At 42.4% G+C, this 70,798-nt stretch overlaps 5 protein-coding genes and 1 long non-coding RNA gene across 11 annotated transcripts; 3 read left to right on the top strand and 3 right to left on the bottom strand.

Annotated features, from left to right (window-relative positions):
* The first annotated feature begins 2,659 nt into the window (after positions 1–2,659).
* LOC115138062 (ras-related protein rab7-like) lies at positions 2,660–10,039 on the top strand. The gene is made up of 6 exons (XM_029674464.2): positions 2,660–3,016; positions 6,871–6,933; positions 7,058–7,184; positions 7,310–7,528; positions 7,628–7,756; positions 8,631–10,039. Exons 2-6 carry the CDS (start codon positions 6,881–6,883, stop codon positions 8,724–8,726), a joined length of 624 nt encoding a protein of 207 aa, XP_029530324.2. The 5' UTR covers positions 2,660–3,016; positions 6,871–6,880; the 3' UTR covers positions 8,727–10,039.
* Positions 10,040–10,983: 944 nt separating this feature from the next.
* hmces (5-hydroxymethylcytosine binding, ES cell specific) lies at positions 10,984–16,509 on the bottom strand. The gene is given in 8 exon segments (XM_029674443.2): positions 10,984–11,359; positions 11,591–11,780; positions 11,894–11,975; positions 11,978–12,047; positions 12,310–12,522; positions 12,647–12,790; positions 12,938–13,152; positions 16,401–16,509. Coding segments are annotated over 7 exon segments (1,089 nt in total). The 5' UTR covers positions 13,127–13,152; positions 16,401–16,509; the 3' UTR covers positions 10,984–11,158.
* Positions 16,510–17,356: 847 nt separating this feature from the next.
* LOC115138033 (transcriptional adapter 3) lies at positions 17,357–23,169 on the bottom strand. Of its 3 annotated transcripts, none has more exons than XM_029674425.2 (9): positions 23,085–23,168; positions 22,333–22,566; positions 21,846–22,093; positions 19,766–19,871; positions 19,446–19,578; positions 19,189–19,292; positions 18,939–19,048; positions 18,528–18,719; positions 17,357–18,069 (listed from the first exon to the last, which is right to left on the bottom strand). In XM_029674425.2, the coding sequence occupies exons 2-9, from the start codon at positions 22,540–22,542 to the stop codon at positions 17,877–17,879; spliced, it is 1,296 nt and encodes a 431-aa protein (XP_029530285.1). In that variant the 5' UTR covers positions 22,543–22,566; positions 23,085–23,168; the 3' UTR covers positions 17,357–17,876. The 3 variants fall into 3 exon arrangements, with proteins under 3 accessions (XP_029530285.1, XP_029530291.1, XP_064856245.1); XM_029674431.2 differs by lacking the exon at positions 23,085–23,168 and adding an exon at positions 22,969–23,053; XM_065000173.1 differs by lacking the exon at positions 17,357–18,069 and having other exon boundaries at positions 18,524–18,719; positions 23,085–23,169.
* Positions 23,170–28,883: 5,714 nt separating this feature from the next.
* Positions 28,884–31,496, top strand: LOC115138026 (actin-related protein 2/3 complex subunit 4-like). Its single transcript, XM_029674420.2, has 6 exons — positions 28,884–28,991; positions 29,445–29,563; positions 29,644–29,755; positions 30,433–30,528; positions 30,632–30,802; positions 30,920–31,496. The coding sequence occupies exons 1-6, from the start codon at positions 28,938–28,940 to the stop codon at positions 30,923–30,925; spliced, it is 558 nt and encodes a 185-aa protein (XP_029530280.1). The 5' UTR covers positions 28,884–28,937; the 3' UTR covers positions 30,926–31,496.
* A 6,980-nt stretch (positions 31,497–38,476) lies between these two features.
* On the bottom strand, positions 38,477–67,509 carry LOC115137999 (6-phosphofructo-2-kinase/fructose-2,6-bisphosphatase 4-like). 3 transcript variants are annotated; one of them, XM_029674391.2, is made up of 14 exons: positions 58,193–58,493; positions 55,613–55,729; positions 55,373–55,469; positions 55,102–55,165; positions 54,829–54,903; positions 46,473–46,529; positions 46,267–46,388; positions 44,649–44,856; positions 43,703–43,849; positions 43,489–43,593; positions 41,497–41,626; positions 41,323–41,385; positions 41,122–41,186; positions 38,477–39,298 (listed from the first exon to the last, which is right to left on the bottom strand). In XM_029674391.2, the coding sequence occupies exons 1-14, from the start codon at positions 58,476–58,478 to the stop codon at positions 39,239–39,241; spliced, it is 1,596 nt and encodes a 531-aa protein (XP_029530251.1). In that variant the 5' UTR covers positions 58,479–58,493; the 3' UTR covers positions 38,477–39,238. The 3 variants fall into 3 exon arrangements, with proteins under 3 accessions (XP_029530251.1, XP_029530258.1, XP_029530242.1); XM_029674398.2 differs by lacking the exons at positions 38,477–39,298; positions 58,193–58,493 and adding exons at positions 39,620–40,578; positions 67,325–67,509; XM_029674382.2 differs by lacking the exon at positions 38,477–39,298 and adding an exon at positions 39,620–40,578.
* On the top strand, positions 58,355–62,088 carry LOC115138017 (uncharacterized). Of its 2 annotated transcripts, none has more exons than XR_003864879.2 (3): positions 58,355–58,463; positions 61,487–61,560; positions 61,740–62,088. It is a non-coding gene; the product is annotated as an uncharacterized LOC115138017 (long non-coding RNA). The 2 variants fall into 2 exon arrangements; XR_003864880.2 differs by having other exon boundaries at positions 61,694–62,088.
* Positions 67,510–70,798: the final 3,289 nt, after the last annotated feature.

Below are 70,798 nucleotides of genomic sequence, written 5' to 3'. Positions count from 1 at the left end.
AACACCTCCCTCTGCAACTGGATCCTGGACTTCCTGACGGGCTGCTCCCAGGTAGTAAGGGTAGGTAACAACACATCTGCCACGCTGATCCTCAACACAGGGGCCCCTCAGAGGTGCGTGCTCTGTCCCCTCCTGTACTCCCTGTTCACTTATGATTGCATGGCCAGGCACGACTCCAGCACCATCATCTAGTTTGCCGATAACACAACAGTGGTAGACCTGATCACCTACAATGATGAGACAGCCTACAGGGAGGAGGTCAGAGACCTGGTTATGTGGTGCCAGGACAACAACCTCTCGCTCAACGTGATTAAGACAAAGGACATGATTGTGGACTACAGGAAAAGGAGGACCGAGCATGCCCCCATTCTCATTGATGGGGCTGTAGTGGAGCAGGTTGAGAGCTTCAAGTTCCTTGGTGTCCACATCACCAACAAACTATCATGGTCCAAACACACTAAGACAGTTGTGAAGAGGGCACGTCAAAGCCTATTCCCCCTCAGGAGACTGAAAATATTTGGCAAGGGTCCTCAGATCCTCAAAAGGTTCATCACTGCCTGGTTTGGCAACTGCTCGGCCTCCGACTTCAAGGCACTACAGAGGGTAGTGTGTACGGCCCAGTACATCACTGGGGCCAAGCTTCCTGCCATCCAGGACTTCTATACCAGGCGGTGTCTGAGGAAGGCCCTAAAATTTGTCAAAGACTCCAGCCACCCAAGTCATAGACTGTACTCTCTACAGGACGGCAAGCGGTTCCGGAGTGCCAAGTCTAGGTCCAAAAGGCTTATTAACAGCTTCTTACAGGACGGACTACAGGACGGTAGTCATTTAGGCAGGTTACCCTCGCTTTCTTGGGCACAGGAACTATGGTGGTCTGCTTGAAACATGTAGGTAATACAGACTCGGTCAGGGAGAGGTTGAAAATGTCAGTGAAGACACTTACCAGTTTGTCCACACATGCTCTGAGTACACATCCTGGTAATCCGTCTGGCACCGCGGCCTTGTGAATGTTGACCTGTTTAAAGGTCTTACTCACATCGGCTACAGAGAGTGTGATCACACGGTGGTCCGGAACAGCTGGTACTCTCATGCATGTTTCAGTGGTTGCTGTTCAGTGTTGCTTGCTACAGACCCGGGTTCGATACCAGGCTGTGTCATAACCGATGTCCCATTGGCTCATCGCGCTCTAGCAACTCCTTGTGGCAGGCTGGGTGCCTGCAGGCTGACTTCGGTCGTCAGTTGAACGGTGTTTCCTCTGACACATTGGTGCAGCTGGCTTCCAGGTTAAGCAGACGGGTGTCAAGAAGCGCGGTTTGGCGGGTCATGTTTCGGAGGACGCATGACTCGACCAAAACCAAAGCATCGACTGCTGTCATACCTTACAGTGTAAGGGTAACTGGTCATTTAAAAGTGGGTCACCTTTTAGCCAGGTACATTTCTATGGTAATGAATCCTTCAGAACTAACCTGCTCTGGAGCAGGCTAACTCGAGGCTAACTCCATTTATCCTGAATGAAGTGTCACGAGTACCAATGAAATCAGATACCCTCCCTCTCACAAAGATTGTGGCATCATCCCCTTGATTTGAGGAAGACGACTGATTAAGTATTAATACATAAATAAAAATGGTGTACATTTTTTTTAATGTTAAAATACCTAGCACATGACACATTTAGTGACATATTTACCTTTTAGGTCTGTGTGTAGCTAGCTACAACTAACTTTAGTTGAAGACGACCAGAATAGAGATGGATTATCTCTCAAACTTTATTGACCCATGTTTAAATCGGCCAGAGGATTTTCATTTGCCTGGCTACCCAGACTCCTTGCGAAACGCAACGCACCACCCATTGACTTTAGTTTCTTCTCTGCAATTTAAAGTATGTATACAAGTAAAGTATGTAGCCAATGACAGAGCAGCAGAATACTTTAGTGTGAGTCATTATGCTATGTTTTCATAGAGGTGAATAACAAAAAATACTACTGAAGAAAGTCAATCCATGAGTTAGCTGACTTTCTAGTTTAGACACATGGGCCAGCCAATTTCCCGGATGCAAATTAAGCCTACATATGACTCTTAGAACAAAACACTTTCAGTGAAGCTTCCATTGAGAATGGTGTTGGAGTGGACTTTGAACCACGAAGGGATATCAATCAGAGTAGAAGCCAAGCAGATCTCTTGTGCCATAAAGTTCCAGAACAATGAATACAGGGAGTGACAGGGAAAACAATATCCCCCCTCTCTTGAGAGGCAGACCATGCATAAACCCCACTATGAACAGATGCCCACTTCCAACAAAAGCCCAAGAGAATGCAGGATGATCCCATTTCTGACAAAGATTGAGGGGTTGCATAAAGATACAGACCTTTTGGCAGATACCTTCAGTACACAACATGATCAAATTCTAATTTTAATAACTTGCATAATGCCTATAGCTAGCTGTCTGAACAAATGTTGTTGTTGATGAAAATAATGGTCAGAGCGATCCGAGATCCTTGGGACGTCCCTAATCGAACCTCTACCCTAACCATTTTAAATTTCAACTTCAATGAAGGTAGGGACGTCCCAATGATACCTAATTGCACAGACCTGAAAATAAACCAGAATACAAAGGGGGCCGGGTTTAGGGCGTGTCTTCACGAACATCTGATGTCAAAGATTGCTGACACAGTTGTTTTGGAGGAAGTGACAAGAGACTGAAAACGAAAGAAATAGTCCCTCTTCAAGTAAACAAGCAGGGATTCCTTTCGCTTAATAATTGCTCTTGCTTTGGAAACACAAGTGGCCACCTAGTAGTATTGAAAGTATATTGCGTTATAATTAAAGAGACGTGCGTCCTGACTGCAACTAACCACCACTGGTGGCACCAGCCAGTTTCCGTCCGATCTCGGCAACTAGCTAGCCTAGGTTGGGGGGCAGACAGACACAATTGAATTCATCTGTTTTTCATCCAGTACGACGAAAGGCCCATTTTGACATTCTTTAATATACCATCCATTGGTTCTGGTTGATCAAGGTAAGAATTGTAGCCGATATTCTTTTTGTGCAGTAATATTTTTTTTATGTTTACCAATTAGCCTGCTAGTAAGACGAGACCAAGTACTGAGCTAGCTAACGGGTCGATTGTCCCCGCGTTGAGCACTAAAGTTAGCCACTCACTGTGCACTGTTTAAAGTCAGCTAGGTAAAAAATTGTTCTCTACTCTGTGTGTCACTCAATCTATAGTTCTGTCCCAATTTCACTGTGCAGTTAGCCAGTAAGCTAACGTTAAGTTACATGTCAAATGGCGTTGCTAGTTAGTTGGCTAATGTCTGCGTTAACAGTATGCGTCCAGAGCCATGTAACTGTTTAGTATTACGTTTCTAAATTCATGGCTCTGTAGACGTATAGATAGCTAAGCTATGTTATAGCTAGCAATAACTAATATTAGCCAGCTAACTTACTAGCTAGGCCCTTCAGGGGTGAAGTTAACTGACTAAACTTACTCAACTCCGGTTGGTTGACAACGTCATGCGCGCGCATCGATGTGGCCGGAAATTGTGTTATGATTCAGATAGCTGTCAACAATGACAAAGCTGTCCCATTGTATCTTCTGATTGATACCATGTTTTGTTTTTAGGTGTTTGACTTTCGCTAGCTAGTTAACAACTGTACATTTGAGACAAGCGCTCATTGTGCAAATGTATGTTTTCAATAAACATTGAGAGTAAACTAGTTTACATGTTGTCAACAATCTAAGCCAACCCTGTCTGTTTTGTCCAATAGTTGGGAACGTGTCAGTTTTGTTTCTTAAACCACCAACCCGTCTATAGAGATCCTATTAAATTAGAGTATTCTAATTATATGATACCGGCTATGTAATATAATAGTGAACGTTAGCATTAGCAAACAAGCAGACAGTTTAGCTAGAGCTGTCATGCTAGTCAATTTAGCTAACCTGGTTGGTAAAATAGCTAACGTTAGTGTTTTATGATGTGCTCATCTGTAATCATTAGGTAGATAGCTAGCCTAGTACTATGACTGTGCTAGCAATGATTGCACGTTGGCGAGTAATATTGACGGTAACGGCAGCTTTCCTATTTGTTTTCTGCGGGTCCGGACGAGGCATCCAGCTCTTCTTCCTCTGCGTCGTTTCCTTCTGCGAATAATTGGGATGTCTGCCCTGTGGGGTGTTTGGAAATATCGTGTGAACGAAACGGGGAGGGACCTACCGGAATTTGTCCAATATAAATTGTTTTTGTTGCAAAACGTTTTCCATTTGAAGTAAACTGTTTCCGTTTTGCAACAGACCAAATGTTTTGCTACGCAATCCGACTAATGATTAGTCTAAACGGGATCCTTGGGACGTCACCCCAATGAAGTTGACATTTTAAAATGGGTAAGGGTATGGCTGTTCTGGGTAGCACTAAGCAATACATCATTCTTAGTGTTGTTTTCTAGATAACCATGTGACCCAACTCGCATGAATGTCATGGGTTGCAGCCAGCCAGACCACAGTCAGAGAACTGCCCTATAAATGTTAGAAATTGATTGTTTTTTAAATGTAATGCTTCATTTAATGTTTCAGACTGAGGTTATTCCTATTTTGCCACCATGTATCCATCTTCCACCCTCATAATCGAGTGGTCTAATGGATCATTTGTGTAGGTCTACATCCCAGGTCTGGGTTCCTAGATGCAAGGCCCTGTGGTGCAATTTACTGACAAATTGAAAAACTAGTTCAGTTTGACTTTGCTGTACTATATTACACCAAATAACCTAATTATACCCATTTTAGTCCGTGTTAATACTGTGCTCAGGAAACTATTCACATTAGAATTTAATTGTCTGACATGCTGCAGTATTTGTTTGTCTGCTCTAAGCAAATGTAAGATTCAGTACTCAAAGCTTAGCCTAATGCAAACTGCATGGTCCAGTGTTGGCTCCCTTTGCTTTCAATAGCCCATGATTGAAATGAAAGAGCAGAGGTAGTGGACGTTGACTGTCTTTTTAAAGGTGCAACCCTTTGTTACTATTGAAGATAGTTACTCAGTGTCTCATTCTAACTGCTTGTGCAAGAACTGCAGCAATGAAAATGTCTGGCTTGTTTTGAAATTTAGGCTGCCTATGTCATCACGTTTCTGGCCCCTCCTGATAGCTTGTTTCCTTATTCCATGATCTTTATCGACCAGTCAGTCATAGGGAATCAATACTATCCTGGTGTTTTCCATGCTTGTCTGCAGATTCTTTTGGAACCAACACCATTTTACTGTGAAACCAATAATGGAACTGATACTGTATGTCGTTGCTTTTAAGGATCGGAATCTAGTGATGAGGAGGAGTTCCGTGGACCCTTCGTGTCCAGAAGTCATTTAGCCATTCATTGTGGTCATTGCACTCTGTAGAGTTGCTTTTTTTCTTGAGTTTTCTCATGTCAATTAACTTGTGACTCTGCTTGATTACTCATAAATAAAGTCAGATTTAGGAAGGTACAAGACCGTGTACTCACTACGTTTCCGACGCCAGTGGATCTCAAAACTGAACTTGGATCCACGTTAAGTAGCAATGATGTCCTATTCAATAAAACAATCATTTGTTTCTTTCCAGCAATTTTCTTAATTACATGATTGTACAACTAGCAAAGGAGTTTTGAAGTTGAGGGTGCAGTATTTATAAAGTTTAGCAATCTTAATGATTGATTAGTAATGCCTGACGAGTTCCTATAAATTGTTGTCTGTTACGTGAACTGATTTAAGATGGTTTTTGCTTTCTGAGAATAAAGTCACGTTTTATGAGCTCCTGTATGCTGCTTCTGCCTAGTCTGAACTTTCCTTACAGTTGATGTTCCACCCTCTGAACGGCACATTATATTACCGTCAATGCAGAATTCGTAAGAGGGCCCTCATTGTCACGTTGTGTTGCTTGAAATAAATTTAAGTTGAAATGAAGGTTGCTTCGTTTCAATGCTAGTGTAACCATTAAAGGTGATGCTCCTTGACAGAAAGAAACAGTGCTAATGGTGGCTCTGCACGGCAGCCTTACTGAGCCTAAATGTTGTGAATTTGTTATTTGGGGTAGATCTGGTGATGCTGTTAAGAGAATGTTGGTCAGTGAGAGCAAGAGATGCTTTATCAAGAAGAATAGTGTATTCCACTCTCGCTGTCTGTGGATCAAGTCTCATAACTGGCCTTCACATGTTGAAACGTTTTCTGGTTTACGTTAAGCCTACATTCCTCTCCCAAACCGGAGTCCTATACAAGTGAAAATAGAGGAACATGTTGAAGGCAGAGTTTTAAAAACTAGTCTGTTTGTTGTTTCTTATTTAGTGAGGGACAAACTGTACTTGGTTACATTCCCAGAACTGTTCCTACTCCGAGCATTTCAACACACACTGTGCCAGATGCCAATCGCAACTTTTTAACGGGCTGTGGTTTTACATTTGATTGACAGACAGGTGGTATAATGTTTGACCTTTGGTCTGCTGTTATGTGTGTTGATGTGTATAACCTACATGTGTTCCTGAATGTCTCTGTGTGCGGTCATGCCAGTCTCTTGTGTGTCGTAATCCCCACGGCTGGACAATTAGCTTTGGACCACATGACTACGGTGAGGGTGAGCTGGCAGCTGGTCAAGTAGTCCATGGCACGAAGATGTGTTATAGTATTTGCAGTAGTTGCCTATTATAATATTGCCTGCGTCATAGAGCATAAACAGCATTGCTTTTTAACCCTGGGGGGGGGGGGGCGGCAAAGGCCTGTGTGCCTGTTTTTATAGGCTGCTTTTATACTGTGTTTATCATGCTAACAATGAGGATGACCATATGATGGTCATGTTAGCCATGCCACATGATCAGTCCACCATTCTAATTGAGTGCGCCTTATATTTCCCCAGCTGTGGCACAATGACGTCTAGGAAGAAAGTACTACTTAAAGTCATCATCCTGGGAGACTCTGGGTGAGTGTCCTGTACCTTCCACAGCCACTTACACTTCTTCTCTGTTATCATAGAAGGTTACAAAATATATGTGTTTACCAGTCATTCTGTCATATCTGTTGCTGACCTGAATCTATCTCGTCAGAGTTGGGAAGACCTCCCTGATGAACCAGTATGTGAATAAGAAGTTCAGTAACCAGTACAAAGCCACAATTGGAGCTGATTTCCTGACGAAAGAAGTGATGGTGGACGACAGGCTTGTCACCATGCAGGTACTGGGGAAGGGGTACTATCAAGTTGCATCACAAGTGCTGTGCTGAAGTACAGGTCAATGGGTAGGCCTATATTGTATTGTTCTTCATAAACATGTATGCCCCTCCCCTGTGCTCTGTCACAGATCTGGGACACAGCGGGGCAGGAGAGGTTCCAGTCTCTGGGCGTGGCGTTTTACCGCGGGGCAGACTGTTGCGTGCTGGTGTTTGACGTGACTGCCCCCAACACCTTCAAGACCCTAGACAGCTGGAGGGACGAGTTCCTCATACAGGCCAGCCCCCGAGACCCCGAGAACTTCCCCTTCGTGGTGCTAGGCAACAAGATTGACCTGGAGATCAGACAGGTGGATCCAGCTGTAGCGTTTGAGACCAGAGCATCTGATAGTAAGTAGCTTGTGTGTGCCTTCAGAGAATGACGGCTGTTTTTTGTCTGTATCTGACAGGTGACGACTAAACGAGCACAGGCCTGGTGTCAGAGCAAGAACAACATCCCCTACTTCGAGACCAGCGCAAAGGAGGCCATCAACGTTGAACAGGCTTTCCAGACTATTGCACGCAATGCTCTTAAACAGGTAGGGGGTCAGAAGGGAGCTTATGAGAGCTTAGCTGAATGCCGTGTGTGTATTGACAGTATTTTTATACTTTGTTTTTATTGAGGAACACAGTACCAATAAAGTAAAATAAAAGAACAACAAAAAATAACTGTCAGTTACAGTGAACATCATACCTTCATCATATTAGTTACATTGACGTCTTTGAATTAGACCTACAAAACCCATTTTTCCCAGTATTCCTGACCTCTCTCCTTGTGTTCTTAAAGCAAAGGTCATACGCTCCATGTGGTGTATTTCTTTTACAATGTCTATCCATTGTGTCACTGTGGGAGGGTCTTTTTGTAGCCATTTCCTAGTGACAGTAGGACCTTCGAGGTACTTTTCTCTATAAGTTATCAGGTATTTCACCCAAGTACAAAGAAATGAATGTTTGTTCTATGTCAAATCCTGTTATTTTTCCAATGTTAGATCTTATTTCTCCACAGTAAGTTTAGATTGCGGGGCAGGTCCAAAAGATATGAGTGATCCACCCTCAATAGACCGCATTCTCTCCAACAAGGGTGTAGTGAGCCAGTCTGTTTGATTTCAGTTTAGGTGTTATGAAGAAACGTATAACATTCTTCCAACAGAATTCTCTAAATGACCTTGAGTTGGTGGAGCTTTGTTGAGTCTCCTAATATGTTCAACCATGTTTCATCAGTTATTTCAATGTAAAGTTCCTCCCATTTTTTTTATATAGTTTGTAGAATGTTTCTTTGAGGATTGAATACCCAAGTAGATTTGAAATAGTTTTTTTGTTACTCCTCAAGTTGTTGTACTGAGGTCTTGATTTCCATGCACGTTGGAAGCCACACAAAAAGCTTAACGTCATCTTGTCTTTTTCTCCCTTTAGGAGACAGAGGTGGAGTTGTACAATGAGTTCCCTGAACCGATAAAGCTGGACAGGAACGAACGTTCCAAGCCATCAGCGGAGGCCTGCAGCTGCTGAGGTCCTAGCAGACTTACTGTCGGCCCTGCTACCCTGTCTTGCCTTGTCTAACCCCTATGCCTCACTGTGTGCTCCCCTTCGCCCAATATTATCACTGGCCTTCGTAGATGCGAGTTCCGCTCGAAAAGTACACTTTACACATGCTGCACTCACACCCCAGTGTACACATCACACACTTACTCTCAAGATAAGTCTCCAAGCCCAAAGAACACCCAGATGGATATTAGAGCATTTATTAACCTGATATCTGCTTAGTATTTCCCCCTTAACTGTCTCATGACACAAATACCTTTTTTTATAGACACCATTGTTTCCCATGGCACCACCCAACCTCACACACATGCATACATACAGAAATAAAATCCTATGACATTTTAAAGGGTGGGTTAGTTCCAGTGGTAAAGGAGGTTGTAAAGGATCAGAATGATGCATTTATATATGTGTGTGTGTCATGCCAATGTACTGCCCAAAGATACATGTGTTAATTGTCTTGGAAGTGAACTAGCAAGTCCAACATATGAGTGTGTTGTTCAAGGCATTTTTTTTGCACTTTGTTATGTAGACTTATTAAAATCCTGTTTGACACCTCATTTTGGAGCCACAATAAAGAAACACATTTTAAGTCGAGGCTGAAGAGGCAGTGTGGATTTGAACTCTGTCCCCTAACTGCCCGACACATGCTTTGTTTCTCAATTGGAAAAGTCGAGCAGCAAATTGTTAACATTCTGCGACCTGACACAAGGGGTAGAGAATCAAAGGGAAGACGTCCTATCGGATACAGCTGGGGGAGGGGACAGATATTTTTCAAGCATATAAATATTATTAGTTATTGCCTAATTTTTACACTGGCAACTGTTGCAAGACTTTGTGTGCAAATCTTTAAGTCTGTCAATTGTTTTGCGTAGGCAAAAACCATGCATGTTGTCAGTTTCCACGTCTGCTGATAGCTCAGGTGCTTGATATTTCTTTTAACTGATCAGATCTGTCTGTATATTGTTATTACTATGTTTAGAATTTGAATTGCATCAGAGGACCGAGAACACAACTTTTTATTTAAATTATACAAAAAACACGGGGGAAATCTGTTAGCATTAATCATATTAATGAAATGGCTTCATCTACATTGTTTGAAAATGGTTTTGGATTTCAAGGAACTGATAAGTCATTGAATAAAGAATGTGTGTGTTTCTGCAAGGAGAACATGTAAAGCATAGGTGACTATCACGGCTCATACTGAACAAAAATATAAACGTAACATGTAAAGTGTTGGTCCAATGTTTAATGAGCTGAAATAAAAGAGCCCAGAAATGTTCCATATGCAGAAAAAGCTTATTTCTCTCAATTGTTGTACACAAATTTGTTTTCATCCCTGTTAGTGAGCTTTTCTCCTTTGCCAAGATTGTTTTATTTCATTTAACCAGGCAAATCGGTTCACAAATGATTTAAAATGGCCAAATCTGGACGATGCTGGGCCAATTGTGCGCCGCCCTACAGGACTCCCCATCACGGCCGGATGTGAAACAGCCTGGCTAATCCATCCACCTGACAGGTGTGGCATATCAAGAAGCTGATTAAACAGCATGATCATTACACAGGTGCACGTTGTGCTGGAGACAAAGGCCACAAAAATATGCAGATTTTTCACACAATGTCAGATGTCTCAAGTTGAGTGCGTGCAATTGGCATGCTGACTGCAGGAATGTCCAACAGAGCTGTTGCCAGAGATTGACATTTTAGTGTCTCTACCATAAGCCACCTTAAACGTCATTTTAGAGAACATGGCAGTACATCCAACTGGCCTCACAACCACAGACCAAGTGAAACCACGCCAGCCCAGGACCGCCACTTCCAGCTTCTTCACCTGCCCGATCGTCTGAGGGGGGGTGCTGAAGAGTATTTCTGTCTGTAATAAGTCCCTTTTGTGGGGAAATGCTCCTTCTGATTGGGTGGACCTACACCTTTCCAGGCCCATCCAGAGCTGTGCCCCTACCCAGTCATGTGAAATCCATAGATTAGCGCCTAATTAATTTAAATGGACTGATTTCCTTCTATGATCTGTAACTCAGTAGAATCTTTGAGATGGTTGCATGTTGGGTTTATATTTTTGTTCAGTATATAATCAATAGTATACTTTTGGGGATACATTGACAGTTGTAGTTTTGCATGGGGGCACTCTGTATTTCTATTCTTCGGTTTACTGCTCGTACATAAAATTTCAAAATTGGTCACTTTCGAAGGCGGACACATGACAGAACCATCAAAATCTGAAAAATGTTTAATAACTATCTTTAACCATTACCAGACAGACATAACAATCAGAAATCATTTCCTCTCTTCCACATCAATCAACACATCGCAATATCAAGACAATGAGGTCTACATTTTTCAATCTGTTCCCTTCTCTCTTCAGTCAGTCAATGTTTCTGTCCCACTCAGTTGGTCCTGGGTTTCTTATTGGCTCCCTGCAGCCACTGTTGGAGAGGCCCTGCAGTCTTCAGCTGCTTCTCAGGCCTGGTCTCTCTTGTGTGCCCCTCCTGTTTGACTTCCCCAGTGTCTGACTCTTTCCTCTTTGGGTGCGTGCTGCTCTTCAGCCAGCCCATCATCATCTTACTGCTGGCTGAAGGCTTGGGCTCCTGGGGAAGGTGATGAGGGGGTAAGTGGAGGCAGGGAGGCAGGGAGGAACAAGTAGTATTGTATGGAGCCAATTATACATTTTCTCTTTAGGTTTTAAATCTAGATTTTTAGTAAATATGTGAAATGTTCAGTCTGGGACCACCTTTCTAATGATCATGAGATATTCAATGGTTGGAACACATCATCAGACATCTCAAATATGGGTATGTAGTGAGGCCAAGCTGTTGTACCTTAGCTTGAAGATCCACTGGCTGCAGGCACTCAGGGGAGTTGTTTCGAGAGTTGTTGACAAATGAGGAGACAGGGTGAAAGGTCAGTGTATTTTTGGACTGAAGCAATTTAAGGGCATCTAATGACTTGACCTCACCAAAATCCAGCCATCTTCTGACCTCCTCCTCTCCATCGAGAATCGCTGGCATCCTGTATGTCAATCGCAATCATTGGTAATTATACATCATACACAAACTCTCATATACACAGAACATACTCAATTTACTCAAAGAGAGAGTAATGCTTGAGACCGAGGCCCTTACCGGTCATGGATGCCTTGAAGATTAGGGGATGCATCCATAGTGATCACAGTGTAGGTGTAGAGGGGATCTCCACCACTAGGGGAGTCCAGCAGTCAAACAGTCCTGCAATGGTCAGCAACCGCCATCCTCTCCACTCATGGTCTCCTTTGTCCTCCTACACAAGACAGACACACAAATAGGCAAGGTATATATGCTCAAAAGGCAATGCTCAAATTATTTCATTACTGCAGACTAAAAACAGAGAAAGATCACAAATGGGTCTGAATGGAGTCAAAAGGGGTGTTTTTTTGGGGGGGGGGGGGGGCAGCGGATGGGGGATATCATCAGTATAATCAGACTCAAGCATCTTACTCTGAATGTTGTCAGTTTTCTGTGTTTGCTCAGTGATGCATGGTCCATGTGTGTCAGAAGCTCACCTCTTTCTGGTCTACAGAGCCTTCCTCGGAACTGCATGTCTGTGGATCCTCCTTACAGGGTGTTCCCTCATCCTGGTCCTCTGTTTTCACATGAACGGGTCCTTGAGTCTGGGGGAAATAGATGAAGAAGGGCTGCTTGTCTTTCTCCTGCCTCCTCCATTCATAAAAGCCATCAGCCAGGATGACACAGCGCTGTCCTTTCAACAGCGGATCCTGAAATGAAATAGTACACAAACATTCACTAATACACATGGAAACCGTTTGAGGATGCACGCTGTCCCTGTTGACAATGAGTTATGTGCATTTCATGTGGAGATGAATCAAACTCACTCCACACCTTGTAGGACTTCTTCTCTAGCAGAGTCTCACTGCGACAGTTGTTGGTGCTATACTGCATCTTGTTTGGGTCATTCTCCTTGAACCAGGCAGGCACCAGGCCCCAACGCATCACTGCCAGCACACATTCATCCACTGGGGCATTCTGAGAGAAAAGGGTTAGATGGGGACCATCTGGTTAATACACAAATCCTTTCCTCAAGGAAAGGCGCAAATGACGCCCCCCAAAAGAAACATCCAGCCCTCCTGGCCAGAATCAGTTGATCTGCTTCAGTTGCACAACTATACTTACCTTAACAAAATGTCTTTGGGATAACAAGACTGGGCTCAAAGACTGGGGGCTCTTGTTGTAGGAAGGTCGGTACTTATCAGAATCTCCGTCTTTCCACCTTGGCTGTCGACGCTGCCCTCCTCGGTCTCTGTACTGGGAGGCGCGGCTGACTTCATCTGCCGCCAGGGTGCATGCAGTCCTCCCGCACATCCTCAGCCCAGTAGTCCCAGTGCAGTCTGATGGAATAACAACAACATGCAGTCATGAAATGTATGCATTGGGTTTGCCAGTAGATACCGACCCTACCATTGCGCTTGTTTACACTGAGCTGAACTGGGGTCGGAACGCAATCATGGTAACATTATCTTGTCAGTGCGAGATATGGGTCGGAAAATGTACCTCAATGCAGGGATGAGATATGCCACTGTACTCCAAATTTGACCCATTTCCATAATTTTATTTAAATAGGCAAGTCACAACGATACATCGAGAAGATTTAAAAAGCTGCTTGTTTTCCCAGAAAACATGCTAGCTAGCAGTAGCCACCGCGGCCATTATGGAATGGCAGTGTCAGCCAATCAGTTTTTTTGTTGTTCAACGCAACATTCCATAATGGCTGCTGTGGCTATTGCTAGCTAGCATGAGGACGGAATGGGCAGTTTCCCAGGAAAACTAGCAGTATATCAATCTCGATAGAGCAGTGTGGATAGAGGTACAATTTGCAGTACAGTGACATACCAGGTACGTTTTCCGACCAATATCTTGTGCTGGCTCTACCTGTTCTGAACCTAGCCAGCAGATCCGACCTGCTTGCTTACAGATGCACTAGGGTCGGACAGGCTTCATGTATAGGTTAAGACACCGCAGAGCTGGCTCGAGATGTGGCTCGGAAAACGTACCTTAATCCAGGGATGATAAATGCATTATACTCCAAATTGTACTATTAACCCAGCTGTTACACAGGGAAGATTGAACGACTGCTAAAAAAACAGCAGTCGTTCAATCTTCTCGGTTTAACAGTTGGGTTAATGTAACAATTCATAGTACAACGCATTTCTTACCCCTGGATTGTGGTACGTTTTCCAAGCCATATCTTGCTCCGGCTCCACAGTGTCTTAAACTTCATAGGGATAGCTGTCCCGTCAACTGGACAGTTGTAAATCATTTAGCGCCGTGTGTCACGATCGCAGATTTTAGAGAGACAACAAATGTCGGTACATACAAGTCTTATATCAGCTGAAAGCCTAAATTCTTGTTAGCCTAAACTGCACTGTCCAATTTACAGTAGCTATTACTGCGGGAAAAAATGACATGCTATTGTTTGAGGAGAGCTCCTAACAACAAAACACTTTTTTTTTTACAGCGGTAGGTTTGATAAATTCACCTCCGAAGGTGGAATGTGTACTTACATTTTGAAATCTTGCTCTGATTTATCATCCAAAGGGTCCCAGAGAAAACATGAAGTGTTGTTAGATAAAAATCATTTTTCATATCCTAAAAAAAGGTCCATATAGCATGATCCGATTTTGTATTTCCACTCGTTCAATTGGCAAAGAAAGGAATCTGTGAAAACGTAACCCTAAACGTTGTTTCAACCAGTCAAATAACATTCATATTTATTCCTCAGAGATCCTAAAACGTAACCAGACTTCACTATATCATTAGGAGTGTAGTATATCCTATAGGACACCAAATTTGGTCAGAGAGCGACGCCTTCATGGCACGTCAATGACGTGGGCGGTCTTCACTTGATTGACTGTCACTTTGTCAAATAAGCACCAATCGGGGTCAAACAAAGCTAATGATCTGGGCTTTACAGGAGTATGCAGAAACCCAGTATATGTCGCAAAATGTTACTGCTAACCTTGTGCGACAGCAAGCCTTTTTCATTTGGACAGAAATATGGAGGAGTTATGAAGTTATGAAAACTGGGTGTTTTGCAAATGTTGACCTTATAATATGGCTACTAACACTGGAAAAGCTAAATCAAAGTCCAAGTATACAGATTTAATGATATTCTTGCAGAAAAATGTAAAGTGAATGTAAATGTCTCCTTCACGATTTGCACAAATGTACCTGGGTGACTTCACACGTCATGTAGTTTACTCATACTTCAAGTTATCCGTCTGAAACTTTGCACATACACTGCTGCTATCTTGTGGACACCATCGGAATTACAATGATGGCTAGATTTGGGACCTTGCTGTTGCATTTCAAAGATGGTGATGTATTTTCATCTACCAGATCTATTGTGTTATATTCTCCTACATTCCTTTCACATTTCCACAAACTTCAAAGTGTTTTCTTTCAAATAGTACCAAGAATATGCATGTCCACCAGATACATCAAACTCTTCACGCTCCGGCGGACGTTATTCATTGTTAATGGAACAGTCCGCAATGCTACATTTGGGATGCCGCACTAGGCTGCAGTGCGTTCTGTGTACCGCATGCATTCAATATTTTCAACTCGTGAGTTGCATTACCGTGCAGTGATACAAATGGAAGTTCATTATGCGTGTCCCATGGCGGGGGTTGCACCATACTGAGGCCAAATTATGATGACAATTGTGTAGTTAGAGAGGAGAAGATACTGGATGAATGACTGGAAATTCATCTCTGGTAAGAATGACACAGACAATTCATCATTACTATACTTGGGTAGCCAACAGAACGCAGTACAGAATTAATACACACAGCACTTTTCAGTGTGTAATTTAGCATGCCATCACGCAGAGCAAGCTAGTGATTTGAAATCAGTACTCTATATGGGAACAACCAGTTCAATTTGTTGATGTTGCTAGAGATGAGTGGAAAGAATAGAAACAAACTAGATTCATTGTTGTAATATGCCGTTGTGCGCACCAGTCTCTTGGTAGCTCTGCCATCCTATGAAACCATTAGTCAACAGGATAATAACTTTCATCTGTTCTAATTATTAGCTTTGGTCAAACAGAGCGAAAATGGTCTTCTCTATGTTGCAAACTGTTCTGCAACCTTGCAAGGGTCATGATGTACAGAAAATGTGGGCTAAACATTTGGCAAAAACAACATATGGCAAAATGCATGTATCTGGTGGACATATGGCATTAATCTACACAGGAAGGCTGTCAGACCCTAGTACAGCTGTAAGCAAGTGGGTAGGATCTGCTGGCTAGTTCCGACCCCAATGACAGTGCAGCTCGGTGTAAACAAATGTAAAAGTAGATTCGGTATCTTCTGGAAAGCATTGGGTATGCGAACTGACAAACTAAACATTTTCCAAGGTGACTCAAGAAGCATTAGCTAATAGCTAGCTATATCGATCTACCAGTAACGTGAACTATCTGTTAGCTTAGCTTGCTAACTACCAAGTCAACCATGCAACTTTATTTTCAGCTAACTGCCTAGGAAGCCACGATTCAACTTCAGATAGCTGACAAATCTTTCGATGCATGGTAAAAATGGGAGAACCAAATATAAGTATTTACATAGTGGTGATTTACCGTTGTTTGTGAAATTTCTGTTGTTTCGGACTGGACTTCGTCTCGACTTGCCAGTCACTGCAGCATAAGTCAGAGGGCGCGTTCAGATGGTTATTCTTCTTCTGATATCGTGGCGGTTACGCAAACAAACGTTGTGCATGTCGCTACCTACTGTGATGGAATATACGATCAATCATGATCTGGGTACATCTTTTCCTTCTTTTACATTGTACAGCTAGCTACATGTTCAATTATTTGGCATTTAATACACCGCAATGGGGATGGGACAAATTATCTGACATTTAAACTAAGGACTCTTTACTTTTCCAGGCAAAACCTTCTAACCTCAGCAGCACTGATAAGCTTTCACTTATTTGACCCTCTTTCCTACTGATCAACCTTTTGGCCTCAATGACTCTTCCTCCCTTCACATTTCTTAAATATAATCTATGGACATATATTGGGACCCCAGTGATGACTCCCCTCAACCTAGAATACACACCTGGGACATGGCTTTTAATATTATTCCAATTCTTCTCTTGCTGACCCTGGCTACCACAAAATATGAACAATCTACCATTTCCAATGAACCGAGCTAATTTGACTTCACCCACCTCTTTCTCTACAGCATTGGTTAGTCAGATGGGGTGTAAATGAGGACCTGTGGTCTCAAACACCATCACCACTTTCCATTCCAACACATTACTCTTGCTTCCTACCTTGATCCTCTATATACTTTCTTTACTATACACTCTACTGCTTTGTGTATCATAATCTGTCTTTCCACTACTGACCATTCCGCTCCTTGACCCTCATCTTCCCACTCCATACCATCAGAACCAACACTCATATCGTTTGCATTCCAGCACAGCTGTTGCTTCTCCAACCTTCTCTCCATTTCATCCCTACCAGTTGAGTTGGTTAAATGTTTTGCAACGTTATGTAGTGTTAAAAGTAAATTGCACATCACATTGATATTCCCTCACAACCCTTTTCCTGATATTTATTTTTTCACACATTACGTTTTAGTTTTTCCATACTAGAGATACACTATAAACGTTAAATAAAATGTAAACAAAATCAACAACAGAACTTGGAAAATGCCAGTGGAAAACAATACTAGTTAGTCTCAGAAAACAAATGCCAGTAATGCACACAGAGTACCACATGAAATCATCATAAGCTCCTCTGGTGAGGATGGTCAAACTGAATACACTGAAAGTTTAGTTCACATACTCATACAAGAATACACAAATGATCAAAAAATGCATGCCTCCATTTTCAACAACTATGACAATCATGCTACATCATTGCAGGTATTCACTGTACTTCCATTGGATAGTTATATAGAGTAAGAAAACGTGATAAAATGCTTATGGCCACTAGAGCATGGAAGCATATGACCAGATACACACACACACACACATATACAACAGTATATACTCATTGGCAGACTGAAACTACCCCTTCCCACACCCACCCTAAATGATTGCCCCTCTACCCATCCAGCAGCTTGAGGATGCTGTCTCTTTCCTTCAGTGCTTTCCATGCCTGATCCTTCTCCTTCTTTGTTGGTGTGCGTTTCTTCTGCCTGGCAGCCATAATGCGACGGAAGCCCTCCATGACCTCATTATCAGACACCCGGACCCTCTGCCGCAACTCCTGCTTCCGCATCTCCTCCTTTGCCAGGCTGTAAAGGAGGACGGTGAAGGGACGGTTAAAGTCTATGAGGCGTGTTGTGAATAATAGCCAAATCCAGTACTAGTTTTTGATGAGTGTTCAGGTACTGCACATGTGATGAGGTGAAGCAACTGGGCCTTCTATAAATGCAACTCATTATCATCAACGTAAGAACATCCCTCCTTTTAGGTCTTAAACCAGGGGTGTCAAAAGTGCCTGCTTTCCTTTAAATTTTCCTTTCAATTAAGACCTAGACAAGCAGGTGAGGTGAGTTCCTTACTAATCAGTGACCTTAATTCATCAATCAAGTCCAAGGGAGGAGTGAAAACCCGCAGACACTCGGCCCTCCGTGGAATGAGTTTGACACGTTTCTTAAAGTCATCAGACAATTCTTTAGGACCTTAAATCAACCTTATTGCTCATGTACATTTTACATTTCTCCCCTGCACTTTTCTCTCGTTCTCTCACCGGAGTAACTCCTGCTTACGGGATCTGTTGTGGGCACTCAGGGCTTTGAGTTCAGCCTGTCTCTTGTGGAGCTCAGCGAGCACCTCATCCTCAGAGTCTCCGCCTGCTCCGGGTCGCTCCTCAGAATCAAGCAGCCCCTGAGACATCAGCTCCTCCTTAATCCGTGCCTCGAGAGAGCGCGTGTGAGGAACACTAGGAAATAGGGAGAGTGGGAAAGTCAGCGGAAAGAAAGATCTAGTTGACTGATTGGTAAGTGACTGAGTGGCAGAAGAAGCAATCAGTGATTGGAATATATTGGTGTAATCTACAAAGCCTTTGTTGCTATTTATCATTTTCCTACAGGGTATCTGTAGAGTGTATCCTACAAGGTTATAACGGGGTGATGTTAGTTTATGGAGGATATGCCTTTACCTAAAAGCTTTGCCCTGGCTGCGAGGTGAGGTCCCAGCCCCCTCGTTCCCTCCATCCTTCCCGGATATGTCAGGGATTGGAGAATCCTCCATGGGTGATATGATATTCTCCTGCAAGAAAGAAACAATACTTAAAGAATTTCAGCTCTACAGTTTAATTCTAAAGTATTCAAATCGACTAGTTATTTGCAGGGATGTGTTTAAGTCATTTAGAATTGTATGCGTAAACAACAAAGCCTGAAATATGTGACCTCGACAAGAGCCTGAAGGAGCCGCTGTGTAAGAGGACCAAAAGGACAACCATCATCTGGTGGGTCGTGCTGGGACTCTGACTTTTTTAACAGGGCATCCACATCTAAGAGAATAAAATCCCTTGTGTCAGACATAATTAAACATGATTTTTTAAATTGATGATGCTAGAGGAAGACAAAACACTACTCATTCGTGAAGGCTCATCCACTCAATACATGCTGTATGTCGTTATCCCCATCTCCTAGCCTGCCCTCACCTTTGGCGTCAAGTTCAGACAGTGGTCCCATGAGGCTTTTCTTCTTGTCATTGGCTCGAGCCCCTTCCCGCTGTTCCTCCAGCAAATCCTCCTGAGCCCATCGCTGAGAGTAGTGTTTCCCCAATGCCGGAATCTACACAATATAATCAATACAATATTATTTATCTATGTTCTCTCCTTGGGGCAATGTGTAACAGAGGATGAGTCACAGAATACCTTCTATCAGATAGGCTAGTAGTGCTTGGGACCTGAGAGGCCAGCTACTATAAGTTGTGTCGTGTTATGCTCATTGCATTAAGGGGTAGGATTCAATATTGTACCTTGTAGTATTCAGCCTCATCATCCGGGGGCTTCAGGAGTTCTTCCAGAACCCGGATTTCTTCATTTGTGATGTCAGCACAGTATGGCTCTACTGATGCCCAAAATCTGGAAAACACAAGACACAAATACACTGGAAAATCTTGCATGTGGGACAATGAAAAACAGCCAAACACCGTCAGTGACATTAGAGCAGTGTTTCCCAACCCTGGTCCTCGAGTACCACCAACAGTACACATTTTTATTGTGACCCTGGACAAGCACATCTAATTCAACTTGTCAACTAATCATCAACCCCTGAATGAGCCGGTTTCCCAAAAACATCTTAAGCTGATGGGTTCAAGAAGATGGCAGACAATGGAAAAAGGAAGAAACAAACATTATGAATAAATATGGAGTGGGAGATTGTACAAACCTTCTGAAGGATTGTTGAAGGAGAGGATGGTCGACAAGGGAAACAGAAGAAAATATGTCCTGAGTGAATATGGAATGGAGGATCGGACAGAACTTCTAGAAGAGTTACAGAAGGAATTGAACACGACAAGAGTGAGGGTGAATCAATTGCGGTGGCAGGTGTAGTGATGACAGCTGAGAATGAGTTGAGTAGAGGGAAGCGGGGTGGTAGAGAAGGTTGGCGACAAGTGTAAAAAGAGGGATATATGCTCTAGTAGCTTGGAACCTGAAGTACCCGTGGTGGAGACTGCTGAGTTCGGGCCTCGTTCCAAAGATGTAAAGGATGATTCTGGTCCAGTGGGAGTGAGATTGGTGGAGAGTGGATACTTGCAGTTTGGCTGAAGAGTGAAAGACCGTGATAAAGGAAACAAACAAAAAAGGACTCAAGTTGTTCATGAGTATAGGTTTTTGGTTGGAGTAGGGTTCACTAACAATGATGCTTTTTGCGGGATCCGTTTGAAGTATCAATGATGGTAAGGGATGCATTGGGAAAGGTGGAGTCGGTCAGAGGGACCAGAAGTGGTTTTGCTTTGATTTCTTGTGTGTCGAAAGAGCAGAAGGAAAGGGCATTAAGGACAAACTATCGACTTATGAAGTGGAGAGTTTTGATTTTTGTAGCAGAGTACCTTTAAAAGTTGTCATCTCTGGCATCGTATTAGATGTGGAGGCCTTGTGGTTTACGAGGAGCAATACCAGGAGTAGTTGGAACACACCGGCTGAACCATGCAGTGGATGGGGATTAAAGAAGAAAGCCTTTCAGTATTATTAGTGTTTGAGGAAGAGTATCTCCATTCAAATGTGAAGATGGTATATGTTAGATATGCGGTGAGAGCTTGTGTGTCCAAGCTGGTGTTTTGCCGGAATTGCGAAAGGTATGGACATGTATCAAGTGTGTGTCGAAGGAATGTTGTTGAAGAATCTGAGAGTGTACGATGTTATTGTGATGGCAACCATCTTCCAAATTCCCCAGAGTGCCTGGTTAAGGTAAAGGAGTATGAAGTGGCAAGGGTCAGGGCTATTCAGCAGGTCTCCTACACGGAGGCACGTGAAATAGTTGAAGGAGCGAAGGGAGCTGAAGATATAGCGGTGGATGCTCCGCAGACTGTGGAGATTCAGTGCTGTTCAACAGTTGAGGGAAACTGATATGCTGATTGTGAAGAAGGTTGAGTAGCTTTTAGCAGGTATGGTGTTTATCGGGCATTTGATTAATTGCACTGCATAAATGAAAAAGTCCAAGAAACTGCGGCTGAAAGGTTTTGGGGTTCCAGGATTTCACTGCTGAAACATTGCAAAGAATACTGTCCAACTATGCTCTTCCTTCCCAGGCCCCAGAGCCTGTAGGGTTGGGCTTTGGCAGTTGAATCTGAATAAAGGTGTACATTGTGTTTTGTTTATTTTGTTCAGTTTTATTTAGTTAATTATTTGGGCTGATATACAGCCAAAACAGTAGGTGGCGGCAATACACCAATAGGTGTAGTTTGCCATAACACTTTAAAGAAGAAGAAGCAGCCCTCAATGAGCTGTTTGTCCAGGGCTACAACAAAAATGTCTACTGTTGAGGATATGAGGACCAGGGTTGTGAAACACTGCCTTAGAGCACTGTTTGTGTGAGATGTGATTGTCACCGACCTGTTGGGGGCATCATTCTTAGGATTACGGGGAATGTCCTGTGGATCCTCACTTAACTCGTACTCCTGGACTTTGGGCTGCAGATTTTTGGATTTAGGTCGTCCAGGACCAGGCCCAGGCCCGTGACTGCCCTTTCCATCGAGTTTCTGCTTCTTCGGTTTGTGACGTGATGAGGCTGAGAGGTCTGCGTCCTTTCCCAGCTTCAGAAAGCGCTTGTCCCCTTTCTTATCCTGCCAGTCTGTGAGGATCTGAGAAAAATAGGTACCAGTCACCAACAAAACATAATTATCAAATAAGGATGACACAAGTATCACTTGTAGTAGCAGAAACACTATGGCAGCAAAATATCTTGCCTGTCCAACATTACAGATGGAGGTGTAGCAGCAGCAGGTAGAGTAAGGAGGCAACTCAGGCTGTCCAATGACATAAAAGCTGCTCAACTGTTTAATGACAACATTTGAGATGTGCTTACTGACTCCTGCCTTACCTGCCTCTGTTCTTCCAGAGCTCTGAGACGGCGGCTAGCAGAGGACAGGAGAGTCTCCAGCTCCAGCTGCAGTGTGTCCAGCTCCTCAATACCGATGCCATCGTCCTCTGAGCGCCCGAGCACGGCAGTGTAGCGGGGGCACACCTTGACATGCTCTACTGGCTTAAAGTCATAGTACTTTAGAGGGGGGCAGTCCTTCAACTCACTCATCTTGATGGTTAGAGTGGGCTATGTCTATGTGGAGGAGAGATCAAGTGCACCATTGGTCATACAAAAATTAACAGACATCATGAAACAGTCAATTCTCTCTCACTCTCGCACACACACACACACACACACACACACGATTCAACTATTAAAGTCAGGGCTGGTTGAATCAGGTGGGTGGCACTGCGCTGGAACTAAAGTCTGCACATCCTGTGGGTCCCCTCAGAACCAGGAGTGGCAGGATTAGAAGAAAACTAATCTGTCAATAAAGCAACCCTGGACCACTGCTCTGGAAAGGCTCCTCATATTAGTTTCAAGAACGGGGAACAACGTGGGTGATTTCCATTGAAGATAACGTGAACGTTAGCTAGCTTGCTGGCTTTAACACAGTATGCGCTGAATGACCAGTGCGTCGGAAACTAAACTGACCATTCACAATATCAATCAGAACCCCCAATGCAGCTGGACAAGACAGTGGTTTGATTACAAATGCACCATGTAAATTGGCTTAATTTTGAATATTAACACACCGCTATTTAACTTACCTCTGACCCGTAGACTGGCATCCATCATTGACTGAACCATCTACGGAAGAAGGGGGGTAAGAATTTTCAGGAACAGAGATTCGTGTTCAATTTTGAAAACTTGTAAATCGTTTTTCTGAGTGTTAAATTATCTTCAATTGTTACTAATATTTTTGTTTCACTGATAACCAAGTAAAGAATAAAGAATGTCAGAGACACTACATTGTAGAATGGTATCTCCGGTAAAAACATATATTTAAAAAAATATATCATATTTGGGGATGTGTATTTACGGTAATGGGAATCAAACGAATATTAAGGATCTAAATATTTGTATTTGTCACTCATGTTTCTGAAGTTCTATGTGTAATAATACAATAGTTCTTAATACAATTATTATTAAAAAATATCACTTTGCCTAAATTCTTATTTTATTTAACTCCCCCACAGTGAGGCCAACAAATGGATGCGTCCAAAGACGTTCAGAGCCCAGAAAGATGGTCGCAGCGACCACAAGGTGTCCACTAGTTACTGCAGCTACAAAGTCAAAATTGGCTATAGTAAAATTCATGAAAACATACATTTGCTGTTTGGTCATAATTTAAGGTTAGGATTAGTCATGAAGTTAGCAGGGTGGTTAGATTTAAAATCAGATTTTAAAAAGAGACATTTTAGAAAAAGGCGGGGTTTATGACTTTTTGGCGGTGGTAACTAGTGACGACCAGACCGAAATCCAATGAAAACGCTCTGTCAAAGATGATCTATTTTATTGACAAAATGGTCGATTGACCGCTCAAGCAATGGAAATAGAGGCCAAAGGCGGCCGGTAGCCAGTTGATCCGCCCCGCACCATTCGTCCTCATCATTCAGATTATTCAAATTCAATCATAAAGTGTTTAGAGAGTGATTAGAAGGACAATAGAGCGCTGAGTACCATGCCATTAGTGAGGGCCGTAGACCACCATCCACGCCACTAATTTGCACAGTTTTGGATGGGATTATCATGAACTGTCAAAGGGAATTTCAATGCAGTCATGATTTGTGACTGCTGGTGTGGCGGTAATACGGTCACTGCAACAGCCCTATGATCATTGGATGTTATTAGGTAACATGTTTATTGTTAGCATGAGTGCTTCTTGTGATACTATGTAATACATGGTTATTAGATACAGTCCGTTGCTCCAGTTCTAACCATTAGCATTCCTTAATGCATAGTTTATCCCATTCTATTGCACTCTGCACATACCTATGCAGTATATGTATCTCCTGTGTAGCATATTCATTATCTATCTGTCTCTGTACCTTTACAGAACTATTGTCATGTACATCCCCATGCACATCTTCATCAGTGTGTGTAAATAAAGTTCCCTGTGTGTGTCAACTCTTGGACTGCTTTATTTCCCTCTAACCGGGAGCGGTGTCAGTGAGTCACAAACCAGTAGAATACGTAGACCCTGTTTTCTCTCTTTTCATTGTCTCGCCGGATTTGTGACTTTGCTGACACCACTAAAGTATGGCGCCCACCTGCGGTCCAGTGGAGTATGGCTCTGGGGTATCCAGTGGACTACTGCCATGTGGATTATACATCCTCTCTGGAGCCATTGGGAGCCCTACGCCTGCTGACCGTGCAGCATGAACCCTATGGCCTCTCTTCTCCACCTGTGGGATATTACTCAGCACCAGGTGGGGCTGCAGTAACACCCCAATGTGTGGGCTACCAGGCAGTCACATCGCTGCATCCGTCAAATGGTTTTCTGTTTTTTTCCAGTGGAGAACACGTATGATTCGTTTGGAGCAGAATATACCGTGTCTTCTTCGCATCTTGAAACAGCAAACCAGATCCTGGGATTCCTCCGGTCAGGGGCGCCCTCTCCGACCGCCTGCAGTGGAGGACATGAGACAGTCGTATGGAGTTCAGCAGAAGGACGCCGCTTCAGCAGCCTCAGCAACATTACCGACTACGACTGACTATAGGGTGTGAGTATTCTGCCTCTTCGGCCACAGCATGGCTGCAACTGAGACCGGGCATGGACACGTCCGATCATGGAGACCGGGCATGGACACTGCGACTGGTCATCTGGAGCTGCCTGCTATGGAGACTAAGCCCATGTAGCGTGGTTCTTTCTGCGTTGTGTACTTTTAATTAGGACGCTGCCACAACTGAAGGTCTGCTAGTGGAATTATTTTTATTTGCCCTGCACACGAAGCGACAACACACATTATGTTAACCCTTGACGCAGTCCTGGCTCTCAGGCACCTTGCTAGCTGAAGGTCAGGCAAAAGAGAACCAAAAGGAAATAACAGGTGCTGCATGCACACATTCAATGTACAACATACAATACAAGCAAAATGATACAGAACATAATTCGGACAAAATAAAAGACATACCTGCACACGAAGAGACAACACACATTATGTTAACCCTTGGCGCAGTCCTAGCTCTCAGGCACCTGCACAAGCACATAGACACTCACTCAAACATTGTCCCAAGTACTCACAAGTTACAATAGATACCCTAGTTAGCGAGCTTTGTGAAACTTGTTAACATAAATCTTTATATTATCCACATTGTAACAAACGTTTGGTAGCATAACAGTACATTGTGTAACATTATGACGGTTTTATATTCAACAATTTTGGAGCCAAGGACAACATACCTTGCTAGCCGAAGGTCAGGGAAAAGAGAACAATAAGGGGGTACGGAAATACAGATAACCCGCGATGTGCCAATTGGTCCTTGTGTGCAACTTGGTGCATAATCTAGGGGAACAACATCACACTGCTACACCCACACCAGATGTAATTTTCGATCCACCCCCCACCAGTTTAGACTTCACATGGGCCCGTCACGGGACACAGCAACAGCCCTGGGTCCTGTTCGGGGTATCCAGGATGACCCTGACCAGCGTGCACAGGACACAACCCCCGACGTGACTGTGGGGGATACGCCAGACTTCATCTGGGGTGACCACCCAGACCTTGCCCCCCAGTGACCTGTCCCAGGGGCACTACCTATTTCTGCACCTGGGGTCAGAGCTGGTCCACCATCTGCCCTGGACTCAACAACACTGCCTCCTGATCTGGCTTGGCTCTGGATCTACCGCCGGGGCCTGCTCCGGGGTTTGCCCTGGGCCCTCCTCTGGTTCCTGCACTGGAGGACATGCCTGCCTCAGTTGGGGAACCGTTTGATGTCGTGCCTTCTCTCCTCTGCTTGGGCACAGCCCTCCTCTGTGGGGGATCCATTGCTGCGCCTGTTCTCCACTGCTGGAGTATTGAGGAGTTTACATCAGTCATCAGGTAAATGAATAAGTACATCGACATCATCCCCACAGTGATGGGGTCAATACATATCCCAACCAGAAGCCATGGGTTACAGGCAACTTCCACACTGAGATAAAGACTAGAGCTGCAGCTTTCTAGGAGCAGGACACTAATCGTGATGCTTACAGTAAATCCCACTACGACCTCCAATGAGCCATCAAACAGGAAAAATGATCGAATCCTACTACGCCGGCTCTGACACTCATCGGATGTGGCAGGGTTTACAAAATATCAGAGATTACAAAGGAGAACCCAGCCGTGAACTTCCCAGTGACGCGAGCCTACCAGATGATTTAAATACCTTCTATGCTCGCTTCAAAGCAAGCAACACTGAACCATGCAAGAGAGCACCAGATGTTATGGATGACTGTAGGATCTCGCTCTCCGTAGCCGATGGGAGTAAGACCTTAAAACAGGTTAACATTCACAAGGTCGCAGGCCAGATGGATTGCCAGAAAGCATACTCTGAGCATGCCCTGACCAGCTGGCAAGTGTCTTCACTCCTTTGGTTACGTTCAGTACGCATTATTTAACGTCGCCGTGACTCAGTCTGTAATACCTACTTTTTTCAAGCAAACCGTCATAGTCCCTGTGCCCAAGAACTCCAGGGTAACCTGTCTAAATGGCTATCACCCCGTTGCACACACATCTGTAGCTTTAACTTATACGCAGGGAGTTAGGAAGCAGGTGCAGAAGGTGAGTTTAATAATAATAAACATGAATAAAATACAAAACTGGAGCAGTGTACTGAACGTAACCAAAACCAATACTGCCTGAAGACTAAGTCTTACTGAGGGCTATATGAAGGGAGAGTAATCAGGGTGGTGATCAAGTCCAGGTGTGTGCAATGATGGTTGCCAGGATCGGTGGTTAGTAAACCGTCAACGTCGAGCACCGGAGGGAGGGAGCAGGCGTGACAGTAGTCATGAAATGCTTTGAAAGGCTGTCCATGGCTCACATCAACACCATCATCCCATACACCCATGGCCCACTCCAGTTAAAATACCTCACTAACAGATCCACAGATGACACCATCTCTATTGCACTCCACACTGCCCTTTCCCACCTGGACAAAAGGAACACCTACATGACAATGCTATTTATTGACTACAGCTCAGCGTTCAACACTATTGTGCCCTCCAAGCTCATCACTAAGTTAAGGACCCTGGGATTCAACACCTCCCCTGCATCTGGTCCTGGACTTCCTGATGGGCCGCCCCCAGGTGGTGAGTGTAGGCAACACTACATCTGTCATGCTGACACCCAACATGGGTCCCCTCAGGGGGGTGTGCTTAGTCCCCTCCTATACTCCTTGTTCACCCACGACTGCGTGGCAGCGCACAACTCCAACACCATCATTAAGTTTGCAGACGACACAACGTTGGTAGGCCTGATCACCGACAAAGATGAGACAGCCTACAGGGAGGACAACAACCCTTCCCTCAACGTCAGCAAGACAAAGGAGTTGATTGTGGACTACAGGAAACGGAGGGCTGAGCACACCTCCATCCACATGGACTGGGCTGTTGTGGAGCAGATCAAGACTTTCTAGCCTATAGGCTATGGATCATTTGACTGAGACCACTCTAAATAGCCTGTTTTAGAATTAGTTGCTTATTAGGCTATAAAATGATGTGTGCCTGATGCCACCCCTCATCTTTGATCCATCCCTTACTTTTATCTATTGAGTTACTATTTTCTTACTTTTTAACTCTGAATTGTTGGGAAAGGGCTTGTAAGTAAGCATTTCACGGTAAAGTCTACACTTGTTGAATTCTGCGTATGTGATAAATACATTTTGATTTATTTTAAGTATCTGTACTTTACTTTAATATTTACATTTTTGACGACTTTTAATTTTACTTCACTGCATTCCTAAAGGAATAATATACTTTTTACTCCATGCATTTTCCCTGGCATCCAAAAGTACTTGTTACATTTTCAATGCTTAGCAGGACAGGAACATTTTAAATAAAAAAGGTGGAAGTTATACAAATATATAAAATTGTGCCATTTGATCATCTTATTATAAACAATTTGAAATTATATATACTTTTACTTTTGATATTCCACTTTTAGACTTTTATTCAAGTAGTATTTTTCTGGGGGACTTTTCTATGAAGGTATCTTTACTTTTACTCAAGTATAACAATTGAGTACTTTTTCCACCACTGCGTATCTCTTGCCTGCTCCGTTGTCTTAATAATTACACAGAAATGCTGTCTGATCCTAGTGCAGCTGTAAGCATGCGGGTCTGATCTGCTGGCTAGGAAGGTGGGAAGAGGCCAGATAAAGTGGGAAAATTCCAGCTAGCCAATGATCTTTTGTAGAAAACATATACAAAAACTCGTAACAACCTAAGCATTATGAAACTTTTATTCGATCAAATAAGCCTCACATATTTAAAAAAAAAAAAAAAAAAAACTCTTCACTTGGTCTGCTTAATCTGCGCAGACAGATTTTGGGCGGAGTCGACCCTCTCGCTTTGCCTCTTCTTCTCTGGCTCTGTTCGTTGTGATATAAGAAGTGTAACATTTGCGGAAGAGATGTTGGATGCAGGCGTGGCACTATAACTTCCGCCTTCAAACCCAGAACAACAGAGAAATGGTGAGTGACTTTAATCATAAATACCGATGCAAATCTCTGTTTTCAAATTCCTAGGTTAAAACAGTATCTTTATTCTGGTGGCTTGATAGTTGCAGATTAATGTGGGCGGGACGGTGCGCTCTAAAAAAAAATCTGGATCAAAGCTGTTATCAAACCAGTTGGACTTGTATACTTGTCTGATCCGATCCCTTTGATTATATTACATCTAGAACGCGCTGACACCACCACAACATTCATTGATTGTTCAATACTATGCAAAAGAACAAGGAGGCTAAATATGCTTGTAGTAACATGGTACTTCCTCTCTAGAGGTCTGGACAGCAGTCTGTCTGAGACGTAAAGGTAAAGCCTCAGTTGTGTGTCCTGATAATGGGGGGGTTTCTGGAAGGTTGTCGTAATCATTGATCTGTAATAGTAGTGTTTCAAAGTTAATTTCGTCACCCCCTCCCTCAGACAGCGACACTACGCCCATACCTGAATGCCGTGCGTGCCACACTGCAGGCCGCCCTCTGCCTGGAGAACTTCTCCTCTCAGGTGGTGGAGCGCCACAACAAGCCAGAGGTGGAGGTCAGGTGAGTGAGCTCTCTCGTGCTCTCTTCTCATAATGATATCATTAGTGTTATTTGTGACACACAGTCTTTTGTCATTCCAGGAGTAGTAAAGAGCTCTTACTACAGCCTGTGGTAATCAGCCGCAATGACAAGGAGAAGGTCCTAATCGAGGGCTCCATCAACTCTGTGCGAGTCAGCATTGCAGTGAAGCAGGTCAGGGGTTATGACCCTCCTTCTCGCTTTCAATGTCACCTTTCCATTATCTTGATGTTGTGTGTTAAGTAGAGTCTTTCTCATACACTGAGTGTAAAAAAACACACACACAAAAACAATAACTTTAAGAACACCTGCTCTTTCCATGAGACTGACCAGGTAAATCCAGATGAAAGCTGTGATCACTTATTGATGTTACTTGTTCAATCTACTTCAATCAGTGTAGATGAAGGGGAGACAGGTTAATATATATATATATATATTTAGCTTTAAGATAATTGAGACATGGATTGTGTGTATGTGCCATTCAGAGGATGAAAGGGAAAGACAAAATATTGAAATGCCTTTGAACGGGTTATGGTGGTAGGTGCCAGGCTCACCAGTTTGTGTCAAGAACTGCAACGCTGCTGTGTTTTTCACACAACAGTTTCCTGTGTAAATCAAGACTTGACACAACTGTGGGAAACATTGGAGTCAATATGGGCCAGCATCCCCGTGGAATGCTTTCGACACCTTGTAGAGTCCATGCCCCAACAAATTGAGGCTGTTCTGGGGGGGAACTCAATATTAGGAATGTTTTGTACACCAAGTGTATGTTTTAAACGCCTTTGTCTGCCAATTAATAAAAAAGTGTGTTCAAGGGAAATGCTTACTGGTGCTCTGATTGGCTCCATCAGGCTGATGAGATTGAGAAGATCCTGTGCCACAAGTTCATGCGCTTCATGATGATGAGAGCAGAGAACTTCTTCATTCTCAGGAGGAAATCCGTTGAGGTGAGAGAGGAGTCAAGACAACCGGACACGATCCAGTTGGTGTTAGGTTTGCTTCAGATGTTGTAAGACCTCTCTTCCTCCATCTCTCCATCCTGTCATCTAGGGCTATGACATTAGTTTCCTCATCACCAACTTTCACACGGAGCAGATGTACAAGCACAAGCTAGTGGACTTCGTCATCACCTTCATGGAGGAGATTGACAAGGAGATCAGCGAGATGAAGCTGTCTGTTAATGCCCGTGCCCGTATCGTTGCGGAGGAGTTCCTCAAGAATGTAAGACCGCAATGTTTTTAGAAGAAGAAAAAAATCTAGATTCTAATGCATTTATAGAAATGTGGTCAAATCACTGGGAATAATGAAACAATTGTTTGTCAATGGCTTCTGTTGCAGTTCTGAGGCGGCGTCATCGCATCCCTCTCACTTATCACATGACTTGGCCATGACCATGGATCTGTGAGAGAAAGGGCAGGCTCAAGGGCCCGATAGCAGGAAGAGTGTGGTGACGCGTACTGTGAGTGAACAACCAATCCATGGCGAAGACTATAGAAAAGTGACCAATCCAGTGTGGGTGTGTGGCGCCCAACTGCGTCTCCCAAGTATGTACTGTAATCATAAATATTGATGACTGTATATAATTAAATGTTTCATTTTCTGCCTCTTAGAGCAAATCTCAAAACCAAGGCAGGTCCTTAAGTATTAACCAGGTGGATATTCATGACGGGGACAATGAGAATGTGTTGCAACTGAAACAGCCTGTATTGTTTTTATACATTCTTTATGTACACTTGTTTTTTTTGTTTTTCTCCTTTTTGTTACAAAATATTAACCTGTTCAGTACGCTCATCATGGAGAGAGGAAAAACAAGATGTATGGTTACATTTTAGTACAAGACTCATCACAGATTTATTAAGCTGTCATACGATACGTAATGATATAATCAAATAAAACTCATGACAGCTTGTTTGTACTTTTGAGTAATGGTGCTTGTGTGTTTCTCGTAAATTCTCTCCTTTTTGTCCACATCCTCAGTCATGAGGTTGAGTGTGCATACCATTTTGATATGCACATTGTCTAGTTCTATTTCTGTGGCACTAGCTGTGTTGGTTGAGACTAGTCTCTGCTAAGATCAGCTGTTTCTGTTCGTAAAGGACTCTCTGTTATTTCAGTTGTGAGAAAGGGGAAGTGAATGTGTTTGCTGGCCCTAGTATGAGTGAGTCAGATCTGGCATGCTTCCTGGTCGTGTGGGCCTCTAGTTCAGACTGTGGTTGGAGTATTTATGTTGAAAGTGATTTTCCCTTCTTTCGTAAGCATTTAAGTCATTTAGCAGACGCTCTTATCCAGAGCGACTTACAAATTGGTGCGTTCACCTTAAGACATCCAGTGGAACAGCCACTTTACAATAGTGCATCTAAATCTTTCAAGGGGGGGTGAGAATGATTACTTTATCCTATCCTAGGTATTCCTGAAAGAGGTGGGGTTTCAGGTGTCTCCGGAAGGTGGTGATTGACTCCGCTGTCGTGAGGGAGTTTGTTCCACCATTGGGGGGGCCAGAGCAGCGAACAGTTTTGATTGGGCTGCGCGGGAACTGTACTTCCTCAGTGGTAGGGAGGCGAGCAGGCCAGAGGTGGAAATCTAAGCCTACTGCCAACGCGTATTGCATTATAGCCAATTATTTTCTTAAGTTTATTTTCATAACACTTTGTTCCAGCATATTCATTCAACACTTTGGTAAGTTGTATGCAATTATGTGCTTGGCTGATTGAGGAAAAAATCCACATTTCCAGAAAAAGAAAATTGAGGTCAATTGTAATAGAGTACCTGTTATGAATCTGAGGCATCTGTATAAAAATACCACATCTTTATTGAAGCTGTAAGCGGAGGATTCTTGACATTTTGAAAACAATGAGCAAACATTTGGATCCAATAGCAGCCTACATAAGCGCCAACAATTAGATTTGCCCACATATGCACCTGCTGATTGTGTAGCCAAACAATAGAAATATACTGAACAAACTATAAATGCGACATCTAACGTATTGGTTTCGTGAGCTGAAATAAGATCCCAGAAATGTTCCATACTCACAAAAAGCTTGTGTGCTCAAATTGGTTTATATCACTGTTCAGTGAGTGTTTCTCCTTTGCCAAGATAATCCACCCACCTGACAGGTGTGTCTTATCAACAAGCTGATTAAACCGCATGATAATTACACAGGTGGACATTGTGCTAGGGACAAAAGGCCACTCTAAAATGTGCAGTTTTGTCACGTAACACAATGCCACAGATGTCTCAAGTTTTTCAGGGAACGTGCAATTACCATGCTGACGGCATCAATGTCAATTTCTCTACCATAAGCTGCCTCCAATGTTGTTTTAGAGAATTTGACAGTACGTCCAAGCAGCCTCACAGCCGCAAACCATGTGTAACCACGCCTAGGGTTGCACATTTTGGGAAATATTCAGAGGCAGAAACTTTCAGTGGGAATATATGCAAATTAATAATACCATTTAAATGTAATGTTTTTTTGCATTGGATATATTTACTATATCAGATGGAGACAGAACAAACCTTTTACCTTAAGTAGACATTGCAAATGATTAAATCCTTCCAATGGAAATAAACCATTTTTAGTTACGAATTGAACTTTAAATGAGTTGACTCTTCATGGGATGATTTCACTGAACAACAAAAGAAAGGGAATATTGAATGATCCCCAATGATCTATAGCATCTCCCAAAAACATTTAACATCTGTAAAATGATAGTCAAGAAACTAAAGCTTTGGTTGTCTTCCTCTCAGGCTTCCATGTCTTCTCCCTGGACCTGCTCAATGTCCACATCTTGAACATCAGACTCTGACGCCTCCTCTTCACTATCACTTTCCAACCTTGTTGAGATTGGCTCGTTGTCAGGCTCAAAAAGCCTCAATTTTGCCCGGATGGCCACCAATTTTTCAACCCTTGTATTGATCATCAGCCTGTTGTGTGCTTTGGTGTGTGTGTTCCCAAACAAGGACCAGTTGCACTCTGAGGCAGCTGATGTTGGTGGGATTTGGAGGATGATGGAGGCAACAGGAGAAAGAGCCTCAGATCCACAAAGTCCCTTCCACCAGGTGGCTGATGAGACATGTTGGCACGACTGCCATATTGCATCTCCATCCCAAAGCCCTTGCTTGGAAGTGTACTTCGCCAGACCGGCAAGAACCTTGCCCTCATCCAGAGACACGGCAGTGATGACACCATAGACTTGGGGTCCAACATATACGCTGCAACGTGTATGGACTTCAGGCAGAAGTCTTCACGCTTTTTGATATATTTCAGAACTGTAGTTTCCTCTGCTTGGAGCAACAGTAAAGTGGGCAGGGCAGCACATATTTATTCTCTTACATCTGCAAGCAGAGTCTGAACATCAGACAGGATGGCATTGTCTCCCTCAATCTGCAATGGCTACAGCTTTTGGTTTCAGGTTGCTTACCACTCTCTCCCAAAATACATAATCCTGGAGGATCCTCTTGATGGGGCTGTCCATATCGGCGGACTCTGATATGGCCATTTCTCCAGACTCCTTCCCTTCCAGGAGACTGTCAAACATGATGACAACACCACCCCAACGGGTGTTGCTGGGCAGCTTCAATGTGGTGCTCTTATTCTTCTCACTTTGCTTGGTGAGGTAGATTGCTGCTACAACTTGATGACCCTTCACATACCTAACCATTTCCTTGGCTCTCTTGTAGAGTGTATCCATTGTTTTTAGCGCCATGATGTCGTTGAGGAGCACGTTCAATGCATGAGCAGCACAGCCAATGAGTGTGATGTGAGGGTAGGACTCCTCCACTTTAGACCAAGCAGCCTTCATGTTCGCAGCATTGTCTGTCACCAGTGCAAATACCTTCTGTGGTCCAAGGTAGAGGTCGACCAATTATGATTTTTCAACGCCGATGCCGATTATTGGAGGACAAAAAAGCCGATACCAATTAATCTGCCGATTTTTAGAAATGATTTGTAATCATGACAATTACAACAATACTGAATGAACACTTATTTTAACTTAATATAATACATCAATAAAATCAATTTAGCCTTAAATAAATGATGAAACATGTTCAATTTGGTTTAAATAATGAAAAAACTAAGTGACAGAGAAGAAAGTAAAAGTGCAATATGTGCCATGTAAGAAAGCTACATTTTAAGTTCCTTGGTCAAAACATGAGAACATATGAAAGCTGGTGGTTCCTTTAAACATGAGTCTTCAATATTCCCAGGTAAGAAGTTTTAGGTTGTAGTTATTATAGGAATTATAGGACTATTTCTTTCTATACCATTTGTATTTCATATACCTTTGACTATTGGATGTTCTTATAGGCACTTTAGTATTGCCAGTGTAACTGTATAGCTTCCGTCCCTCTCCTCGCTCCTACCTGGGCTCGAACCAGGAACACATCGACAACAGCCACCTTCGAAACAGCATTACACATGCAGAGCAAGGGGAACAACTACTCCAAGTCTCAGAGCGAGTGATGTTTGAAATGCATCCCGCTAACTAGCTGGCCATTTCACATCAAATCGTTACACCAGCCTAATCTCGGGAGTTGCTGGCAAAACGCACAAAAGTGCTGTTTGAATGAATGCTTATGAGCCTGCTAGTGCCTACCATCGCTCAGTCAGACTGCTCTATCAAATCATAGACTTAATTATAACATAATAACACACAGAAATACGAGCCGTAGGTCATTAATATGGTCGAATCCGGAAACTATAATCTCGAAAACAAAACATTTATTCTTTCAGTGAAATACGGAACCATTCTGTATTTTATCTAACGGGTGACATCCATCAGTCTAAATATTCCTGTTACATTGCACAACCTTCAATGTTATGTCATAATTACGTAAAATTCTGGCAAATTAGTTCGCAACGAGCCAGGCGGCCCAAACTGTTGCATATACCCTGATTCTGCGTGCAATGAACGCAAGAGAAGTGACACAATTTCACCTGGTTAATATTGCCTGCTCACCTGGATTTCTTTTAGCTAAATATGCAGGTTTAAAAATATGTACTTCTGTGTATTGATTTTAAGAAAGGCATTGATGTTTATGTTTAGGTACACGGAGCAACGGCAGTCCTTTTTCGCAAATGCGCACTGCATCGATTATATGCAACGCAGGACACGCTATATAAACTAGTAATATCATCAACCATGTGTAGTTATAACTAGTGATTATGATTGATTAAGTTTAATGCTAGCTAGCAACTTACCATGGCTTCTTACTGCATTCGCATAACAGACGGGCTCCTCATGAGGCAGGTGGTTAGAGCGTTGGACTAGTTAACCCAAAAGTTGCAAGATTGAATCCCTGAGCTGACAAGGTAAAAATCTGTCATTCTGCCCCTGAACAAGGCAGTTAACCCACCGTTGCTAGGCCGTCATTGAAAATAAGAATGTAAGAATGTGTTCTTAACTGACTTGCCTAGTTAAATAAAGATTAAATAAAGGTGTAAATCAGCCCTAATTAATCGGCAATTCTGATTAATCGGTTGACCGCTAGTCCAAGGTCATTGATGACTGCCTTCAGCTCATCTGTTATGTATGTGTGTCTGTTGTCCCTTGTGTCTGGGCTCTTGTAGAATACTGGTTGAGGGGTGAAGATGATGTAGTTAATTATTCCTTGCCCACAAACATTTGACAACCCATCAGAGATGATTGCAATACAGTCTGCTTTCCCTATGATTTGCTTGACCTTCACTTGAACTCTGTTGAACTCTGCATCCATCAAATGAGTAGATAAAGCATGTCTGGTTGGAGGGGTGTATGCTGGGCGAAGAACATTCAGAAATCTCTTCCAATACACATTGCCTGTGAGCATCAGAGGTGAACCAGTTACATACACAGCTCGAGCAAGACTTTTATCAGCATTTCTCTGACTACGTTCCTCCATTGAGTCAAAAAACTTCTGATTCCAGGAGGACCATGAGCTGTTGCTATCGATAAGGTGTCTGATTCATCATTTTCACCTCGAATAGAAGTAGAGGGACTTTTGTCAGAGGTTGCTTGTTGTGAGCGCTGAGGGAACTTTATGCACATGACCAGATGATTCTGCATCTTTGCTGCATTTTTCACATGTGATTTGGCACAGTATTTGCAAAGGTACACAGCTTTTCCTTCTACATTAGCTTTAGTGAAATGTCTCCACACATCAGATAGCGCCCGTTGCATTTTCCTGTAAAGATTAGAATAAAATAGGTACACACCTACACACTTTGCTGTAGGCTACTATTTACTAGTTAACAAAAAACAATGTATGTCATATAAAATATATTCACCCCACCCAGTATTGTAATCAAAACTTACCAGAAAGCATGTAGTCCTTGGCGCAGACAGTGTAGTTGTGTGGGCTCAATAGCATCTCATTAGTGTGCAAGATCTTGAGAAGCAGCTGTACATGTGATGGAATAATGCACTGTGCATGCAGATGGTTACAATTCCATTGAATTGGAGATAGTTTAACCAAAATATGGCACAATACCTAGAATTGCCTTATGTGTATCCCATAAAAAAAGGTTCACTGTTAAAAGCTAACTTTTTGGACGAATTTAAACAAAAGTCCCAATATTCCTGGGGTTAACTTCCCATGGAGAAATTTCTGAAAAATGTGGGAAATTTACCAGAAAGTTTCCGACCCTTTGCAACCCTAACCACACCAGCCCAGGACCTCCACATCCGGCTTCTTCACCTGCGGGATGTCTGAGACCAGCCACCTGGACAGCTGGTGAAACTGAGGAGCATTTCTTCTGTAATAAACCTTTATGTGGGGAATTGGCTGGGCCTGGCTCCCCAGTGGGTTGGCCTGGCTCACAAGTGGGCCTATGCCCCCCCAGGGCTGTGCCCCTGCCCAGTTCTGTGAAATCCATAGATTAGGGCCTAATGAATTTATTACAATTGACTGATTTCCTTATATGAACTGTAACTCAGTAAAATCATTGGAATTGTTGCATGTTGCGTTTATATTTTTGTTCAGTATAATATGATAAATACAGGTAACTGTCAAAATAAAGGAAACACCAACAAAGTGTTTTAATAGGGCTTTGGGCCACAACGAGCCAGAACAGCTTCAATGCGCCTTGTCTAACTCTATTGGAGGGATGTGACACCATTCTTCCACAAGAAATTCCATCATAATTTTTTTAATTTATGGTGTTGGTGGAAAATGCTGTCTCTGGCTCTGCTACAGAATTTTCCATAAGTGTTAAATTGGGTTGAGATCTGGTGACTGAGATGGCAATGGCATATTGTTACATAATTGTCATTCGTGCCCTGTAGATGGGGGAATAGCCATGGTATTCAAAATAATGGCCTGCCCAGTATTTTTAAACATGACCCCAGAGAGGAAGAAGCGAAGCAAGCGGTTTTACTCCACGAAAAATACATATATATTTTTTTATGGAGCTCAATGAGTGTTGAATTTGATCCACAAAAAATGTAATTGCTCATTTGTTACGTATGGCTTATTTGATCGAATGAATGTTTTGTAGATATTACCAACGTTAACATGGACATTTCCCATTGAGGGCTTCCACCATTTTAAAGTAGTCAACTGGGTGGGGATTCCTGAGTTGGGAGCAATGAGCCAATGAAGAAGAAAATCTAATACTTTAAATTGAAGGCGCTGCCCATGCTTTCACAGATGTTATAATGGCAAAGATAAAGATTAGTCCTCTATCTAGCTCTATGGGCTGGTGTTCACAAGCAATCTGCCCTCACACTGGCTAGAATGGTCTCCCAACTGATTTCGCCTCTCGCCAGACTTCCTTCCATCTTCGAGGACATGCATTAACATTGTTAAAGCAGTCAATCAACTGTCTTGTCAATATAATTAGTAGACCATCTTTGATAACCCTAAGCATGATGGGATATTAATTGCTTAATTAACTCTGGAACCACCTGCTTTCAAAATACTTTGTATCCCTCATTTATTCGAGTTACCTGTAGATTACATAACACATTGACATGAAAAAACAGTGACACTTCTGAGGTTCAAATTAGACAAGTGACCTACACAGTCAATACTTTCTAAAGAGCAACAGTAGACAGGTTTCCATTGACCCAGGTTTATTCGACAAAAGCAACGTCGCATAAAAAATATTTGTGATGCAATGGAAACGGCAGATAACGGAGACATTTTTGAAAGATCAAAAAATAATCTGTGAGATGGGTGTACTCTTTTGTCAAACTTGTTATATTGCGACAAATGGTGGAAAGTGTTTTTGGAATAAATTATGATTGCCGAATAATTTAAGTACGCAGGGCACTTGATGTCAACACAACTATGAAGTACCACTCCACATTTAATTCTAAATGCCTACTAAATCCATTTTTCAACTATAAAAATATTTCTTTGCAGGATCCTCATCCTTACTTTCAAGAAGGCTGCATTTCTATGCCTTGCTTTTCTGTTTGGCTGGATGCAAGTTTCACAATCTAATTTCTTTCAGATCTACAGGAGTGCAAGTTTCTAACCCTAACCCTAAAGCAGATGAGGTTGTGCTCAGAAAGGCAGAAGTGGAACACATCACCCCACAAAAATAACATATCAGCTGAGTGGGTTGTTGAACAGATCACGTCCAGACTGTCCCACTAGGGCCACAAGTAATGACACATGTAGTGACAAATCTGGGAGACAGAAGAGGCCCAACTTCAACCCGATTGGCTTTGATTTCAGAGGTGAGCTGGGACTGTCTGCAAGGCATCTTCTGTGGTGCGATGAATGTTGACGTTCTGAAAGAGGAACATACAAGGCTGACTAACCAAATCTGTCAATGGTATTTCAAAACAAGGGAGATGTGCTGGGGTTACCAATTAACCTACAGAAGGGGGGGCTGTCAATTGCCCATCCCTAATCTAGGAAAAGTAAATTAGTGGAGGTGGGGGGGCATGTTCTGCAGTATGCTTTGTGGATGAAGAGAGTTACTGCTATGGCAATGGTTAACGTCCCAGGCAGACGGACAAGCAGTGTTCTACCAACAGGTGTTTGTACAGAGTGAGGAATAGGCATTCAATTCAGAGGAAATGATTTCCAATACAGCCTTTGCATACGAATAAGGTTGAAGAACAAATGCTATTTATTTGCATATTACAGTGGTTTATCAAGACAATTGTAGAACAAAAACATGAGATTTGATGCATCGATACATAAAATACAGCAGGACTGGTCAAGTAGATTTTATTAGCAGTCAGTAAACAGTGATGTGGAAATTACTCCCGGTCATATTCCATATGGAGCAGACCTTCACAGTTTTATTAAAAAATATATGTTTCTCTGGGCCTTCATCATACATGATTATAAACAAACATTTAATCTTACATGATCAAATAAAAATATATACTAAACTGAATTTTAAAAAATTATTAAATTAGTACTAAAAGAGTTTAAGACTCAGAGTCCAGGTGCAAAACACTACCTCAAATCAAGTAGACATTTGTGCAACGCAATGAACATTGACAGACACACATTCAACTTTTAAACTAATTAAGACATCGATTCACATTAGCCACACATGATTGACAAATATTCCAAATACTGAGCTTCCTGAATAGGTGTTTTATTAGGATCCCTTCCATGAGACTAAATGAAAAAGATTATCCTAAAATTAAAATAAAACAGTGTTCTGGTTTGGAAATACAACATTGATTTGCAAAACCATGTCAATTGAGAGAAAAATATAATTTCAATAAACAGACAAAAAAAAGGACACCAGACCCTTACTTATAGTAAGGATATTCAAATGAACTGGATTCCAGTTAATTATCATTACTTTAATTGGATACTTTGACTCAATCTGAGTAGAACAATCAGAGTGCTTTTGATGTCAGGAAGTAGAGGGAATGGAGTAATTGAGAACTAACTGCCTGATTGAAGGAGCAAATATGGAGGCAGGGCCAGCGGGAGGAGTGGAAAGAAGGGAGTGTGAGGGATAGAGCGAGTGAGGGACACTATCTCACTGGTGAGCTGGTACTGTTAGCAAAGCCTCCTCTGCCATCCGTGACACCTCTACGTTCTGTTCAGCAATGAAACAAAAAGGTTGCGGTCAAACATCAGGGGAACAAAATGGATAGAATGGGACGATGGGTGGGAAAGACAGGATGTGATAAAGATGCACAGTACATTGTTTAATTACCCAAGTTGATTCTCATAGTTACACTCCCCAAATTCTTCTCTACATATACAATAAAGAAATGGCCTGAGCATGATTCCTAATGACAGATTTCACCTGATGACATATCATGAATCATAGCGTTCTATCCCACAATCATCTTACAGGTATATTCAGGTAGAGGGTGTGAAAAGGCAATGGACAAAGGTCACTACATGAGTCACTATCACCATCTTTACACACACATCGACAATAAAGAATCCACTCTAACCCACTATTAAACGCTCTTCTGATTGTGAAGCCATGGCAACCGGGACTGTTGAAAAGCACTACTGCTGCATTCAAATGCTCCTCAACAACAGGTTACTGAGTTGAGAGTTATCCGTCAAGCATAACACACATTCCAACTTATCCATCAAATTAATTAATGTATGTAGATATACCAACCTCTGGGCGTTCTCTGTGAGTGTTCACTGCATCCACATTTAGGTAGATGGACTCCACCTTACAGCCTGAAGACAGAGCCCAGAAAGGTGCATTTTTGCACTATAAACCACTAAATCCAATACTAAAATATTTATGCTATTTTGCAATTGATATTAACACAGATGCAGACAGGACTGGGTAGCAGTGGAAGGCCAGTCTTACCATAAGCAACTGGTGTGAGCTTCAGCACGGTGTGCAGTGGGCACTTCAGGTAGGGCAGCTCCTCTGAGAAACAACACACACGACTAAGAAATCTACTATAAAAGAGATCTACAAAGTGCGAAAAGAAACACCTTCCGTCCATCACTGTTATCCAGGAAAGACAACCAGACTGACCTGCTGTCTTATCAAGGAAGTAGGCCAGCAGGCAGCGCATGACAGCCTGATGACAGATGACCAGGACATGCTCCTGCCTCTCCAGCTCCATGATGACCGGCTCTAACCTCTGCACCAGGTCTTCATAGGACTGAGGGGACAGGGTAGCTGTCAGATACACCAATAGACAAAACAAGATACTAACTCACCCAAAAGGGCAGGGTCACAATAGGGTCTCACACACAAAAACTTCAAGGTAAAAATAAATTAAAAACAGAGCACAGACAAAAACTGCAACAGAAGAAATTATCTTCAGTAATGAGTCTACAGTGGGAAAAACAAGGTAGAACACTTAATTCTAATGTAACGATAAGCCATTAGCCACATAACGATAAGCCATTAGTACTGTAGTAAAGGGTCTTAGACAACGATGCTCTCCCCCCACTACTGAGTGGGAGAGACAGCCTCGCTGATCACCACCTCCATCTCTCTAAGTGGCAGCAATAGGATGGACTAAAAGTGAGAACACACCACTGATTGTTCATGCCAACTGAAAAACAGCCTGTACCCAGAGCCTGGAGCACAGACAGACAGGGGAGGAAGGGGGCTTTATTTACTACGGCTCATTAGCAAGGTGTACATGGCCATTAGCCACCTGGATGTGGTTTAATGTCACAGTGCCAAATTAACCTACATTTGGACCGCATGAGCAAAACATTCACTTAGTTTCTCATCTATTTTGATGCAAATTGTCATTGTGAAGAACTACAGTGGAGCAGAAGGCAGTTCTCACACACATCTCTTGGCACACATAAAAGTATCCAGGTTGGTAGAGCCCTTTCATAATAAATACAGTTGAAGTCAGAAGTTTACAAACACTTAGGTTGGAGTCAAAGCTTGTTTTTCAACCACTCCACAAGATTCTTGTTAACAAACTATAGTTTTGGCAAGTCGATTAGGATATCTACTTTGTACATGACACAAGTAATTTTTCCAACAATTGTTTACAGACAGATTATTTCACTGTATCACAATTCCAGTGGGTTAGAAGTTTACATACACTAAGTTGACTGTGCCTTTAAACAGCTTGGAAAATTCCAGAAAATGATGTCATGGCTTGAGAAGCTTCTGATAGGCTAACTGACACAATTTGAGTTATTTGGTGGTGTACCTGTAGATGTATTTCAAGGACTACCTTCAAACTCAGTGCCTCTTTACATGATGGAAAAATCTAAAGAAATCAGCCAAGACTTTAAAAAAATGTAAAAATAATTGTAGACCTCCACAAGTCTGGTTCATCCTTGGGAGCAATTTCCAAATGCCTGAAGGTACCACATTCATCTATACAAACAATAGTACGCAAGTCTAAACACCATGGGACCACGCAGCCGTCATACCGCTCAGGAAGGAGACTCATTCTGTCTCCTAGAGATGACATCAGTCAGGAAGTTAAAGCTTGGTCACAAATGGTCTTCCAAATGGACAATAACCCCAAGCATACTTCCAAAGTTGTGGCAAAATGGCTTAAGGACAACAAAGTCAAGGTATTGGAGTGGCCATCTCAAAGCCCTGACCTCAATCATATAGAAAATTTGTGGGCAGAACTGAAAAAAACGTGTCCGAGCAAGGAGGCCTACAAACCTGACTCTGTTACACCAGCTCTGTCAGGAGGAATGGGCCAAAATTCACTCAACTTATTGTGGGAAGCTTGTGGGAGGCTACCCAAAAGGTTTGACCCAAGTTAAACAATTTAAAAGGCAATGCTACCAAATTGAGTGTATGTAAACTTCTGACCCACTGAGAATGTGATGAAATAAATCACTCTACTATTATTCTGACATTTCACATTCTTAAAATAAAGTGGTGATCCTAACTGACCTAAGACCGGGAATTTTTACTAGGATTAAATGTCAGGAATTGAGGAAAACTGAGTTTAAATGTATTTGGCTAAGATGCATGTAAACTTCCAATGTGATTAAATGAGGCATTAGAGAATGCTCTCCTCACACTCACCTCTCCCTTGGGGTAACGGTAGCGGTATTTGTCCTGGTCCCTCATTGCAAACTCCAGAGGGTAGTGCTGCTGGATCTCCTCATACATCATCTCCTCACACACACCCTGAGGATAGCACAGAACACACCACTTCAGATATATAAACTGTATGGGGTGTGTTTGAGGATCACCGACATACAGTCACACAGGTGGCATTGCTGAGCCGAGTTCTCACCGCGTCTATCTCGTTGAGAGCCTTCCACTGCTCGTAGGGTACAGACACAGCCTCAGCTGTCTGGATGGTCCTCTTCATCTGGCTGGTCCACACCTTCAGATCACTGATCTCCTGAGACTGGATGAACTGGTGCAGATAATTGGCAAACTGCCCAGGGAACAATCAACACAAAGAGAGAAAAGAAAACATCCTCAAAATATGGAAACCTAGGGGCCTCCCGGGTGGCGCAGTGGTTAAGGGCGCTGTACTGCAGCGCCAGCTGTGCCATCAGAGACTCTGGGTTCGCGCCCAGGCTATGTCGATTTCTCCTACACAAATAATATTTTTGGAAAAACTGAACATTTGCTATCTGAGAGTCTCCTCATTGAAAACATCCTAAGTTCTTCAAAGGTAAATTCTTTTTATTTGAATGCTTTTCTTGTTTTTGTGAAAATGTTGCCTGCTGAATGCTAGGCTTAATGCTATGCTAGCTATCAATACTCTTACACAAATGCTTGTGTAGCTATGGTTGAAAAGCATATTTTGAAAATCTGAGATGACAGTGTTGTTAACAAAAGGCTAAGCTTGTGAGTGAATATATTTCTTTCATTTCATTTGCGATCTTCATGAATAGTTAACGTTGCGTTATGGTAATGAGCTTGAGGCTATGATTACGCTCCCGGATACGGGATTGCTCGACGCAAGAAGTTAAGAAGCAGTGCGACTTGGTTAGGTATCGGATTACTTTCGACCTTTGTCTCTCCCGAGCCCGTACGGGAGTTGTAGCGATGAGACAAGATAGTAGCTACTAACAATTGGATACCACGAAAATTGGGGAGAAAAGGGGGTAAAAGTTTTACAAAATTAAATGCAATCTATTCCAAAATATGGAAACCTATTCAATATTGAAGAAACAAAAAGTAGAACTCGTAAGGTACAGATGGAATCTAAGGATAGTTAGCTGTACCTCCTTGCCCCTGGGTGAGAGCCCAGAGTCTCCTCCAATGCAGCCCTTGACGTTGAGGTCACTCTCTCCATGGCGACACAGGTAGATGGAGCGTGGCGTGATGTGGATGTTCATGAGGTAGTACACAATCCTGCTCTGGATGTGGTCCTGGACCTGGTTCACCAGGTACCTCCGGCCCACATCCATGATCTTAATGTAGGACAGATGCCTGGGAGATACATGTCAGAGAGCTTTAGGAATCCCTTACTTTATAAAAGAAAGAAACCTCGTAGATACAACATGCATTGAAACCAGCTTTAAAATGATTCCGGGTTTAAAAGGACAAGCAACATGCCATTGACTGTTGTAAATGGGACATTTGATGAATTACTATTTGATTTACTGTGGATATGGACTGATATGTAATAAACATGTGGGAAGGGAAACAGGAGTTAACCATGTATGTTTAAGTAACATATTTACTTAAAGCTGCAATATGTAAATTATTGGGCGACTTGACCAAATTCACATTGACAGATCTATAACTCATATTTCTTTCAGATTATGAGAAAGTCTAAGAAGCAGTAGATAGATTCCATGTGCGCTATTTATATGCTTCCAGTTCTTAAGTTTCTTTTTTTGAGTCTAACTTTCTGTTTGACACCAGCTTCAAACAGATGAAAATAAAATATATTTGGTTATAGAAAATATAGTTCACAGCAGTTTAGATGCTACAATGACTCTACACTTTGCTTGCTTATTTGTCACAAACTGAAATTAGGCAACCTATTATAATTTTTGCAACCAGGAAATGACAGAGCGATCTTTAAGTATACTGAATAAAAATATAAAATGCAACATGTAAAGTGTTGGTCACATTTTTCATGAGCTGAAATAAAATATCCCAGAAATGTTTCATATGCACAAAAATCTCAAATTTGGTGCACAAATTTGTTTGAAATCCGTGAGCATTTCTTCCTTGGAAAGATAATCCATCCACCTGACCGGTGTGGTTTATCAAGAAGCTATTTGTCTGCAATAAAGCCCTTTTGTGGGAAAAAAATATATGATTAGTTGGGCCTGACTCCCCAATGAGTGGGTCTATGCCTTTCCAGACCCACCCATGCCTGCACCCCTGCCCAGTCATGAGGAATTCATAGATTAGGGCCAAATTTATTTTTTTCAATTGACTGATTTCCTTCTATGAACTATAACTCAATCAATATAGTTCTGTTGTAATGAAGTACTGATGTTCTTACTTTTGACCCATTTAACTGCCAGCATAAAATGTCTGCCAGTCTTGAAGACTGAATTTGAGGACACAGTCATAATGTATCTATGACAGTGTGTGATTCTGTCACAGTTTATGTTCTGACTTCCTACAAGCCTCTTGGGTTGGTGTTTACACAACATTTGGTGCTGTGTGACTAATATACAAGGGCCCATTAGACATTTTCTTTGCTTCTGCTCTGGTGGTGTTCTCGCAGAATTCTTGTAATAAACCAGATTAATTTTGATGGGATTTAACAACTGCACTCCTTTTTGTTCACCTGTAAATTCCCGTTACAACTGTAAAAACAACCACTTGCTAAACAAATAGGAGAGAACTGTTTGTTCCTCAGTGAGATAAGTTGCTCACCTGTCCAGAACCTCATCCAGGGTCTCATAGGAGTTCTCATAACACTTGATCCTCTTCTTGAAGTCCTCCATAGCCTCCTCTGTGTTGCAGTTGGTGTAGTCAGGGCTGCCCAGCTTCACTTGCTGAACAGAGATAGAGAGGCGAGATATAAGACTCATTGGTTCTCTCCAAAGAGTTACCTACAGGAACTGTGGAAGAGCACTCACCACAATGTTCTCTGCAATGACTTCAGGGTCTTCACAAACAGACTCTACAAAGAACACCTAGGAGAAAAGGGAAGACCGTAAACCCCCAGGATAGACAAGACATCAAGTTCCCAGTTGTCATCTATATTTTTTGCAGCTGTCTATTTGCTGCCACAAACCAATGCTGGCAGTAAGACCACACCCAACAAGCTGTACAAGGCCAAATAAAGAAAATGCACATCTAGAGGCAGTGCACCTAGTGGCCAGTGATTTGATGCAGGGAAACTCTAGATCACCTTTACTCCATGCATACAAAGCTCTCCATCCAGTTGGAAAATCTGACCATAATTATATCCTGCTGATTCGGGTTTACAAGCAAAAACTCAAACTGGGATTACCAGAAGTGGTCAGATAAAGCAGATCCTAAGCTACAGGACAGTTTTGCTAGCACAGACTGGAAAATGTTCCGGGATTCATCAGATAACATTTAGGTTCACCCAGAAGTGGCGCTCCTAGTGGCCGGGGACTTTAATGCAGGCAACCTTAAATCAGTTTTACCAGATTTCTACCAGAATGTCAACCAGAGTAAAGAAAACACATTCTAGACCACACAGGGATGCATACAAAGCTCTCCCCCGCCCTCCATTTGGCAAATCTGACCATTCCTGTTTACAAGCAAAAACTAAAGCAGGAAGTACCAGTGACTCACTCAATACGGAAGTGGTCAGATGACGGACACTACAGGACTATTTTGATAGCACAGACTGGAATATGTTCCGGGATTCATCCAATGGCATTGAGGAGTACACCACTTCAGTCATCAGCTTCATCAATAAATGTGGGGACGACGTTGTCGATGCACGTACATATTCCAACCAGAAGCAATGGATTACATGAAACATCTGCATCGAGCTAAAGGCTAGAGCTGCTACATTCAAGGAGCGAAAGACTAACCCAGAAGCTTATAAGAAATCATCCTATGTCCTCAGACGAATCATCAAAACAGGAATAAGATTGAATCCTACTACACCGGCTCTGACGCTCGTCAGATGTGGCAGGGCTTAAACTATTACGGGCTACAAAGTGAAACCCAGACGCAAGCCTACCAGATGAGCTAAATGCATTTTATGCTCGCTTCAAGGCAAGCAACACTGAAGCATTTACGAGAGCAGCTGTTCTAGATAACTGTGTGATAACCCTCTCGGTAGCCGATGTGAACAATACCTTTAAAACAGGTCAACATTCAAAGTCGCTGGGCCAGACTGTTTACCAGGACGTGTACGCAAAGCATGCGCGGTGTCAATGCAGAACAAATCCTACTGGCTTGGAGGCTCGTCAAAACCCAGCCGCAAGCTGCCAAGTGATGCAAGCCTACCAGACGAGCTAAGTTCCTTCTATTCTCACATCGAGAGGCAAGCAACACTGAACCACGCATGAGAGCACCAACTGTTTCAGACGGTGATCTTGCTCTCCATAGCCGTTGAGAGTAAGAGCTTTAAACAGGTTAACATACACAAGGCTGCGGGGCCAGACAGATTACCAGGACGCTTACTCAGCGCATGCACTGACTAGCTGGCAAGTGTTTTCACTGACATTTTCAACCTCTCCCTGACCCAGTCTGTAATACCTACATGTTTCAAGCAGACCACCATAGTCCCTGTGCCCAACAACACTAAGGTAACCTGTCTAAATGACTATCGCCCCGTAGCACTCACATCTGTAGCAATGAAATGCTTTGAAAGGCTGGTCATGGCTCACAGCAACAACATCCCAGACACCCTGGACCCACTCCAATTTGCATACCGCCCCAATAGATCCACAGATGACGCACTCTATTGCACTCTATTGCACTCCACACTGCCCTCTCCCATCTGGACAAGAGGAACACCTACATGTGAAATCCTTAATACTGTTCATTGACTACAGCTCAGCATTCAACACCATAGTGCCCTTCAAACTCATTACTAAGCTTAGGATCCTGGGACTGAACACTTCCCTCTGCAACTGGATCGTGGATTTCCTGACGGGCCACCCCCAGGTGGTGAAAGTAGGCACCACCACGCTGACCCTCAACACGGAGGCCACTCAGGTGTGCGTGCTCCTGTATTCCCTATTCACCCACAACTGCGTGTGTATATGGCCGCGCAAGACTCCAACACTAAGTTGGCTGACAACACAACGGCGGTTTGCCTGATCACAGACAATGAAACAGCCTATAGGGAGAAGGTCAGTGACCTGGCAGTGTTGCTCCAGGACAACATTTACATTTACATTTAAGTCATTTAGCAGACGCTCTTATCCAGAGCGACTTACAAATTGGTGCGTTCACCTTAAGACATCCAGTGGAACAGCCACTTTACAATAGTGCATCTAAATCTTTTAAGGGGGGGGGGTGAGAAGGATTACTTTATCCTATCCTAGGTATTCCTGAAAGAGGTGGGGTTTCAGGTGTCTCCGGAAGGTGGTGATTGACTCCGCTGTCCTGGCGTCGTGAGGGAGTTTGTTCCACCATTGGGGGGCCAGAGCAGCGAACAGTTTTGACTGGGCTGCGCGGGAACTGTACTTCCTCAGTGGTAGGGAGGCGAGCAGGCCAGAGGTGGATGAACGCAGTGCCCTTGTTTGGGTGTAGGGCCTGATCAGAGCCTGGAGGTACTGAGGTGCCGTTCCCCTCACAGCTCCGTAGGCAAGCACCATGGTCTTGTAGCGGATGCGAGCTTCAACTGGAAGCCAGTGGAGAGAGCGGAGGAGCGGGGTGACGTGAGAGAACTTGGTAAGGTTGAACACCAGACGGGCTGCGGCGTTCTGGATGAGTTGTAGGGGTTTAATGGCACAGGCAGGGAGCCCAGCCAACAGCGAGTTGCAGTAATCCAGACGGGAGATGACAAGTGCCTGGATTAGGACCTGCGCTGCTTCCTGTGTGAGGCAGGGTCGTACTCTGCGGATGTTGTAGAGCATGAACCTACAAGAACGGGCCACCGCCTTGATGTTAGTTGAGAACGACAGGGTGTTGTCCAGGATCACGCCAAGGTTCTTAGCGCTCTGGGAGGAGGACACAATGGAGTTGTCAACCGTGATGGCGAGATCATGGAACGGGCAGTCCTTCCCCGGGAGGAAGAGCAGCTCCGTCTTGCCGAGGTTCAGCTTGAGGTGGTGATCCGTCATCCACACTGATATGTCTGCCAGACATGCAGAGATGCGATTCGCCACCTGGTCATCAGAAGGAGGAAAGGAGAAGATTAATTGTGTGTCGTCTGCATAGCAATGATAGGAGAGACCATGTGAGGTTATGACAGAGCCAAGTGACTTGGTGTATAGCGAGAATAGGAGAGGGCCTAGAACAGAGCCCTGGGGGACGCCAGTGGTGAGAGCGCGTGGTGAGGAGACAGATTCTCGCCACGCCACCTGGTAGGAGCGACCTGTCAGGTAGGACGCAATCCAAGCGTGGGCCGCGCCGGAGATGCCCAACTCGGAGAGGGTGGAGAGGAGGATCTGATGGTTCACAGTATCGAAGGCAGCCGATAGGTCTAGAAGGATGAGAGCAGAGAACAACCTCTCCCTCAATGTCAGCAAGACAAAGGAGCTGATCAGGGACTACAGGCAACTGAGGGCCGAGTACGCCCCCATCGGCGGGGTTGTAGTGGGGTGGGTCGATCCTTGGTGTCCACATCACTATGGAATTGTCATGGTCCACACAGTCATGAAGAAGGCACAACAATGCCTCTTCCCTCTCAGCAGGTTGAAAAGATTTGGCATGGGCCCTCAGATCCTCAAATATTCTACAGCTGCACCATTGAGAGCATCTTGACTGTCTGCATCACTGCTTGGTATGGCAACTGATTGTCACCCAACCACAAAGCGATACAGGGGGTAGTGCATATGGCCCAGTACATTACTGGGGCTGAGCTCCCTGCCATCCAGGCCTTCTATACCAGGTGGTGTCAGAAGGCGGCCCTAAAAATTGCCAAAAACTCCAGCCCTCCAAGTCAGACTGCTCTCTCTGCTACTGCACGGCAAGCAGTACGTCTGGAACCAACAGGACCCTGAACAGCTTTAACCTCGATGCCATAACACTGCTAAAGAGTGAGTTAAGTAGTTAACCAATAGCAAACTCTTGACTCATCACATACGCTGCTGCTACATTTTATCTACCCTCTTGCCTAGTCACTTTATCCCTACCTATATGTACATATCTACCTCGTGCCCCTTCACATCGACTCAGTACTGGTACCATGTGTATATAGCCAAGTTATCTTTACTCATTGTGTAGTTATTCCTCTTTTCTCTCTGCATTGTCGGGAAGGGCCTTTAAGTTAGCATTTCCCTGTTAATCTACACCCGTTTACAAAGCATGTGACAAATAAAATGTTATTTGACGTTGACGGGTGGGATGTTCAACTAAACCTATGCATACGCAAGCACAAGTCTAAAAACAAAAACAGGGTTGGTTCACACTATTGACAACAGTGACCGACCGGTTCAATCTTATGTAGAAACATTTACTAAATGGATAAAAGTAGAGACTCAGATATACAAATGTATCATACACTATAGTTTAGGAACAAAGGGAAAGTAATTATGCTTTGAAAGTTGATAAACTTAAGCCCATTTTTGAGAAAAGGGCCCTTGAACTTTTTGGTACACCTACTTGGGAGCTCTTCTTTGTCTACACCCATTCAGCATTGTTCACACCCTCTTAATAAGCCCCCACACATCTCTTTAAGGATTCACATGGGAGGCCATGTGCTAAACAGAGCACGGTAGTGTACTAAACAACCAAAGATTAAGACTTAAGGCTGGTTAACGCTACGTCTATCGACATGTCTGTAGACAGTTGTCGCAGGGACATCATGAACATTGTCGTTATGAAAAAGTATGAACACAAAAAACGACAGGCTGCATGACATTAGCAGCCTGGTGGTCCAAACTAGCATAACTGGTACATTTTAAAACACGTCAATCTAGCAAACCAGGCAACTAAAAGCAACTTCCTAACCAATGTTTTTGTTAGTTTCTAGCTTGTTAGCTATCCAGTTCAAGTTCTTAACTTTAGCTAATTTGTGTCACAACAAAATCCTTATTTACAAGTTAATGGCGAGCTAATTGCAGAAAATAGCTTACAGTTGTGAGTGACAAAATTAAAAGCAGGGCATTCTACCATAGTGTCCAAGCTCTAAAATGCTGTCTCATTGGCCTAACGTTATATCCTAATTTGACTTTGGTGCAGGTCATGTGGTTCTTCACATTAGTCTAGTAAACACACTATATTCACTCAAATCTAAGTTTGACACATGCACAGTGAAATGGTTAATTGCATAGTGGAGTCATGTTTAGACACGTAGCTAGCTAAATAATGAACCAGAATCCCAACTCAAAATGTTACTACCCTGCATGAATCTGCAGGTAGCTAAAGCTAACCAACTAGCTAGGTTCAATGTTAGCCATCTAACTAACATTAGGCTATAACTAGCAATGGAAACAGCTCTGAGATATGATTATGTAGGATTATTCATACACGTAACATTAGCTAGCGAGCCAGCCAGCTAACATTAGCTAGCTAACTAACAGTACGCTTTAAATTGGCAATGAAAACGACTTTCATAAAATTAGAAACCTACAATATCTGAAAATGTAGCTGGCCAGACTCACTTACCCGTATACATGGATGCTTCTCCCTCTCTATACCATGGTTACCCTTATTTTGAAGATGTGTAAAACACCTGTCTCTGATTACAATTACAACAGCCTTCTGTGTGTTCTCTTTGACTCCCTCCGCATGAATTGCAATCAAACGCCAGAATTTCCTCCATCTCCTTAGCAATCATACTACGCTTCCACAGGCATTCCACCGACTTCAAAACTTGGTCCTCCAGAAATTGGAGCGCATTAGTAACACTTACGCAGTTCGTGATATTTATATAAAGTTTTATCTGCGTTACCAAGGATTACCTACACATACTAAGCAGCTCATGTTATTGACAGAAGCGTACTACATGGCAGACCAATCCGAACTCATCGCTCGGCATGTCCAGCCCATCCATTATCTCACCCAATGAAGGCTAGCGGGAAAGTTCCTGTCTGTCTTTTTTTTGGCTAAACCAACTAAGCTCGTAAATGTAACAATTTTATTCAAATTTACAGATGGCATACAAGCTTAAGACACATGAAAGTTCTTGTTCTGCAAAAAAAACACATTTGATAAAAATAAATGTTTATGTTCAAATGCCTCTCCTGTGAAGTCGTGATGGGCGACATACGCCTAGTTTCCTGAAATGAGCTAGAGTGCCTTCAGAAAGTATTCACACACCTCGACTTTCTCCAGATTTTCTTGTGTTACAAAGTGGATCTAAAAAAAAGGTGCAATACACAATCGCTCTGCTATTTCCTGGTTGCTAAAATTCTAAGTTTGCTTGTTTTTTTTCACAAACTGAAATTAGGCACTCAGAGTGTAGAGATTCGTTGTACCAATCTAAACCACTGAAATATATTTTCAATAACCAAAAATATTGTATTTTTAACGTAAAAAAATGTTAATGAAATCTTGATTAGGTAAGTTTTCAACCCACTGAGTCAATACATGTTAGAATCATCTTTGGCAGCAATTACAGCTGTGAGTCTTTTGGGGTAAGTCTAAGAGCTTTCCACACCTGGATTGTACAACATTTGCCCATTATTCTTTTAAAAATTCTACAAGCTTTAAGGCTTGCCATATATTTTTAAGCAGATGTAAGTCAAAACTTTAACTCAGCCACTCAGGAACAGTCACTGTCTTCTTGGTAAGCACATCCACTGTAGATTTGGCCTTGTATTTTAGGTTATTGTCCTGCTGAAAAGGGGAATGCATCTCCCAGTGTCTGGTGGAAAGCAGACAACCAGGTTTTTCAGCATTTTTCCTGTGCTTAGCTCTGTTCCGTTTCTTTTTTTTATCTTGAAAAACTCCCCAGTCCTTAATTACAAGCATACCCATAACATGATGCAGCCACCACTATGCTTGAAAATATGGAGAGTGGTACTCAGTAATGTGTTGTATTTGCCTCAAACATTTGTATTCAGGTCAAAATATTCGGTTTTTGCCACATTTTTTGCAGTATTAGTTTTGTGACTTGTTGGTGGAAAACTTCAAGTTCCTTGGAGTACACGTCACAAACTGAACTGGACCACCCACATAGACAGTGTGGTGAAGGCGCAACAGAGCCTATTCAACCTCAGGAGGCTGAATAAACGTGGTTTTTACAGATGCACAATTGAGAGCATCCTGTCGGGCTGTATCACCGCCTGGTACGGCAACTGCACCGCCCGCAACCGTAAGGCTCTCCAGAGGGTGGTACGGTCTGCCCAACGCATTACCGGGGGCAAACTACCCACCCTCCAGGACACCTACAGTACCCGATGTCACAGAAAGGCCAAAAAGATCATCAAAGACATCAACCACCTGAGCCACTGCCTGTTCACCCCGCTATCATCCAGAAGGCGAGATCAGTACAGATGCATCAAAGCTGGGATCAAGAGATAGAAGCTGTTTTTCAATCTAAAGGCCATCAGACTGTTAAACAGCCATCACTAGCAGATTTGAGGCTTCTGCCTATAGACAGACTAGAAATCACTGGCTACATTACGAAATTATTTACTCATCTCATCTCATACACTGTACTCTATACTATTCTACTGTATCTTAGTCCATGCCGCACTGACATCGCTCGTCCATATATGTATATATTCTTAATTCCATTCCTTAGGTTTGTGTGTATGAAATTGTTAGATATTACAGCACTGTCGGCGCTAGAAGCCCAGCATTTCGCTACACCCGCAATAGCATCTGCTAAACACCTATGTGACCAATAAAATTTGATTTGCAAACAGGATGCATGTTTTGGAATATTTTTTATTCTGTACAGACTTCCTTCTTTTCACTGTTTTATTTATGTTAGTATTGTGGACTAACTACAATATTGTTGATCCATCCTGAATTTTCACCCATCACAGCCATTAAACTCAAACTATATTAAAGTCACAACATTTGAAAAAAGTCAAGGTGTGAATACTTTCCAAAAGCCTACATTTCATCTGCAAATGTCTTTTAGAAATATGTATACATTTGCAGAATAAGCATTTGTTCCCTTTCAAATACATTGTTACAGTTGTTGATTATCCTAGCCATGTTAGCATAGGCGTGACAAGAGTCAAAACAAGAGATGGCATCAAGAACAAAATACAACTAGCTGAAACAAGCCATCTATGATTCACCACACAGCAGCTTCTAGTCATTGTTGCTAACCATCTGACCCATCTGGCTGAAAACAACCTTTTACCTTACGCCCACATTTTTGTTGTGACATTGTCAACCCACAAGCATGATCACCACCAACGACACCAACATTACCTTGAAGCCATTCTGCTCAGCAAACGCAATGATGGTCTCTCTCCTCTCTCTAGTGGTGTTAGTCGCATCAAACACCTGGAGAAATAACAGAACACACACACCATTACTCGCAATTCAGACTGAGAAACTGCACTGTAATCCATATTAAAATACGCAGTGCGATATCAAAGTACTTCATGACGGGATATCCCATCCCAATGTTAATGTGCACATAATCTGGCTACATTGGAGTTTCAAATGTGATATTTTTCTTCAAAGAGGGATTGTACACACAGCAACTTGGCCTCCATCAGCGAGGTACTGTCTGACATCATTCAGTGCTGCTGACGCACACTGCCTGCAAAGAAGAGTGGGGAAACTGAGTCAGAGGCAGCAGTGACAAGAGGCACTAATGGGTTAGCAAAGACAACTCACAGACGCTGGTTAAAAACAGGTACATAACAATATAAGATGATATTGTTAGGCAATTTGGGGCATTCAAGGACAAGATGATCTGATCAGTGTTTCCACAGTGGAGGAGCAAAGCACTGGAAATGTTTCTTACTGTCTGATTTTCAGGCCCTCCTCATTGTCTGGACGGAAGAACTCAAAGGACTTGTAGATCTTCAGACACTCACGCCGGTACTGCCCAACATTGAATTCTAAATGGGGGAGAGAAAGAGATAGTTGCATGCTTTACTTTTCTAGATACTATTGACTGTTCAGCAGCATTCTTACATGTCAGTGTGTGAGTGGATTGGATTACGGAAATGGAATTTCAGGTATAAGGGCTGAAAGTTGGTACCTTTGGTTGGCACGCCGATCCAGTTGAGATAGCGGGTGAGCTTCTTGGAGATGTAGGTCTTTCCTCTGGCCGGGAGGCCCACCGTCACTATCAGGGTGGGACAGTTGGTCATACATACTGCACATGGAAGAGAGGAGACGGGGGAGAATAGAATGATTCTACAGGTTATTATAATTATTGTACTTGGACAGAGACTGCCACTGAAACATAAGCATGAACAAACAGTGCAGGCTGTGGCAGGGAAGGGAAGGGCTTGGATTACTTTTTTCCTAAATGCTTTTAGGACCATTTGGGCAATTACCTGGGCAATTCCACTGTGACACTAGGCAGGTGTCCAATGAACAAGCTTTATTCTACAAAAGCAATGTCACAAAATAAAATCTTAGTGACACGTTTAACTGAAATGACAGATATTGGAGACATTTTCTAAAGATCCACATTTTTAATTCAACTGACAGGTGGATTTATCTTTATTGCGACAAATGTTGCCGAAATGGTTTTTTGAATAAATTATGATTTATTCATAACTTTGAAGGTACACGGGCACGTGATGTCATCATATAGCTCTATACCACTTTTTTTTTTTTCAACTAGAATTTTTTTATTTGCAAGACAAGGATTGTCTTGACTTTCAAGAATGCCTGAATTGTTTCGCCTTGCTTTTCTGTTTGGCTGGATGCAAAAGTTTCACCACCCCCCCATTATTTCATATCTACAGGCGTGCAAGTCTCACCATGGCACAGATTGTTGCGATATGTTGGCATATGAGAATTATTAGGATATGGCAAATAGTAAATTATTGCATTCTATCAAGCTTTTGTGGGCTACCTGAGACATGAAACAGATAGCTAGGAGGGCACACAGACTCTCGCCAATTTATTATGAGCAATTTTCCTAAATGGTTAATGGAAACACTTCAACCACTTCATTTTTATTCAACACTAGGTTTTAGTGAAAGTTGTATTTTACTTGCTGTTTTTATTGACAGTGTAATGGAAATGCAGCATAGCTGGCAATTGTCACATTTATTTTCTATGTGACCTTTCTATATAGACTAAAATCACTTGACAAGTTAATGGAAACATAGCTAGTGTCCTGCAAGTGAACTAGTCTGATTAAATCAGGCCGTAAAACAATTGGTAGGCTATATACAGCCTGAAAACATTTGGCAAAATGGTGTAAATTTTCCTTACAAGCCAGAATGTTGAATAAAATAAAATTTGAACATACTCTACCGGTTGTCTGTGCAGCTTGTCCTTCAGCTGCTCACAATGAGACAATATCCACAGGAAAGTATTGCTTACCAACTTTTTTGAGAGCTGCTAGGTACAGTATATGTTTCAGTACCAAGGTAAAGTTTTATATTAGTTTCTCTCGTCAATAGCTATCGAACCAATCATGCCATGACAATAACACATCTATATTCTGAATCAGGGGAGGATGGAGAACAATCCACACCTCTTTAGGATTTCACATCTTCAAACAAAACAAGTGGATGGTTCTCCATCCTCCCGATTCAGAATATATCATTTTCATGGCATGCTTGGTTCAATAGCCTAGCTATTCACGAGATAAAACTACTTTTTAAACTGACTTTACCTTAGTGCCTAACAAAACAAGTGGATATTTTGTCTCAAATTTCGAGCAGCTTAATTAAGGACAAACCGGTAGAGCAAATTTAAATGTATTTTTATTCAACATCCTGGGTTGTAAGGAACATTTACACACAAATGCTTCAGGCTGTATTTAATTGTGTATTACAGCCTGATCAAGCAGACAAGTGACCTAGTTTGCCACTAAATGCCTCGTTCAAAACAACTGGGAACTTGGAAATGTCCGACTTCGGTGCGGTTAAAACGATTGGGAACTTGGGGAAAAAAACGAGCTCCGACTGCGAAAAATCCAACTCGAAAACTTGGGCATCTTTCTAGAACTGTTGTCTTTCCAACCAGATGATCACTTGTCATGATGTGACCTTGTTCCGCCCCCCCAGGTTATTTCCAGTTGTCTTGAAATAACCAGAATATTCAACCCCTCGGGTTGATATTGTGGGATCTGATTATTTTACCAGTCGGGAGAAGACAGACACAGTATTCCAGATAAATTGAGAAGCAAATAACGATGCTCTGGCCTGGAGAGGGGAGCCAGTACGTTATGTTATAGCTCTATGGTTCAAGGGGCTGTTAGAACAGAGTCAGTAGGGTCATGGACCTTAACATAATTCAACTAACCCGTTACGTTCATTCTCACAACTTCCTGTGTAAATTCTCCTAACCTGCTACGAAACGTAAAATGACCTTAATTTGACAAAAACAGAATACCTTCTAGCCATGACCAGTCAGTAATCAGACGCAGGCATCGACGATCATCAATAATCGATTGCCAAGACTTAAGGTCACGCCATAAATACATTTTCTCCACGTCTTTCAGAAAGCACGGAAGTTGATTACAACACAATGACATAAGAGGATTTAGCTAGCGATTAATAAAATGCAATTTCACAATATACACTGCTCGAATATTAGAATGCGCGAGTCAACCGGCTTGCAGTCTAAACACGTCGGTAATCGTTATACGCACCCATTCTTTGACAAATGCGTTTATCAGGAAGGCCATTTTTACAAGGCAATGGCATCCAGATTTTCTTGAGCGGGTTTTGAGTTAGTTCCCGCGGCGTTGCAGCGTTTGATGGTCTTGCTTCCATTCCGACTACCACGGAGGACATGGTGGCCTCTGCTACTGTGGCGCGGAGCCTTTCTTCTGTTGGAGCGTTACAGGAGATCTGTCTCGCATCAGTGTTGTTTGATGAGGTCTGCTGGTGGTTGGCGTAATGGACTGAGGAACCATTATGGTATGTGCCTACCATAATCTCTCAAAAATACGCGCATATATTTGCTCTGAAATAATGAAGTAACGCTGTTGCAGTAAGCATCAGAGTTGCCATTTACAAAATGCAATTACATTTTCCAACTTCCAAGTTTATACTGGGATTAATGGCGCACTACTCAACGTCATTATTCCCCTATGCATCGATGGTATTATTGTATCAAGCTACAAGCACGGACAATGAATAATTAATCTATCCGTGTAGGCCTGTTATTTATTTACATTTTTATAAACTGATATGTAGTTATTACGGTAAACAGACTACAACGTAACCTTAAATACCCCAACCCTCTCCTCTGGGACCACCAGACGTTTCACATTTACATGCACACCAATATCCCTTTATTATTCGGACTACTCAAGTATTCAGTTGAGTTGACGCATAAAACATCATATACCGTTTAGAATAACCCATCATTGTCATCAACCCCTTGACTAATTGAGTCAGGTATGCCAGTTTAGCACGAACACAAAAATGTGCAACGTCGTGGTCCCCGCGGAGAACTGGGGTAAAAGACAGCTTCAGGTTGGATATTCGCCTGTAGTTTTCCTTACATCAACCAACAGCAGTTAGGGACCGTCAACATATTTACAAATCAAATTTTTCAAATGTCAATAGCTCTTCAATCATTACTCCTAAAACGTTCAACACTGGTTGTAGCTAACCCAATGGCAGACACACATTGCACACTTTTGTTTTTGTCGATTTACATCTCGCACTATTTTAAATAATTTACATTTCAATAGCTCTTTGGTCATATGACCTACTTTCTTCAAACAAGGTTCAGAATGTGCACTGACTACCCTTATGTAGTCAGTGGACTATAGTTACTCCATTGTACTGGAGCTAATACATATTAACATTTTACATTCATATGTATAATCATTTATGACATACTGTGAAACTCTTGGCTGCTGGCTCTGTCACTTTCAGACATGCACAGAGCAGACTGAAAGGGGATGGGTAAGCTCTTGACTTGAACCACAGGGGTTCTCTGTAAAGAGAGAGTATTCCAAAAGGCACACACACCACTTGACTTCCAATTTGCACCCTTGACCTGTATGCATTCTCTCCTGATTGGTCTCCGTGGTGCTTAGTCAATGGGAACTCCATTGCCGGCCCCATCATAAAGTTCTTACACAGTCGGACTAAAGTGCCAGAGGTATGAGGAGAGACATCCTCCTTTGTATTTATGGGAACAAATATTTTATATAACAAAACGCTCTACATTTATTCACTCTGTGATAGGGTTGGATCCTATATGCTATTTTTCTCCTGTAAATGGTTCAGTGCCTATAATTTAGGCTGTGTGTAGAATAGGGCATAAAAGGAAATGACCTATACTAGATTTATAGTGATAAGGAAATCAGCATTCAGTTTTGGCCTATGTATTCATTTGCCTATAACTAAATCAGAATTCCATTAGGTTTATATTTAAAAAAAGAGAATACTTCAAAATGAGATGATCCTGCTATGGAAGACAACTGGGTGGACATAAAGTGGAAAGGAGGGGAAATAACTCACACCATGCAGCAGGACACCTTCAGCTGCGGGGTCTTTGTAATGCAGGTTTGATAGTTAGATTTTCAATAATGAATGGTTAGCTGTTGTGACAATTTGGTCAAAAACGATTTTTTTGGGGGGTGTAGATGGCCAAGGAAGTTGTACAGAACTTCCCCAAAATCCCCTCCCAAATTTTTCTAATTTAACCTTTATTTAACCAGGTACACTAGTTGAGAACAGGTTCTCATTTGCAACCTGGCCAAAATAAATCAAAGCAGTTCGACACATACAGAGTTACACATGAAAAAAAAGAGTCAATAATACAGTAGAAAAAGTCTATATACAGTATGTGCAAATGAGGTAGGATAAGGGAGGTAAAGCAATAAATAGGCCATGGTGGCGAAGTAATTACAATATAGCAATTAAACACTGGAATGGTAGATGTGCAGAAGATGAATGTGCAAGTAGAGATACTGGGGTACAAAGGAGCAAGATAAATAAATAAATACAGTATGGGTATGGGCTATTTACAGATGGGCTATGTACAGGTGCAGTGATCGGTGAGATGCTCTGACAGCTGGTGCTTAAAGCTAGTGAGGGAGATATGAGTCTCCAGCTTCAGTGATTTTTGCAGTTCGTTCCAGTCATTGGCAGCAGAGAACTGGAAGGGAAGGCAGCATTGGCTTGGGGTGACCAGTGAGATATACCTGGCGGGGCTTTACCTAGCAGAGACTTGTAGATGACCTGGAGCCAGTGGGTTTGGCGACGAGTATGAAGCAAGGGCCAGCCAACGAGAGCGTACAGGTCACAGTGATGGGTAGTATATGGGGGTTTGGTGACAAAATGAATGGCACTGTGATAGACTGCATCCAATTTGTTGAGTAGTGTTGGAGGCTATTTTGTAAATGATATCGCCGAAGTTGAGGATTAGTAGGATGGTCAGTTTTACGAGGGTATGTTTGGCAGCATGAGTGAAGGATGCTTTGTTGCGAAATAGGAAGCCGGTTCTAGATTTAATTTTGGATTGGAGATGTTTAATGTGAGTCTGGAAGGAGAGTTTACAGTCTAACCAGACACCTAGGTATTTGTAGTTCTCCACATATTCATATAGAGGTGGATCAGAGACTCACCAGCAGCAAGAGCGACATCATTGATGTATACAGAGAAGAGAGTCGGCCTAAGAATTGAACCCTGTGGCACCCCCATAGAGACTGACAGTGGTCCGGACAACAGACCCTCTGATTTGACACACTGAACTCTCAGAGAAGTAGTTGGTGAACCAGGCGAGGCAAACATTTGAGAAATATTGATATAGATAGAACACTCACAAAAACACATGGAACAACTGCGAAAAGAAATGGCTGAGGATATACAAAAAAAATGTCTGGTATGTAATGACATTTAATTCAAAGTAAATGTAAATGCTTTATTTTTATGTAGTCGTGTAGGACAGCCATATGTTCAGTTCATGCCTATGATTTCAGAGTTCAACAAGGCCAACAACTGCTTCATGTGTGCCACTGATAAAGAACCTGGATGAGGCCCAAAGACTGACTGGGTTAGTAACTTTATTTAACCTGTTTATAATATTTTGACAAGTGACGGCATGTAAGACAATTTATGATATAACAAAGGATGGCCAATGTCATACTGCATTGATATTATTTATAACGTGTTACGTTTTGTTTTAGATTGAATGTTATGCATGACAACGGTGGTTCCATGTGCTGTGTCTAGGAATGAAGACAAGAGTTCAGAGTGAAGAACAAACTGGAAGTGATGTCTTTGTTGTTGAAAATGTATCCTATACCCCATCCACACTGAAGAGGCTCTGATATGTACATCAACCAGGGATAAAGAGAAAGTGAACACTGAAATGTTTTGTACTTATTTGAAGTAAAGTGTCTGCCATATTGCAGACTTTAATCTTTTCCAACTTCTGTTTAATTTGTCAATATCCCATTTTTCCTTCATTGATTTTCTGGCCACCATTACTGCGGTTACATGTTCAGTATTTGTATTGACCAGAAAACCCACCTTACTCTCCATCCCGGCTTTGGACAATTAATAAAACATGACTCTCATACTTTGCCCTTGATGGTTGATATTAACGATGAGAGACAGATAATATCTCCGTTTTCCTATTGTGTACCACTGTTAAATAAAGTTTTTTTTTTTTTTTAAAGGAAAAATATGTACTTAGAACTACCAATTATTATAGATAAATATTAAAGAAAAGGGTTAACACAACACTGGACTGAACCCCCTAAATTGTCAAAGTAATATTAATGTACAACAATATAGAAGATACATGACTAGAGGTTATGTAATATGGGTGTATATCCACTGCATGCTTTAGGTGTGTAATTGACATGACCAAGGAGCTATTGAAATGTAAAACTATGAAAAATGTACGTTACACTGTGTGATTTTACAGTACACAAACAAGAGTGTGCAATATATAAGGCTAGTCTGTGAACATTCTGAAGTTTGTTTGAGTCCAGCAGGTCACATGACCAATGAGCTATTGAAGTTTTAAATTCTGAAAAATGAATGTAAAATCGAGTGATATGAAAATGGACAAACTAAAGGGTGTGAAATATAGAAGGGTAGTCAGTGGACATTCTGCACCTTGTTTGAAGTCATTAGGTCACATGACCAAAGAGCTATTGAAATTCAAATGTAAAAAAAGTTTGTACTTTGTTTACGCTCCATAACTAATTCAACTAGGAATACAAAATGCAGCTCACATTTCCACATGTTTATTAGCTTTGGAAAGTGAATCAATGTCCAAATCGTGGCTTATTTAGAGTCTGTGGCGCAAGCGGTTTGAAAGCGTGAATATCTGTAGAATATCCAACTTGAACCTGTCTACCTTGGTTTGCAGTGAGGGGTTTAAGCAGGCGTGTAGTGCTATGGCAAAAACGTGCACCCCTTTGGTCCCCAAGACCTGGATTAACAAACACAGATAGAATCCATGGATTCTATCTTTGGGTGGTCTATTTCTATGAGATAGACTCTAGGCTACTACAGACACAGTAAAGGAAGGTTGAGATGCTGCCAAGATATACAAGGGCTCTAAAATACATAGATATTAGGGTGGAAAACAAATATGGGGGCACCATGTTGGTCAGAAAGAGATATATAAACACAACATTTTTTTCCAAAACACTGTTCTAATCACAATGGAGAGAATTATTAATACGCTGATATGTAAATTGTAATGCTTGCATGACCTCAGGATACCAACAGATTCAGTAATTGTGAAGAACTTTGATCTCAGTTCCAAACAAAAAGGATGCACCCAAAGATTAGTATACCCTTTAATCTGTGGCACCCCTCTGCAATACAGGCAGTGTTTTTCATGTTCATAAGATGGCAGCATTGGACTAGCTAGGCTTAAGCCTTTGAAGCATTAATAATACATTCAACTGGATGGTGGATCAGAAAACTTGGTGATAATAATACACAATAACCAATGCGTGCACAATGTTCAGAAGTGGACACATAGTGGATACACCTCATAGTGATTATAATTGGCACCCAAGGGTCATAACAGTGATGAATATGATTGAGGTAGGCAGTGCCACAACAACCAACCGCAGGATCAAGCAACTTCTCTAAAAGTTCATACTTCTTCAATTTCAAAAATGTCATGTTCCTTTTCCATTTAAACCTGCTCATGTTGCATTTTCTGACCACATTGTTCTCTGGTATTGCAATGACCTTGTCTTGTGCTATGGTAACCATGTTTACAAATGCCATTGCAATCCCTTGGAAGAACACCAGTGTTGATAAAAAAAGATTTAAAAATTAAAGCACAACTGACCACTGAGTTAATAGTTTTGGAGCGATGGTTGCTGTAAACATATTAGTTACTGTGATACAAGCCACATTGAATTTGGCTATAAATAACCATTTACATGAGCTAATTACAGTGGGGAGAACAAGTATTTGATAACCTGCCAAATCGGCAGTGTTTCCTACTTACAAAGCATGTAGAGGTCTGTAATTTTTATCATAGGTACACTTTAACGGTGAGAGACGGAATCTAAAACAAAAATCAAGAAAATCACATTGTATGATTTTTAAGTAATTAATTAGCATTTTATTGCATGACCTAAGTATTTGATCACCTACCAACCAGTAAGAATTCCAGCTCTCACAGACCTGTTAGTTTTTCCTTTAAGATGCCCTCCTGTTCTCCACTCATTACCTGTATTAACTGCACCTGTTTGAACTCGTTACCTGTATAAAAAGACTGTCCACACACTCAAACAGACTCCAACCTCTCCACAATGGCCAAGACCAGAGAGCTGTGTAAGGACATCAGGGATACAATTGTAGACCTGCACAAGGCTGGGATGGGCTACAGGACAATAGGCAAGCAGCTTGGTGAGAAGGCAACAACTGTTGGCGCAATTATTAGAAAATGGAAGAAGTTCAAGATGACGGTCAATCACCCTCGGTCTGGGGCTCCATGCACGATCTCACCTCATGGGGCATCAATGATCATGAGGAAGGTGAGGGATCAGCCCAGAACTACACAACAGGACCTGGTCAATGACCTGAAGAGAGCTGGAACCACAGTCTCAAAGAAAACCATTAGTAACACACTACGCCGTCATGGATTAAAATCCTGCAGCGCACGCAAGGTCCCCCTGCTCAAGCCAGCACATGTCCAGGTCCGCCTGAAGTTTGCCAATGACCATCTGGATGATCCAGAGGAGGAATGGGAGAAGGTCATGTGGACAAAAATAGAGCTTTCTGGTCTAAACTCCACCTATCGTGTTTGGGGGAAGAAGGATGAGTACAACCCCAAGAACACCATCCCAACCGTGAAGCATGGAGGTGGAAACATCATTCTTTGGGGATGCTTTTCTTCAAAGGGGACAGGACGACTGCACCGTATTGAGGGGAGGATGGATGGGGCCATGCATCGTGAGATCTTGGCCAACAACCTCTTTCCCTCAGTAAGAGCATTGAAGATGGGTCGTGGCTGGGTCTTCCAGCATGACAACGACCCGAAACACACAGCCAGGGCAACTAAGGAGTGGCTCCGTAAGAAGCATCTCAAGGTCCTGGAGTGGCCTAGCCAGTCTCCAGACCGGAACCCAATAGAAAATCTTTGGGAGGGAGCTGAAAGTCCGTATTGCCCAGCGACAGCCCCAAAAGCTGAAGGATCTGGAGAAGGTATGTATGGAGGAGTGGGCCAAAATCCCTGCTGCAGTGTGTGCAAACCTGGTCAAGAACTACAGAAAACGTATGATCTCTAATTGCAAACAAAGGTTTCTGTACCAAATATTAAGTTCTGCTTTTCTGATGTATCAAATACTTATGTCATGCAAATTAATTACTTAAATCATACAATGTGACTTTCTGGATTTTTGTTTTAGATTCCGTCTTTCACAGTTGACCTGTGTGTACCTATGATAAATATTAGACCTCTACATGCTTTGCAAGTAGGAAAACCTGCAAAATCGGCTGTGTATCAAATACTTTTCTCCCCACTGTATATTGGCAATGTTTTAACCATTTCTAAGTCTAAGAAGATAAATCTATTTTGAGCAAAGCAAGTTGTGGCTCCTTTTAGGTGAACACATTCACTCAAATGTTGTCTAAGCATTACAGGCATCTTCTCTCAAATGCCCTGACTGGCTGTGATAGGTACGTTTATAATACATGCCTTCTGTTTATGCAATAGACCATGGTTAGTGGGAAGGAAGAGTAAGCATTTCAGATTTCAAAAGAATGACTGTCCTAAAAAAAAAAACTTTAAAAAACTACGGCATCCCTGTAAACAACTTGCCATGTCAAAGCGTGAGACAGGTTGCTACTCAGACTGTCCACTATGACAACAAATAAACGCACAGTAAATACTGTGGAGGTTTTTCCATGGCCTTCTTATGGATACTGCATGTGCCTTACACACACTAAATGCAGCTCTGCTACCCTTGTTGAGCAAATGACATTCAAACCTGCCCTGAAAGACCTTTGCCATTTTAGAATGATTGTGTGTGCATGCTGTAGTTGTATTTACATTATCTAACCAGTCCAACCTGATAAATCTTATTTGTCAGCATCAATCTGGTTTAGAACAGGTTTTGACTTCCAACAGTAAGCTTTAGCCACTACGTAAATTCCTTGATGTCTCAACCTGCCAGGTAGGCTTCCTGGCAAGCCCACCTGTCATTCATAATCAGAGTCAAACCATTGGCTTAGCAGTGCCCTATGAGAAACGGAAGCAGTGAAAACACAGTTTGTACCAAGTTGACAGTCTTGCATTTGGTGCAGTTGTAACTCCACAGTGAGGCGGTTTTCCAGGACATATGTGAGGATATAATGCAAGGACCTTCTACACTACATTGTATCATGAACAGAAAGTGGGTCTAACACAACCCTTCCCACATCTCAGCTGTGATACACACCGAGTATACCAAACATTAGGAACACTTTCCTAATATTGAGTAATACCCATGAAAAATCCAGTAGCGTTGCAGTTCTTGACCCAAACCAGTGTGCCTGGCACCTACCCGGTTCAAAGGCACTTACATATTTTGTCTAGTGGCATATCAGGGATCATGACTGACCAGGTGAAAGCTAATGTCATGGAAAGAGCAGGTGTCCTTAATGTTTTGTACACTCAGTGTAGAAGCCACATGACGTAATAACATGGGGAAACTCACTAGCCTACAAATGCCAATGGGTATCAGTATCCTAGCATGTCTATCGTTGCCATAGAATATATTGATCATAGCCGTTCCTCAAAATTCAGTTTACATTGCTTTTCATGAAACAGATTCCAAAGTGGGTGGTTAAAATGTATAAACTATTTTGCATAAATTCAGCACGGTCATTTCAAATCGGCCACAATAACCTCATGCATGATATTACATTATACCCTTCCTCGGGGAACCACCAGTAGCCTAATCCTGTTAGGCTATAGAAATGAATTGTCAAGCTTTGACCATATATTGCAAGCTACATTTACACTGCATCCTATGAACCTACCGCGTTTTGTGTTGAATAATGGACGTGTAGGCTACGCATCTGTTGTAGGTCAGCTTCGAATTAAATAGCTGCTTATGGCAATATATAACATATGTCAGTGTGGTAATTTCTCGTGGATGTAAGTCTTCAAAACAGATTGTATTATCGTCACTCTAAGGTATTTCTTCAGCGTCAAAACAACACACCGCCTATGACATTGGCACTTGTTAACGTCTTCCGCAGAGCCGATACTTCGTTATTCACAGCCCAGTTTTGGTCGAATGGATGCATTCATATTTTGAACCTTGATATCTAAAGTCCAAATTCCTTACCCGTCTGATCCAGATTCTGCGTGCTTTTGGAACGACTGCAGCCTCTCATCCTCCGTGTTTAGTTCTGATGTAGCCTACGTTGAAGCTCAGAGGTTGGTTGTGGTGTGTGCGTCTGATGAGTGCGGGGCAATCACACTGAATGAAACATGGTGCAGCCAGTTGAGGTCTACTTGAGCTCAACTTGAGCTGTGTGATGAAATTGTTGAGATGCATGTTGACTATTTATGCACACACCCACTTCTGCTGAATTACTTCAGGGTGATTGCAAGGCTGACCATTCAGTTTCTAAAGAAAGATTACGAACATGTTGATACTTATTTTTCACTATTCAGCTTTTGATCTCATTTCAAATGAGATCAAAGACAGTCAGGTATGAGTCTAAGACAGGTCACTGATGCTGTGTAGCCTACTCAACATACACTACATGACCAAAAGTATGTGGACACCTGCTTGTGGAACATCTCATTCCAAAATTATGGGCATTAAAATGGAGTTGGTCCCCCCTTTGCTGCTATAACAGCTTCCACTCTTCTGGGAAGGCTTTTCACTAGATGTTGGAACAGTGCTGCAGGGACTTGCTTCCATTCAGCCACAAGAGCGTTAGTGAGGTCAGGCACTGATGTTGGGCGATTAGGCCTGGCTTGCAATTGGCTCTCCAATTCATCCCAAAGGTGTTCGATGGGGTTGAGGTCAGGGCTCTGTGCAGGCAGTCAAGCTCTTCCACACTTATCTCGACAAACCATTTCGGTATAGAACTCGCTTTGTGAACGGGGCCATTGTCATGCTGAAACAGGAAAGGGCCTTCCCCAAACTGTTGCCACAAAGTTGGAAGCGCAAAATCGTCTAGAATGTCATTGAATGCTGTAGCGTTAAGATTTCCCTTCACTGGAACTAAGGGGCCTAGACCAAACCAGGAAAAATAGCCCCTGACCATTATTCTTTCTCCACCAAACTTTACAGTTGACACTACATTGGGGCAGGTAGCATTCTCTTGGCATCTGCCAAAACCGGTGCCAAGTTGAAATTCACAGAGCTCTTCAGTAAGGCCATTCTACTGCCAATGTGTTTATATGGAGATTGCATGGCTGTGTGCTTAAGTTTATACACCTGTCTGGAACGGGTGTGGCTTAACTAGCCGAATCCACTCATTTTAAACGATGTCCACATACTGCTGTAAATATTGTGTACATGTTGCAGACTATATATAGACTGAGATATAGGCTAAGGACTTCAAGGGAGTCCAAGAACACATTTATTGAAGTTTCCCCTGGGAGATTTAGTTTACCATAGTAGGAATCTGAATTAAAATATTCTCAGTGCAATAAAACTGAAAGTTGAACTGCTGTAAACCTAATCTGAACTGCTTTGTGATTTACATGGCCCATTGATTTAGTAGCGACCCTAACTGGGCTATATGGGTTAAGTGGACACACGCACACACACACACCTAACAATGTGACCCAGTTGCCCAGCAGAGATAACAGTGCAGCATGTGACCCGTCTATGTGGACTGAAAGCTATTTCAGTTGCTCTAATGATACCCTTATCCCCACTGCCTTGATAATGGCACTAATTGTCAAGCACAGGATGTTGTGTCTTGTCTCTACTCAACAATAATATTGGAGTAAATGCATTGTGACAAATGAAGAGAAAGGGATGAGGGAAAGATAAAGACAGTTAAATGAAACCAGTGTTGGGGAGGAAAATGTGATGAGAAAGATGTGATGAGAAAGAGCGAGAGAGACAGAATTGCTGGTTATGTATGTGCAACCTGGACTCAGGGGTAGACAAGATAGTAAGATAGTAAATGTAAATGTGTAACACTCCAAATTGTATCATATGTTACGTTTTGTATGGTATGCATTAATTTGTGGATGTCCATCATCGATTTTGTAGGATATGTTATGAATTACAATTCGTATGATATGTTACAAATTGCAATTCGTAAAATGTTACGAATTCCAATTCGTACAATATGTTACGAATTTGCAAACCGTATGATATTTTAGGAATTCCAATTTGTTGTGGCTAACGTTAGCTAGGTGGCTAACGCCAACATTAGCTAGATGGTTAACATTAGTTAGGCTTGGGGTTAAGGTTAGGGTTAAGATTAGGGTTAAGGTTAGGAGTTAGGTCAAAGGGTTAAGGTTAGGGTTAGCTAACATGCTTAGTAGTTGCAAAGTAGCTAAAGCGTAGTAAGTAGTTGCAAAGTTGATAAAATGCTAAAGCTAGATGTTCACAATCCAATGTTTCAAGTTTCTTGCAGACAGGCCATGCGTAGCTAATGTGATTTATAGGATATTTATTTTGATTAAGACATTTTCTACCTGCAGGCTGCAATGTTTTTATTTGTTGGCTTTATGTATGCTATGTTTATCCTACATAGTTGGCAATGTCAATAGAAGTTACTTTTGGAATTTTGATTAACCACATGATAATGATATTGAGATACAAATATTTTATTTTAAATTAAATCATAACTGGTATGCAGATTGGTAGAAATGGTAAGAGAAATTGACACTCCAAATTGAAAAGGTTGCCGATCAGTGGTGTAGACTATTACCGGCAACTTCAGGAGCTAAGGTCATCAGCAAGGGGGAGGATAGGGAACAGGTTTTTTTCTTCAGGTTAGGCTATGAGGCTATGTTGATCTCTGGCTCTCTCTTGAGTCATTTGTGTGTCATAATAATGCTATTAATCACAGTGTGCTTAAAGCCTAAAACAAGCTAATTAGCCTATATACAGTATAGGCCAGTTGATTTTATTAAAATACATAGGGTGTGTCTATATACTGTAGTGAAAAATACACCTTTTAACATTTCGACCAATAGATTGGTTGAAAGAACAGGCGACTCTCGGTCGACCAAGATTATGTTTAGTCGGGAACAGCCCTAGTCTCACGTAACCACACCTAACATAACATACCATACTAATTTCAGTGCCTTGGATTTACGTCTACTATTTTATGCCTAGTCTATGGCTGGTAAGTGAGCACATGATAGAGGGGTGGATAAATTAGGGGGTCATCATAATGCCAGAGAGGTAAAGAAAGCTAGAGTAAAAGGCCGATAGGAAGAGATTGAGAAAGTTAGAAGAGGAAAGAACAACAGACAGAGAGAGAGAGAAATAAAGATCACTGTGCATTAGAATGGCTTGACTCCTGTTCCTCACCACATTCTTTCCTAAAGACCATAGTGATAAGCATCCCCTTTCCCCCTCATCGGTCCCCCTCTTACTCCGTTCCAGATACGGTATCCCCTCTAACCCCCTCCCAAACTCTAACCTCTGGCAGCATGTTGTGTCCAGGGCTGGCTAAACACGCTGTGTCCAATCCAATCACTGCTGGAGGCACCATAAATACCATCCATACCAGCCTCCTGCTCTCATGTATCTGCTGCCATGACTGTATTGAGTATGCTAGAGAGTGTTTGTGGGGGAGTTGTGGAGGAGCTGCTTTGAAGTGAAATAACAACT

The sequence above is a fragment of the Oncorhynchus nerka genome, linkage group LG2 (genome assembly GCF_034236695.1).
Source record: "Oncorhynchus nerka isolate Pitt River linkage group LG2, Oner_Uvic_2.0, whole genome shotgun sequence".
Taxonomy (NCBI): Eukaryota; Metazoa; Chordata; class Actinopteri; order Salmoniformes; family Salmonidae; genus Oncorhynchus; species Oncorhynchus nerka.
The sequence above is the reverse complement of the archived record's forward strand: the minus strand, read 5'-3'. Positions and strand labels throughout refer to the sequence as shown.

What these genes read in the sequence shown, in the direction of transcription:
- LOC115138062 (XM_029674464.2), top strand. Translation starts at nt 6,881, where the DNA reads ATGACGTCTAGGAAGAAAGTACTACTTAAAGTCATCATCCTGGGAGAC. An exon ending in ACAGGCTTGTCACCATGCAG is followed by an intron (nt 7,185 to 7,309) that starts GTACTGGGGAAG and finishes GCTCTGTCACAG; the next exon opens with ATCTGGGACACAGCGGGGCA. An exon ending in TTGACCTGGAGATCAGACAG is followed by an intron (nt 7,529 to 7,627) that starts GTGGATCCAGCT and finishes TGTATCTGACAG; the next exon opens with GTGACGACTAAACGAGCACA.
- LOC115138033 (XM_029674425.2), bottom strand. Translation starts at nt 22,542, where the DNA reads ATGAGTGAGTTGAAGGACTGCCCCCCTCTAAAGTACTATGACTTTAAG. An exon ending in TCCTTCAGGCTCTTGTCGAG is followed by an intron (nt 19,049 to 19,188) that starts GTCACATATTTC and finishes TCTTTCTTGCAG; the next exon opens with GAGAATATCATATCACCCAT. An exon ending in CGTAAGCAGGAGTTACTCCG is followed by an intron (nt 18,070 to 18,527) that starts GTGAGAGAACGA and finishes CCTCCTTTACAG; the next exon opens with CCTGGCAAAGGAGGAGATGC.
- LOC115138026 (XM_029674420.2), top strand. Translation starts at nt 28,938, where the DNA reads ATGCAGGCGTGGCACTATAACTTCCGCCTTCAAACCCAGAACAACAGA. An exon ending in CCCAGAACAACAGAGAAATG is followed by an intron (nt 28,992 to 29,444) that starts GTGAGTGACTTT and finishes CCCCTCCCTCAG; the next exon opens with ACAGCGACACTACGCCCATA. An exon ending in AAGCCAGAGGTGGAGGTCAG is followed by an intron (nt 29,564 to 29,643) that starts GTGAGTGAGCTC and finishes TTGTCATTCCAG; the next exon opens with GAGTAGTAAAGAGCTCTTAC.
- LOC115137999 (XM_029674391.2), bottom strand. Translation starts at nt 58,478, where the DNA reads ATGGTAGGCACATACCATAATGGTTCCTCAGTCCATTACGCCAACCAC. An exon ending in GAGGGCCTGAAAATCAGACA is followed by an intron (nt 55,166 to 55,372) that starts GTAAGAAACATT and finishes TCTTCTTTGCAG; the next exon opens with GCAGTGTGCGTCAGCAGCAC. An exon ending in CTTCCTTGATAAGACAGCAG is followed by an intron (nt 41,386 to 41,496) that starts GTCAGTCTGGTT and finishes GTTGTTTCTCAG; the next exon opens with AGGAGCTGCCCTACCTGAAG.